Genomic DNA, 60948 nt, shown 5'->3' with positions numbered 1-60948 from the left:
GAACAACGGTAGGCACCATTAACATTTGCATCATAGTATCAAAATAATAATAGATAATAGCTGGAGGTCTTTAGGAGTTTTTTAAAGGTAAAGAGGGACGCCCCTGCTCTGGTAGGAACTGGAACAACAAACGACAAGTGTTCAAATTAGGGTTATACTGGGGTTCAGGTGTTTTAATTCGTGTGTATCCTGTCTTTTGCATGTCTCCTGCACTTTGCTTATTTGGCCTGTGCTTTACTGAGGCTAGCAGGGAGAGATAATTATAAATCAGTAGTACAAGGTTAGGAGAGACAGGCTAGGGGAGTACCATTTGGATATAAAACATAATGCTCATTGCTGTTGTTATGATATTATCTGTATCAGTGGGGAGGTGTCCGAGACAGCCCATAAAAAAAAAAAAAAGTATAAGAAACAACAGTTAGAGCTCCTCAGGGAGCCTTTTCTCTATAACCCCTTTTTGTGTGTTGCACTGTTAAACGCTCCTTCTTGTACAAGAATAATAAATTCAACTTAAACTTTAATACTTTGAATCCAGTCTTCCTTAATAAAGGAAACTGGAGGAGCGCAACGGTCGTGCGTGTTATGGAATTTTCTATCCTTAGGTTACACGAGGTCACGTGTGGGCCTTGAGGTCCTCAGCAGTATTAGTTGTTTGGCTTTGGTTGGGAACTGTAGGTGCCAGTCTATCTCAACACTGTGGTGGCCAGGGTCAAAGAGACCTATTGCTGCCTTCCTTGACATAATAGAGCTTGCAGTTGACGGTCCAATCTGCGTAAACAGACATCTGTGTCTCCAGACTAGAATATGCTGACAATAACACCTGCATGAGTAAAATTGTGGTGTTATCTTGGGATTTAAAGTCGATCCACCAGGATGAGTTGGGCAGAATGTGAGACCGACTCAGGCACTTCTGATGAACTTTGAGAGTGTCTCTAATTCTCCCTGATCAAACACCAATACATAATACAGCATAAGACATCAGAGGCTCCTGAACACTTTCTTCCCTCCTGACCTCATCATTGACCTTTGACTTCAGCAGTTTTTCCACAACAGTGAGGTAGCATATGCCTGTTATAAGGGCGTTCAAGTAGGTAGGTGCAGACGACTTTGAGCATTAGCGATTGTTTGTGTTGCATGTACCGTAATTTTCGGACTATTGAACACATCAAGGGCGTTCAAGTAGGTAGGTGCAGACGACTGAATGTACTGTAATTTCCGGACTATTGAACGCATCTGAATATAAGCCGCTAAATTAAAAAACAAAAAAAAAACATTTCAAACTGTGCCTGAAAATTGGCAGTACGATACCAACACGGCATCAACATGAGATGCCAAGACTGAGTGCAGTAGCTCTACTTCCTTCTTTGACGGCCAGATTGATTGCAACTTAAAAGCTGCATCATATGCATTTTTTCATGTGTCTTCCATGATCAGGGTGTGTGCATGATGCGCAAATGACAAAATGACAAAATCAAAAGCTCTTAATCTTTCCCCACAATAAATTAGCCGCACCGTTGTATAGGCCACAGGGTTCAAAGCCTTGTGAAAAAAATAGTGGCTTATAGTCCAAAAATTACGGTAAATGTTTCTGAAACATCAGTATTATTCTTTAATATTTTTTTGTTTGTTTGTTTTTTATTGTTTGCACATTAATATGGAAACAGGGGCCTCCAATAGCGTCTTGCACAGGGCCCCCCAGGCCGCTGGAAGCGGCCCTGCACAGCCACTTGTCGTTGCAATGCTCGCCGCGGCCTGCAGGGGGCGCCAAGCAGCCGAGAGGGCGCGCGGAGACGACAACGATACTCTCGCGTGGACTCGCGTGGACTGACGTCATTCCATGATGGCTGAAGATCCTGGCGGAACATTTTTCAACTTCTCTCTCATTTTTCTTTCTTTCTCTCCACCTCCGCTTGCCATAGAGACATGGCAGGAATCACAGGCCCGCTAAACGCCCACAGATCATTGGTGTCGACATGCCCAAGAAAGGGAACCGAAAACGGCTGAAATTCAAGGCCGGGGACGTTTGTTCGGAATCAGGTAAAGCTCCGTCCGCCCGCCGTTAGAGGAGAAATAGTTCCCCCTGCAGTCCAACACAACGTCGATATTTGACTCCAGTATTAATCAAATCACCTGTTTACTCAGTCACTTCTAATATTAGGTAAACAAATAAATGCTGACGTCACTTGTTGTTGTTTCTCCAGTGACCGTTGCTGATTATGCTGATGCCGACCCAGCCGTGGTGAAGTCAGGGAGGGTGAAGAAGGCTGTAGCCAATGCAGTCCAAAAAGAAGGTGAGCTTCTTAATAATAATAATAATAATAATTAATAATTATTATAATAATACATTTTATTTCATAGGCGCCTTTCTGTCACCTTATAATTAATAAAAGTAGACAGCAAATAACAAAAACAAACACCATAAAAGTATCAAATTACAAGAATGCAACATTAAAAACAGGTTAAAATAACACAATGCACTTGAATCAGATGGAAAAGGTGATTTTAAACAGGTGGGTTTTTAAGTGCTGTTGCAGGACAGGGGTGATGTGGTGGATGGAAGAGGTTCTGGTGATGATGCATGGACCAATGCACCATGCATGGAGGAAGGAGGTGACTGAGGCTATGAACCAAGGATGGCAGGGGTGTGAGGAGTAAAGGAGGGATGGAGGTGGCAATAGACGGACCGGGTGATGTTGATTATGATTATGATGCAAAAATTTCTCATAGAAATGGATGGGAAAGAAGAAAAAAATTTTGGGAGACACTTTCAACAATGAACTGCTCTGGGATATTTTCACAGAGAGACTTCATTTAAACTTTAAAATGTAGGTACTCTTGCCTTCTCTTCAGTGATTCACTTCACTCATCGACAGCTTTTACGGTCTTTAAACTATCAAGGCTTAAAGTTGAGCAGGTGTTTACTCAAATTTCTGGGTTTATAATAGATGTGTATTGCGCGGAATGTTTGAGCTAGAGTGGATGACATCATCAGCTAGAGTGAGGAGCAGAGAGAAAAATCAGTGAAAAAATAAAACGTATTCGACTACCGTGGCTTCGAATGCCCCACTACAGACATGATTTATACATAGAAACGTAGGAAAATTTGTCTTCTCACTCACATTCGTCTGCTAAAGCTGTCAGCCTTATAGTTTTGGCGTAACACACAAAGATGCGTAAGCAACACCCATCCACAGCCCCATAGACTGTTATGTTAAAAAGGCGGGAACATTTCTGGAGGAAAGCAGAAGTAACGCTTCTTTGAATCGCTCTAAAGGGCACATTTCTTCGCTTTATCAACACAAAATAACTATGTAGGCGTTCAGGAAGGGCTCAGGATGCTCCCAGTGATTTCGGTTCAATGATTGGAAATACGGTTTGGCCAGAAATCCTTCCTGTTCGAGGGGTGGTCTCAGCATTCTCTCTCTCTCTGTCAGCATTTCCAACTGACATTCTAACAGGTGCAGTAACTGCTCTGCTGATTAGGGCCGGCAGTTTGTCCTGGTTGCTTGGCAACCTCAAGCCTGCCTGAAGGAGGAGAGAGGGCAGCGGCTATTCACAAAATAAGAGTCCCTTCAAAATAAGGCAGTAAAGGCAACGGCCCACTCGCCACTCTCAAAATTTCTGTGGACTTTTTTTTTTTTTTTGGTCATTATATACTGTTATTAACAATAACATTACCATCATACATCATCACATCTATCTATCAATTATGGTGTCGCTTGGTCTTGTCTGGAAAGTGTTTTAATATAACACTCTGTGTTTCAGTGAAATTACTCTGTGGCCTGGAAGCCTCTCAAGGAGCTGTAGAGGAGGTTGTTTCGTCTGCAGCGAGTGTCACAGCAGATGCTTTGGACAGCAGTGATGACCTCGACCCCGAAGAAGATGAAAATGAAACTAAAGTGGCCCACAAGAAGAAAAACAAGAGGAGAAAGGGTGTGTTTTTGTTAAGTATGCACATGTTAAACGTGGAGGAGGCAACATTTTGGAAAATACAGTCACCTTACCAGGGTATTAACTGATTGAATATTGAATATTGTCTTCACAGAAAGCAGTGAGAGCAGCGATGGGGCGGTGTATCCAGTGGATATCTGGTTGGTGCTCGCCTCCTACATCCGGCCCGAGGATGTGTGCAGATTTGCTCTGATCTGCAGGAATGCCTGGACAGTCACGTGCACTGCAGCTTTTTGGACCAGGCTCTACAGACGGTGAGGTGGTTTTATTGATTAACAGTGTGCAGTAAGTGATGGAAATGATGTAACAGAAATGTGGAGTGTTTATATATTTTTTTTCTCTGTCTGAAACCCTGAAAACTGTGAACTGAAGACAGTTTGATGGTATTTCAGTCGAGTAAACTGACATTTTTTTTCTATCCCACCCTCCGTCTCCTTCACAGACATTACAAGATTGATGTTGACTTGCCGTTTCGACTCCAGCCCGACTCTATGGACAAGTTGCGTTTTTTACGGGCCCGCGTGATTCGCTCCCTTTTCCATTTGTATGAGCCGTTCGACCTGCGTGTTTCCAAAATTCCTGCCCTGCCAGAATCCACGCCCACAACCTTGCTCAACTCCAAGGTAAATGATCTGATGCGCCATCAGTCACCTACAGACGTGCAGCTAAAGTTTTGTTTTTTAAATTTGCATTTTTATTTTCAAAATAAGAAAGGCACCTGGAAGAAACATATATGTGTGAAAACAAACTGGAGTCTTTCACAGTGTGGTTAATAATGTTTCCTGTTGCAGTGTTTACTGTTCTGGGTCAGAAAGGTGACAGGGACTCGGCCAGAGGCATTGTGGGAGTTCAACTTCAAGTTTTTAAAGCAGGTAATCATGCACTGCACTTCTTTTCTAATGTGATCATCTTTTACAAAGTCCAGGGCAACCAGATGCTGGTAAAATGTGCAAGAGTTTGGTAGATTTGTCTCACTCACCAGCTGAAAAATAGTTGTAATCTATTGAGTGGTCAGTTAAACTAGTAAACCTGATAAACTCCACTTGCCATTTGCCCAGTGGACACGGTTGTCGTTGCTGTCGTCGTGTTGATCTTTGTGTCTTTCTGTGATCATCTGAATCCCAGCAGGGACACGGGAAGAATGGTACCGCCAACTCTTTGTGCATGCCCAGACAATACGAAGATGTCCACAGGAACCCAGACTCTGACTGCTACATGCTTCAGGTCACCACCCTCAACTTCATCTTCACCCCCGTGGTCATGGGCATGACGCTGACCCTGGTTAGTAACTCTTGGATTTCGGTGGATCTTGGCTGCTGTTTCTTATGGTAGAGAGCAACCATTCACCATAACCCATATTTTAATATCAAAATACTGAGTGAAAGTAACTGAAGTGACTAAATGACAAACAGCTATGGCCTACATAACTAACCAGTGTAGTTTCATTTAATGATATGATCTCCAGCTCAGATGTCAGTCCCTGTTCAGTTCAGTGATGCTAAAGATTAGGTTGAGCTTCACGTGTTGGTAGAAAACTGGTTTGTATGATATGGTACAAACTATTTGCAGTAAGAGCAGTGACTCTTATTCTCCTAAAATCATTTGTATGTAATATAATCAGCTCAAAGTAACACCGAGATCAGGGAGGGACAACATGGAAACCTTGTCCAGTAGCCATAAAATGGTTTAGAGACCAAGCTGTGTTTTTAATTCGATTAAATAAATGAGATATTAATCTCTTAGCTGTTCACAAATGGCTTCCTCTAAGACGTTAGACATGACAGGGAGCATTGGGGTGATAAGTGTTGGGTAGGCCATTTGAGAAGGGCTTGAAATTTGATGGAGCAAGGCCAGAGAACAGAAGAGGTGGACCTGCAAGAAAACAGGGGAAGTTGTAGTTCTTGACACGTTCAGTCTGCTTTATCTAATATTCTGCATCAAAGATTAAATATTGATCATGAACTTGAGTATCTTTAACTCCTCTCCTCGTCTAAACTGGTCACGTTTTTGTCTTTCTCATAGTTCACGATCAACGTAAGCACAGACATGCGCCACCACCGCGTTCGTTTGCTGTTCCAGGACTCGCCGCTCCACCGGGGGAAGAGGAGGGGGGATCAGGGTGGGACCCATGTGGTGTTGGACCCCGTACAGAGTGTGAAGCTCATGGACTGGTGGCATCCGCAGTACCCCTCCTCACCCTACATTTAGGAGTCCTGCCCCCCCACCTCACCCCTACTACAGCACCAAGAACCCTGCTGTTATCTCATCGCCAAACAGAAATATGATACCGGATGATTCTGGTGTTATTTTCAGTAGATGTTAAACAAAGCCAGAATTAACTGGCCCTGAGATTGGATGCAAACGTCAAAATCATGTTGCATGTCCATCCACTATCCCAAATATCACAGTTCCTTATCCATTTGTACTGGATGTAAATGTACTGCAGAATTGTCCCATATGAATTATTCTTAGGGAGACTGGGCTTATTATTATAATTATGTATTTAAATCTGCCGTGCCCACACTTTCCACATTTCTCAGCTTTAGCACTTCCTCTTTTTTTTTTTTTTTAAACACGGAGTAGTAAGACTGAGCAATATGGAAAAAGAAATAAACGTCACAGTAGCAAGATCATCATCATCTGAAATCAGTAACTGTTTTTATATGAAAAAAAAACTGCCATCATATTAAGTAAGTTCATAATTTTTTGGAAAAGCGAGGTCGAACTGAAACTTTTGAGTTTCAAGAGAAATCTAATGACAAACTTTTGTGTAGTGATCTCAGACAAAAGTGCATAATGTTTCACAATATTGGGAATAACTGTGATGTGATCACAGCGATAGCCGTCGATGTATTGCTCAGCCCTACAGACATGGCGAAGAGCGACTTGTAACATTTGGAGTTACAGGTCGCATAAAAAGATTCACAGGTTTGCTGCATGCTGTGTGACTGAAGAGTTTTTAAAGCTCGTGGATCAACAGGGTGGAACATTTGTAACCATCCTCCTTTGGTTTGTTTTTTTAAAGCTCACTTGAAAATGTAAATGTACTCAAACATCTTGAATTTGCGTCGGTTTGAGTTTTGACGATTTTACGACATTATTTAACAGATTAATATTTTAAAACCACTTTTTTTTTGGTGTATTCAACTCAAGGCAGCCTCACTTTAGTATTATTTGAATATCGATGACACTGCTCTACACTGAAGGGGCCAAAGAGATGATTTACCTCAGACATCATCCACTCATCTGGGCATTGTGTCTTTTTCTTTGTGGTGTTTCTTGGCGGAACACATTTTGATTTGTCTCTTTGCCAAGCACTATGTGAGCCGCGCCCTCTAACTGCCTCTTGTGTAAACTTTGAATGTCTCGAAGTGTTCTGTCTTTCTAAGTGTTGAATGTGAGTAGAAATATACCAATCACAAGCTTGATTATGATGGAGAGGAAGGGAAAGAGAGCTACCATTGACATTGATTTATCCATCCATCATTCACCCTGGATTGATTTGCATATTGTAAATGGAAAAACAAAGACATTACATCAACCACACGCAGTTTATTCTTTGAGAAATAAAAAGATCACAGTAGCCCGACGTAGAAGAGAGCGGGATGTTCTAGCAGCAGTCGATTGTTGATCTAGTTTTATCAGACAGGAGTTCGATTGTTAAATAAACTTAGTGCACTGAAATAAAAACTGAAACTGCCCATCCAAAACGCCTCCAGTCTTCTGTCCTGAAATGTTGAACACGAGTTCACTTCCCTCTTGTGGTTGTACAGCGTATTGTATAATCTGTTATCCATGCACCAGTTTTCTGCATTTGTTGGCTCGGTCAGTGGATAATATAAGATCCTATTTCATATCTCCCTATATGTATAAATGCTCTTCATGCTTTAGTCGCACCAAGTGGACAGTACTCCTCTGAAACAGCCAGACAAAACAGAAATGAGACCTAGTGTGCAGAGTCAGTGTACAGAAATGTGAGCTTTGGAGTTGAGCATGGATCAACGTTAAGCTTTAAGTTTAAAGACACACAATGCGAGGAACACCTGTGCAAACTATTACATAACTCAAGCTTGAAGCCATGGCCTCAAACACTCCAGGCAACCTCGCCCACTATTTGTTTTTTTTAACATTTGAAGGGATCTAAGATTAAAAAATGAAAACTTTTTTTTTTTTGGATCACACTGTGTTGCACACGGTTTGTATGCATCCTAAATATATTACACTGAAACTTTAATTGTGACTCAGCTAAACAGATCATAAATATTTATAAGACCTGAAGCCACAATCTTAAATAAATAAATAATAAACGACAGTCCTGTTGATCTTGGAAGTGTTCTGGCTAAAGTTAGAGGAGCTTGTAAAAACTCTCTTTGCAGTCAACAGGCATCACGTCACCTCCTCAAAATACCGCAGTCTGTGCCGAGGACACGAGAAGTACTACATTTCCCAGAAAGCCCCGCGGCGCGCTGTGCCATTGGCGGTGGCACAGGTGACCGCAGACGCTCCGAGTTGTGACAACATCTCGACGGGGCTAAACGAAAACAAATTAGCCTGCGGAGGTGCCAGGTTGTTCACGTTGTAGCTGCTTTGTGGAAATACAAACACACACAAAAAAAGCTGCGGAGAGAGTTTCCTCTTTTTTTTTTATTCTGCTTTTAAACTTTTCTTTCTTTGGTGTCAGTGTCAGGGCAGGTTTGGTATTATCAGCGCGCATGAGAGAAGCGGACACGCACTTTTCCTGAACCTGACTGCCTCGTTCTGTCTGACCTTCACATCGGGTAAGTGATATTTCACCGCTCGCTTCACCACCACCACCTCCACCACCTCTGCAAACCCCGCCGGCTCACTTTTTAAAGTGCGTATTCCTCGCTTGGCACTCAAAAAGTTCAAAATGGAAAGTCGCCTTTACTTATTATTTGCCCTTTGGAAAAAATGAAAGGAGAACCAAAACAAATCATTGCAAAAATATTGTGACTGCATTGTGTAGACGTCACAAGTAGTTGCTTGCTTACAGTCATAAAGTTTCCATACAGCTCCAGACTGCAAGCATCACAAATCACAGAGCAGCTTTGTAAAAGTTTGTAAAAAGATATTTAAAAAAAACTGATTTGAGTTTGTTTTTAGTTGTAGTAAATAGATTTTTTTTGCAAAATTCAAATATATAAATAATAAAACGACATAAGTCCATGTTAAATCACAAGCATCACAAATCACAGAGCAGCTTTGTCAAAGTTTGTAAAAAGAAAAAAAACTGATTTGAGTTTGTTTTTAGTTGTAGTAAATAGATTTCTTGCAAAATTCAAATATATAAATAATAAAACAACATGTTAAATTCTTCTTTCTGACCACTGTGTGACCCTCTGCTGTTCCACTCCCCCCCTCTCTCTCTGACTATCATCAGTGAGTCTCTGCAGAGGAGCTGGCCATTTATAAAGCAGCAGCCAGAGCCGGTATCAGTAACAACACCTCAGCCCAGTGGTATGCTGCTATGTATAAGCTGTGACTGTAAAGTGTACATATCGTAATACTCTGCTGCTTATTCCAGTACTTTGCTTCAAAGTCCTCCATGGTGCAAATACAAAAATAATGAAGGCGACAGCGACTATTTCTGCCCCCACCGTTGTCCACTGCTGTGTGGGCTTTAATTACATACCGTGTGTTTATTATTAGTGTGTGTGCGTGTTGAATGGAGGGTACAATTCGTTATGCCAGATGCTATCCAGTAGTGCCATGTCTGTTTTTTTCTTTTGTATCCATTAATGACATTTGACATGTACCTGGGCTTTTACAAGGAGCTTCATGTTTTATTGAGTTCTAGTCTTGAACAGGGTGAAGCTATTTGAACATTTCCAGTTTTCTGAGTGAAAGAAAAGCTTTGTTTTATCTTCTTCTGCTCTGTCTGAAAGTCTGTAGCCCGACCTGCGTGGCTCCTTAGGGTATATGTGCCTCCGTACATCACACCGACGAAGTATTTGACATTAGAGCACAGTCCCTGACCTCTGTGATCACCCATATCATTCTCCAGAGAACACAATAAGGTGGAAAAGGTCAAGAGCCGAAAAGTCACAACAGGTCTAATAGCTTGTACTTCTTTCAAGCTACTTTCGTTCTGAGTGCATTACTAAGAAATTTCCCTTTTTAGGCATTTATCGTGCTGCTCATCCAGCAGTGACCATGTCGTATCATGTTGATGTTCTTATGAAGTGACCTTTGAGAAAGAAATTATGAATCAATAGCTCAGCTATCCCAATAAACTACATCATGTGATGACAGTAATGACAGCGAGTGGGTAGAAATATGTTTGCAAGGTGTTTCTCTTAATCTTGTTTCCAGTAAGATGAGTTTGTTTTGCGGGGAAGTCGCCCACAGATGTCGGTGAACCACACTGAGAACTTGGGTTTCTTGGTGACACAAGTATTCTCCCATGAGTTTCAAAATAAAAGACACGCGATACAGAAGGACACGTGTGGTTGTTCACTATTACTTAGACGCACAGATGGGCATTCACATGCATTGGGGGCAGGTTCAGCTCCAGGACCTGCATTTACGTATGTGATCGTACCACGTTACCCTGGTGCAGTATTGTAGCTTTGCGAATCAACAGTTATGTCATTGCACGTTTAAACCCTGAATCACCTGGTAAAAGACACAAATCTCTCCGGTTTGTCTGTCTCTTCTTTTTCCTCTTTGTCTGCCTCCTCCTCATTTCTGTGATTCCATGAATGAATTAAAACATTTCCGTTGCTAACCCGATCAAAGTGACAGATTTACTGCCCCGCAGCCCTGGCACACAGATTGGCTTCCACATCTCAATAAATAAATTGAATTGAATTGTAATTTTATCATGTGCCCTGTGGTTTGTTTTTTAGATAATCTTTCTAACTAAAATCAAAACAGAAAAATTGCTGTAAATATCTGCTGCCTTCTGTATATAACACAGTATCAGACAGTCTTTACCAATAAGGGAAAAAACCTTAAATAAACCTGACATAATAACCAGTTCTCTAAGAGCCGTGTAGACCTTAACCTGCCTCTCTCAGTACCAAAAAGCTGTGTGCAGTGTACAAGTTAAGAATGGGACAGTCGCACATAGAGAAGTGAGCGGGGTTATGGAGTGCACGCAGCACAAAAGGTCAGGGGTTAGTTAACATACTGAGCTGCGAGGTCGCTGTCAGCGAGGTCAGAGGTGAGCGGCCAGTATGTAGAGCAGCGATGACACCCGACAGACTGACCGCGCTCTCTCTCTAACCTGGCCATCAAAGGCAAACAGGGTCGAGTTTCAAAGAGTAACACCTCACAGAGAGAGGTGACCGCTTTGAGTTTTAACTCTTCTAATGAGCAGACTACGTTTCCCAGCCACATGGTTTTTGTGTGTCTCATCGCCTTGTCACAAAAGTGCACAGATTGGCAGGAGTGTGCTGTGTATATGGAAAACTGTGTGTGTGGGTCATATTTTCAGCCTCATTGCACTCGTGTCCGCTTGTAAGTGTTTGGGATGGGGTTAATTTTCATCAGGTAAACAGATGCAGCGGTGGATATACACACACACACACATGCAGGCACACTGACTAGGCTCAATGGGTGTACTCTAGTGTGAAAGAGCATCAGGTGTGTGTGTGTGTGTAAACACAGCTTCATCCGTTTGCCATATGGACAGATCTCCCATGACCTGGATAGTTTTCTTTGTGACTCGACCGGGAAAAGATGAACGAGGAACTGTCTTCATGAACAAACCGAAAGGTCGAAACGAATTACCGTAAATGTTTGTCACTACAAGACGGACTTTTTAGCCGCAGGAATGACCGCCTGGCATGTGCCGCATGACAACATGACCCATGATCTAGCTGAGGTGAGTGTGGGTGGGACATTTTAGGGCATGTGCTGAATGTGTGACTCCACTTCCTCATCTAATCTCCACTCCACTGTTTCAGATCCTCTTTTGACTGACAGACAGTAGTGATGGGCTCGCGCAGCCTCTCTTTTTTTTTTTTTCCCTCTGCGAGAATGGCGTCTCAGTTGCAACACACCGCAGCTGCCTTTGTGTGTATGTTTGGACCGTGTGCTTGTTAGTATGAACCGCAGGGGGTCTGCAGTCGTAGCTGTCTGCGACATTAGCTCTCAGAGGCCCACAATGGATTTCCAAGAACTGTATTTCTTGGAAATCTAGTAAAATGTTCATCTAAGGTTGCCTCATGTCAGTGTGATTGTTTCGCAAGCTTGTTTTCCTCGTGTGTTACTAACATTAGGCAACCTGACGTGTCTCCCCTGCAGTTTCACTTTTGGATTGCAAATAGCTTAATACAGCGTTGAAGATTTGGTTTAGTCTGCTTATACGTAACCCTCACACAAAATCTAGAAGCTCTCATGAACGCTGCCACCTGCTCCCTTAATGTTTGCCCTCTGTGCTCCTCAGACAGGTCGTGTCGATTCAATTACAGCAGTCTGTCTGCGTACTGCCAGCGACGTGACTAATGGCAATAAAAACAGGAAATCTGTTTCTCTCAACAACATGTTGGATCATGTTCCGTCTGCTTTCAAGCCTTCTATCAAATCATCTGTTACCGACTGTCGACTCATCTGTCACAATGTCCCTTTTGATTTGACAGACTGTGATTTACTGATTGTCTTCAGCGTGTGGCTGGTATTGATGTCAGAGCCTTTGGACTGGTTTTCACCTTTTTATCTGCTCAGCCTTTTTCAGTGAAGATGGAACAGTTTTGCTCGTAGCTCACACAGGGTCTCATCTATACGTTCGTGGTTGATCAGTCAGCAAACAGCATTTCCTTCCTCTTGTGGTGACACTTTTATTTTATATACAATGTTTAACTGTTTGATTACAAGATTCTTATTAGCTCTTTTCCTATGTGTCTCTAAATCTGTCATTTTACCTGAAGCTGCTGGCTGTTCCTTTTGATTAAAGTAAATCTTTGCTGTGGCCCGTCCACAGACTGGTAAACATCTAGTTGGCTCTCTTGAGTGCAGCCTCAAACCTAGAAACTAGATTAGTCTTTGTTACCAAGTAACCTTTCTGATCAAATCACAGTTTTAATGTATCATTTTCTACTATGGTTTGGAAACTCAGGTTTGCCAAACGCATGTTTGCAAACTATTTACCCAACAGACTTAAAAGAGGAAGAAGAAGGAGAAATGCAACCTTTTGCCCTTTCAAGATCGGCATCAATCAGAGGTGGCAGAAGCATTCAGATGCCTTACTCAAGTACTCAGCTCTAAAATAAATCTAGTAAAAGCAGAAGTACTGATTCAACATACAATACAAGCAAAAATGATAATGGACAGGTCCTGAAATGTATTTTGATTAAAGTGGAAGGACCTGGATTTCAAGGACATTTCAAGGACTACAACAAAAGTAACACATTTTTGAAAATGTAAGGAGTAGAAAGTACAAATATTTGTGTAGAGGATAAAGATCAGAGGTTGTCAGACAAATGTTCAAGTAAAGTACATATACTTTAAGAAAATACTTCCCACCTCTGGCGTCAGCATGCAGTGGTATGACTACATGAATATTTCTACAGATGTGACGGTAGTAAATTGGCCTTGATGAATTTCGAACATCAACGTATCAGGAGAGCTGTTTCAGTGCAGATTATCTGTGTGGTGAATGAATGCTCTCTCTCTGCAGTCAATAGCAGGCGCTCTTCTCTCTTAGAAAGAGACTCTTATCTGCTGGGATTCGTATCTCTGAAAAGCACTCCAGGTTTAGTAGCAGCACTCCGTTTATTGACAGTTTTTTATTGGGTCATTTCTTCCTCCTCTCCATTAGCGTTCGCTATAGTCTGTGGCAGGATCGGTGGAAATTCAGCGATGCTGTATAAGGATGTGTGAGAATCTGTGCATAGAGATGCATCATTCCTTTGTCTGCGCTCCATGTTTGGTCATAAGAAATAGAAACACGGAGAAAGTGTATGTAGACTTATTTATGATCGCCCTCCCTGAACTCTCCCCGTGTTTTGCATGTGTCCTCTTCTTCACTCAAGTCTCTCTCTGAAGTTGTTTCTTCCCAAAACTGGCTCAAAGGGAGTCACATTCTTCATACTAATGGTAATTAGTTTTCAACTCGTCTACCCACCGAGAACGAAAGCAGGAGAAAGAAAGTGAGAGGGGAGGGTTGAAAGTTTTGTAGAGATCAGGTTTTGGTTTTGTGTGCGTACTTTATCTCACAACTCATCTCCTAAATGCTTTCCATTCCTTCTTCCTGCACTGGAGCGACTCTCAGCCATGCAAAAAGATATGCTGTGCAGCTGGTTATTGCACTATTCCCCTCTAACACACACAAACACACCACCATAAACTCCGTGGAATTAAATGAATATTCATTTTTCTGTGGGGCAGGGATGGCAGGTGGTTTCATCAAACCAGAAGCGCAGGCTTAATACCTAATAAATGAAACTGAGGTCACCTCAGGTCGTATGATGTAACGCTCACAGTATGAGGAAGTGTTTTTCCGGAAAAAATCAGTAGAAAACAGGTCTCGACAACAAACGGGTATTGAAAACGGAAGCATTTTTAACTTCTGCTGGAAGCACCGGTGGATACACACCTGCAAACCCACCTGCATGTTGAGAACGTGCCAAAGATATGAAATATTCAAGGCCGACGTAGAGAGAAACGTGTATGAAAAGAAGCCCAGTGTGTCTATAATAAGTCACATGTGATGTGAAGCCACAAGTGACATCTTTGTTTTGATTATTTCCCTCAGCGTTAGCGGCATCATATCCATATAGAATTATTGACCAATCCTCCGCGGCCCTGCCTATAGCTTGTCGGGTATATTGACTGCACCGTTTGTCCTACTTCACAGAGAGATAGCCCTGGGTTACCATAACTGGGTCAGACTTCACTCCGACATATCAACACTGTCCTCCAACACTTTCAGCAGAGCCACAATGATGGTCTTGTATGTTGTTTGCAAACTCTTTGCAACCATGGTGACCGAGGAAGTAAACAAAAGTAAGACTTGCTTGGTGGACATGTAGAAGAGAGTGTTGGGTGGTGTGTTTATATGTGTGTGTGTGTGTGTGTGTTTGGGTCCTCCCTCCTGCATAGGCCATTGTCAAAAGAGTACAAGGCTGTCTTGGTCAATGATTTCCCCTCCTACACATACGCTTTGCGATTGGCCAGACGTAACAAAAATGCAGCTTTCCCAGCCAATAAGCTGAAGGCCCGGAGGGGTCCTGCCCCCGGACCAAAATAGCCCAGTAAATACACTGCGGGCACTATGAGAACTGGAGCTGGCCCACTGTTAACTGCTTTGTGTACAAACAAGGGATGCTTGTCAGCCGGGTACTGCTGAACCATGCTGGCCTGTGCTCTCCTCTGTTGTGATAGGCACAACTAGCTGAGTGGCACTTTGATACCAGTGTTTGTATTTCTGCATTCAGGGATACAGGATGGGGGGTATGGATGGATGGAGGGGTTCTAATAGTCGGGGTACATACAGGGATGGAAGAAGAGACAGAGCTGTATTAACGTGCCAAAACCTAAAATGCATCATGCAGCATCCATAAAACAAGCCGCTACACATAATGGGCATGGTCTGCACGTGGCCTTTACTGTATGTCTGTGTGACAACCTGAGGCAGACGTGGATTGATTTGCTGATTGATTTTAAATCTGGTCACCCTCTAGTTTAATAAGGCCACAGTAAGTTTTAATAAAGAGGAAAGACTTCAGTGATCGGCCCACGCAGTCTCCAGGCCTCAAACAGTCTCATTTCATAAAGAGCATAAAGTTTTCTCCTCTGAAAACGATTTTTGGACCTGTCATGTGCAGCATTTCCAGGCCCTTTAATGGGCCTGTTGGCAGCTTTGTTGTCTTGTGCGTGTCGGTTATTGGGTTGCCTGTGTGTGTGTCTCTTTGATTGAGAATGTCCAGAATGTCGAGAGGCTAATCTGTGCTCGCTTGTGTTTCGTGTCATAAAAAAAACGGAACGTGCAAGAATGGAGGAGAGGAGACAAGACGAGCGATTCATGACACGACTACTGCTTCTTGTTTTTGTTTGTGAGTTTTATTTAATCTGAACTCCCTGACCTCTCGCAGGGCTCGTATAGAACAGCCAATCACTGAGAAGTAAACACGCAGAGTCCTGCAGCTTCACTGGAGATGCAAAGTATAAGAATACAAAGACGAGCTTCACTTATTAGTAAGAGTTTTTGTCTTCTGATGCAGTTTGGATTCATAACATTTCATCTAGCGATGGGCTCACGGAGGATGTTTTATATAGTTTTAGTAGTGCAAGTTACAAAAATGTGTCACTGCACTGTAGCACCTCACATGTTTAAAACCATCTTGAAATGTTACAACTAATCCGAGGCAACTCAGTGACGTCCCCGTTTAGTCAACTGCCGTCATTACATTTTTTTAAAATCCAGATTTTTTCTTAGAAATCCTCCACCCATTAAATAATCTCTTACGAATGCAGTGACTATGACTTTCAATATATGATATACAGACCCTTTCCAAAAAATTAGAATATCATAGAAAAGTTTACTTATTTCCATAATTCCATTAAAAAGGATACTTTCATAGATTATAGATTCATGGCCCACAGTGCAAATGATTTCAAGTATTTATTTGTTTAATTTTTACAAAATTTGGGCTTCCAGCTCAAAAAACCCACGAAAACAGGAATTCAAAAAATTAGAATACTGTGAAGAAATCAGCCCAAATTTTGCAGGGCATTAATGTTTTTAAGTGGGTGTCACACACTAATCATCTACTAAACTCAAAGCACCTGTCAGACTTGACATAAATAAACAAATAAATACTTGAAATCATTTGAATTGTGGGCCCTGAATCTATAATCTATGAAAGTTTAACCTTTTTAATGGAATTATGGAAATAAGTAAACGTTTCTATGATATTCTAATTTTTTGGAAAGGGTCTGTATATACGACAATGTTATTTCCTGTATGGACTTGGGTTTGCGTGTGTGTGGGAGTGCATTTAAAGAAGTACAAATGCTGATACACGGCCCTGCCGGTCAGGAAAAGCACATGCACAATGACCTGGCAGAAAAAAATAAGGAATCGCATCTGGTGTTTATGAGTGTTTGAGCACGCACACGTGTAGGTGTTGCTGTATGTAAATGCTGCACACTGCTTTAGGAAGGAGGCCGGCCTGAAGGAGGAGTTCCACATTAGAGCAAAAGGAAAAAAAAGAGAAAGAGAGAAGGAGATGAGTTTACTGGACACAGGGCTCCCGTTGTTGTTGCCCCAGACTACGGCATTCAGGCTAATTTAGGGGAAGAGGAGGAGAGTGGGAGGAGGAGCAGAACGAGGAGGAATGGGAAGCTGAGCTGGTGGTTAGAGAGAGAGAGAGAGAGAGAGAGAGAGGCAGGAAGGTGACTAATAGTGACTGTCACTCAGTCTACTGTAACTCAGCCGGTGGAGGGAGGAGTGGCGTCACAACCAGTGAACCGGCATATGAATGCACTAGTCGGTCGGGCCCATCAGCAGGTCTGTGTCAGTGAGTGTGTGTTGTTAACACGTGGAGGTGCAGATTTCTCTCTGGATACACAATGTTGTCTTCGGGATAGTTGGAGAGTTGCTGGTAAGAATCTTAAGTTCATACTTCATCAATATCGGCGTTTATCGTCGCCCGTAGCTGTCGGTTAAGGACGCTGTCGGTTATCTGAGGTCCGTTCACGCTGTTAAATCAAAAATGAAACTACAGATCTGAACACTTTTTGTTTAAAGTATCTCGTAGTTCCCTAAACAGATGCAGAAGCAGCATTTGTTTACTTGCTCTTGACAGTAAACCGACTGTGACATACTGTGTTTTGGCCTTAGCCTGGGGTCACTGCATTGTTTAGCAATGTACGCAATTTAAAAACTGGTTAACTGACGTGTGCTGAGAGATCCTTCGTGATTTTGGAGCACGACACCTGTGAACAACAACAGGTTCGCTGAATGTCAAACCAATATTCTGTATGTGACTTGACACAGGGCGCTGTATGTGTCTAACCAGTTTGGTTACACAGGGAATAGCCTAACCGAGTCTAGATTGTTTTGAAGGGTAAGGGAAGGGTCAAACTGAAAACATGTGACAAAAAGTTACAAACAAAGATTTACGGCTCAGTCCTAGAAACTGTGATATGACAAACACTTGTTCTTTCCCTGGGTTTCCTGCAGAGGAAGTTGCTTCACCGCTGACACGACTAGGAGTTGTGAAAACTGATGGAAGGAAAGGGGAAGTGATGAGTCGTGGTGATAATTGATGATGCCGGTCTATTGTCTTTCCTGAATCTCCTTGTACTTAAATCAGATATGGCTGATTTAACTGCCTATTGTCCTCCTTTCCTCACTAGTAGTCTCACATCACTCTCTTCTCGATGATCTGTGAAGCGTGGTGACCCAGCGGGAAAGCAGGACTGAGTTGACAGATTCAGTCTGGACAAGGGTCCCTCTTGGTCAGCTATATATAGACTGTGTTTAGAAGGTGACAGGCATTGTGATTCACACGCCGTGTTGATGAGTTACGGTGATTCACTCGGATGACCTTCAGAAAGTTGGTTACTGGGCACAAACGTTTCGCCTGTTGGTGGTATTTCATGTCAAAGTACTTTTTAGAGACACGTGAGCGCAGACTGTACATTACGTGCTTTCTGTTGTTTGCTGTTAATCTGCACTTTTTAACCTCAGGCAATGTATAACAAAAGGAAGATGTTTCAGTGCAGCCGAGCGCACAACTCGGTGCAAGAGCATCCTCTTTACTCGTTTGCGTGTTGTCACGAATGAATTTGTAGCAGAAATGCGATAAAATGGCTCGAAAGGAGCGAATGCGACACAAAAAACATCTGCAACTATTTACAGTTTACAATAAACTGAATCAAAACACAGAATTACAGTTGATATATCATCTCTTCACACCATTCGCTGCGTGGTTACACTCTGAGGTATAGCCACGGTCTGTTGCTTCTCATGCTTCCGCCGTGGAAATTCTCCCTTCTAACTTCTTGAGTGTGTGTTGCACACCTGCTGTTTCCCCCTCTGCCTCTCCACTCCACTGCCTCCTCTGTTGCTTTTCCACACGTCAGTCACACACTCGCATATTTTTTTGTATGTTACCGCCATTTGTTCCATCTGTCCATTGTTGCAGTTTTACAAATTATAATCTTCTCCTAACATATATCTATTTTTGTCTTTGTCTCTGTCTGTCTGTCTTGATTTCATTTTCTCCTTTCATACCTCCCATCACCTTTCTCCATCGCTCTGCGCTCCGTGGCCTCCCCGCTGCAGTCTGTCACCAGCATCCAGACATGTAGTCAGCAGCATAAGCCGAGCATATTCGTCCTTGTGAACTCGTTTTCTTCTCAAACAGGTAATTGAACACGTGTGTGTGTGTGTGTGTGCCTGTCTCTGTGCATTAATGTGCTTCTGTGCATGCTGTACTGTGCTGATCGTGGAGCTCCACAGCCATGCTGACTTGAATGACATAAATAGAAAGGAGACCTCACCACTGTGGTGTGTAAACACAACTCCCTTACATCCTGCAACTAAATCCTCAGTATGTCTTGTAATTAGTACAGATGTGACCTGGTAACAGGAGGGTTTTTATATCGAATGCAGAAATGAATGCCAGTCCTGACAGCTTGAAATTGATCCGACTGTCCATCCATCCGTCTGCCAGTCTGTCTGTCTGCATGTCCGTGCAGAATAGCTCAGTGTGTTCTGTCACTAAGGGATACAGCTGTTTGTGTGTGTGTGACACCAAAGAGGAAGGGGGTAAGGACCCCATACTTGCCATGCCAGCCCTGTCACATAATCCTACCCGCCTTACTCGTCTAATGCGTGTGTGTGGTTTAAGAATATTGATACTGTAGGTGTGTTTACATGAAGAGTCTATTGAAAAGGCGCCGTGGAGCAGTGGGCACACTGTAATGTGCATTGTTTATGTTTATGTCCCCCGTTACCCCCCCACCTGCTTGTAAAAAATCACACGCACATATGCATACAGACGCACGCACACTTGCATGCACATACATAATAAAGCAAACAAAAAAAAAACAAAAAAAAAACACAGCATAGCTCAAGGGGAACAGGGTGTTCCTGAAAAGGAGAACAGAGAGCAGAGAGGTTATTTTAGTCATTAGAGCAGGCAGACAGATAACTTAATGCGGAAAGGGCGTGTGAGTGTGTTTGTGCGAGCGCGCATGTGTTTGCGCAGGGATGGAAAGGCTGGTGAAGTGCACGGCGGAGTGTCACATTTGGAACCATCGTGATATTAACAAGGAGTCGGACTAAGCGTTTAATGAGCTGAAATTTAGTATCAAAGCATGAGAAATAATTAGCGACGGTTAGACAAAGACTACAACTTGAGAATGACTTCAACTTGCATGTCTTGACTCTGTGACGGGTGAGCTCGAACAGCTCTCGAGCTGTTTTTCTAATGTGCTTGTGTCTCGGAGCAGGTTAATCTCACTCTGCGTGACCTTGGAGGATTTCTTTCGTCTTCAGTCTCTGTGCAGGACTGCTATTATTACAGAAATAACTCCACTTGTCACACGGCTTTTTCCAATACGTCCATAAATTGTCTCTTGACTTCTGTTAAGCAGCTGTGGCTGCATATGTGTGAATGCACACGCTTTGTTATGAGAGAGCATCTAGGTGTGTGTGTGTGTGTGTGTGTGTGTACGGTCACTTTTCTTGGCATCGCACAGTCAATTCTAAAAATACACACTGCACAAATTAACACCATGTCTCTGAGCACAGGTGCCATTGCCCCACACTGCACCCGGGTGTGAGTGTGTATGTGTACATGTTACACTTTGCACATGCATCCAAAAGCTGTCATCACAATCTGCACAGCGTGCTTGATGTGTTCTGCGCTTCGCTTCTACCTATTGTGTATTGTGAGCTTATGGTTGGCATGTATGTATGTGACCAATCTGTGGCACAATCCAGAATTGACCTCTGACCCGGGCTTCCTCCGCTCTGCATCCTCCCACTGGCTATCAGTGTTTGAAGTGAAGGGGCTGTGACATCACAGCGTCGGACACACAATGGCCGCTGTGTGCCTGTACTGCGTCACAAATGCCTGCTTAGCCCAGTGGATGCCAGGCAATGGGAAGACCCATGTGGGAGATCATGCTGCCTGGTAGCAGTGTGTCACCATATGATATCAGGAAGTGATATTCTGTCAGTATGTGTGTTTGCATGCTGCAGAATGTGTATATGATATATCACGGCTTAGTCACCATTTGAGTCAATACGTGCCATGCTTTACATGTGTTTTAAAATTGCATAGTGTTATGTAATCATTGCTACATCTGCCGTCATAAGCGGGTTCATGTAATCTTAACTCGCGTGCGTTATTAACCAAACCGACCAGTTTGGAACCTCTTTATTTCTCCGGAGGGGATTCAAACCTGTGTCAGAGAGCCAAACGGCGTCAGTGCCACATATGTAGATTCATCTACAACCAGAAAAAACACCGTACACTTGATTTATGTGTGTTATTCCCTCTCAGCGCTGATGTTTTGTTATGAAGTAGCAGCTATTGATTACTGAAGTTGGGGAAGTGTTGAAACTTGACTCTGTTTAGCCTGTTAAGCAGAAACGCTGTAGTTCAGGATAGTTAAATAAGAGGCTCAGTTTACACTTTATGGCTTTGGGCATTGAAAACCTAATTGAGCTCTACGGTGAAACATAATATCGTTGGCTGTGCTCCATCTGGAAGACAACAACTCAATTTTAGTTTTATTTATACAAATAAAATTTGCCTCAAAGGGGATTTAGAGTCTGTGCAGCACACCCTCGGAGCACGGAGCACACGGCCTCCTCTGGCTGGCATTCCTACCTTGCCGATTGAGTTTGGAGATGTAATCACCCCATTTGTCAGACTCTATAAATACACGGTGCAGCATTCCACCACCATGTGTGTGTGTTTGTTGTTTGTCAGTGTAAGCGAGCACCTTGAAAGACCACCTTTCATCGCCAGTCCTAAAGTCTCTAAAGCTCCAGGCGTTTTTTTGCAGTAGGTGCGAAAGGACAGCATCAGTAGCTGCGAGTGTAGTGTGTAGAGAGTGTAGAGCAGAACAGACGACGAGACTCCCCGCTGTGATTGATACTTTTTGTTTATGGATACGAGATGATTTTAGTCCGTTTTGGCGCTTTTGGAGCTGCTGGTGTCAGAGGCTGTCCTCGAGTCCAAGTCCTGCTGCATGTTTGTGTTGGAATGTGTGTGTGTTTCAATGTGTATCTCTGCATGGGTGTGTGTTTTTCATGTGGGCCATCCAATGGGCACAAAGCGGGCAGTGTGTGCCCCCTCGGGTGCTGAAATGTACACTTCGGACAACAGGCGGCTTCAGTCCTCAATAGGAGCTGCCCTTCTTATTGTACCTCACGCACAATGAGCTTTTCTTTCTCTCTCTCTGTCTTTCTCTCGGTGTCTTTCTCTCTTTATGACCATATACAGACAGTGTTTCTGATGAGAGACTGGAGGAATCGGTTTCTGATTGGTTGTTCGGGCCCTGATGTCTCTGTCACTGCTTTGCTGTTTCTAGTTGTCTCGCAGCACATTAACATCAACAGTAGAACGCAGTAGAAACCTGGCTCTTGGTATTTTTCATCATACCTTTGTGGTTCCAGACGAGCTTAGTCATTCAGAGGACGAACACAAGTCATTGCAGAAGGGGAACTATCAATCCTGGGACTCCCCGGTGTTTGTGTGCATGTATGCATGTTTGTGTGTGTGCGTGTATGCGTGTGAGAAAAGAGGAGGATGTGTTACGAAGGGTTTACAGGGGGGTTCTCCATCGTCCTTCTGTTCACATGATCACCCAAGAACAACAAGACCACATGACATCCACAAGACCTGTTCACCATTATGAGGAAGAACCTCGTACTTCACCCTTTCTTTTTTGGGTGGGTGGGACATTTGGGGGGTCAGAGAGTTCGGCAAACTTCCTTCGTACCACAATATCTTCTTTCAATCCTGAGGATAGATATGACAACTTAATTGATAAAGTCAGATCTACACGGAGCGCGCAGAGATTCAGTTTGGTTTGCTGTACTTGCCCAACATGTTCTGGCGCAATACTACACACCCTACTGAAGAGTCTCAGTTACTGTGACATATCCAGTGATTTATTATTCACTTCTTGTCTCCTTACTTGAATTAAAAAATGTAATCTTTTTAAAAAAAACTGCAGTTGTAGTTTAAAAAGGAAAGGCTGATTTACAATGGCCATTTGAAATATTAAAGCAGAGTAACGTGATGTGCGATACCCGAAATGGAAATCCGTCTCACAGCGACAAAGAATCAGCTGCCCAGATAGCTATAAAAATAAATTAATAGGCATAATAGTTGGACAGATTATTACTTATTATTTAATTAGGTATTATCTGAAATGACTTTTAACTTTTGTATTTCTGCATATGCGTTTATGCAACACTCACTCGCTTGTAAAGACGTGACATTTTAGATTGATGACATGGACGATGCCATGAAAAGCCGTCTGGTCTGTTTTTCATACATTTACATACAGGACAGACATCACATGAGACAAACAGCCGGATTTATTCCAGAGAATTTTTCCTCGAGGTGCAGACAGAAAGAGACACTGTAGCAGAGAGAGAGAGAGAGAGAGGGAGCTCCGAGGCATATACACTTAGTAAATAGGATTCTTACAACCTATCTTTGAGCAACTTGTAAACAATCGACTGCGTGCCTTTCATTCAGGAGGAACATAGAGCGCATGTGGGTGGGGAAACGCTCGCCAAGTGTTGCAATAAAGGGTTGTAGGCGTATCTGTGAGTGGAGCAGCACCGGCGCAAAAGATCCGTAGCTGACAGGTGGATGTTAGTGTTGGAAATATGCCACGTTTGCACTCTTACCCAGAATATGATGAGAATCTGTTTCATCGCTGACAGTGATCGGTCCGTGACGTCTTTAGCCTAGTTTGAATGTCATAATTAGCATGAGCGGAGGTTATCTTTTAGTGATGGTTATCTCGAAACGAGGAAGGTAATGCCCAAACTTCAGTTGAGCAGGTCCATCACAACACTGCTAAAGGAACGGGAGAACAAACACGTACACATTAAGTATAGTGTAAAGCGTCTAACCACAAAGACACAGCTCGGTTCACATATTTAAAAAAAGTGCATCACAACATTGCACACTTCCCCTTCTCCTCTCACATCTCTCTTCCACACTAATGCACTCAATTACACACTGAGTCAAGCTTCTCTACAGTGAGTCAGTTGAGGCAGTCTGTGTTTACATGGCGTCCACTCTTGATAGCTTCTCTGTTCAGGGATCCCTACAGACCTCTGATAGGGAGGATCACTTTTGGAAGTACTCAGGCCTAACTTCACCTCAGATTTTGGTCGTTTCTGCCGTCCTTCTCTGTTTTCACCTCGTATTTTTACCCTTCCTTTTTCCTCCATAGCTTCCTCTACCTCTCGGGCTGGACTGCGGTGCACTGACGTCGGCTCGCCCTCCCCTGCCCCCTCGCCCCCCAGCAATGGCCTCACGCATCGGGCTGCGGATGCAGGTAAAAAAAACAACTACGGATAACAGAGTATGTTTATAGGATACTGGAGAAGAACCGGACGGTGCCTTTTTATTTGAAGGGCATCGCCATGCACTAACCATTTTTTCTCCACAGTTAAATCCCTGCTATTTGCACGCCTTGCATATTTTAATAGGTTTACTGTACATACTTTTCTTACAGGGTGATTTTATAGATGTGTGAGTCACCGGTTGGGGTCTGTTAACAAGCTGCCAGCTCTTCGTGTCTAGTCGCCAAAAAGCACAACAGCCAAAAGAAGCATCACCCATCACACGTGGTTTATAGGTCACAATGCTTTAATGAACATTCTTGTGATGTGTTTGTTTGTGTGTGTCCAGCTGATGCGAGACCAGCTGCAGCAAGAGGAGCAGCGTGAGAGGCAGCAGCAGCAGCAGCTACAGCAACAGCAGCAGAATGCAGCCCTGCAGTACATGCAGCATCGCATGGCTGGGCCACCGGCACCCACCCCGGCCATTAGCACCCCACAGCATTACCAAAGCATGCAGGTCCCCGTGGAGGTTCTCAAGGTCAGTCAGGCTAATTTTCAGTCGATTCAACTGATTTCTTATTAAATTAATTGCCATCACAATTTCCCAGATCAGACCAGAGTGATGGCTTTGTTTGTTTTTGTCAAAAACACTGATATGCAAATCCTCATCTTTTGAGAAGTTGGAACGGGCAAATGTTTGACATTTTTTGGTTGACACATGACTTGAAAACGATGATTGATTTTTAAGTTGATGTACTAATCACTTCATTGAACTTTTAGGTTTATTTTGGATTCGCGTGTGAATACCTTCTTTACTTTTGATCATCTGAAAGCCGTAAACAGACTTTACTTACGCAGACACTTGGGGAAATGTTGTGATTTGTTGTTGATCTGTCCCTTTATGTATTCTGCTTTATTTTTAGAATAAGTGACTTCCGGTCAAAATGTAAATGCACCATAAAGACAAAGTGCTAAACGGGTCTCATTGAGGGGATTGGCGGAAGAGAGAAATTATGTTGGTTAAGGGGGGTTTCAAAGGGACCGGGGGGCCGCGGCACTGCCGTTAACCCGCTCGTATGTTGCTAAGAGCAGCAGCACCGCCACACAGGGGAAAACAAGGGATCAGATTTGAAGACAAAAATGCGGTGGAGCAGCAAGCAGGTAGGGAGACAGAACGGGGAGAGGAAGACGGGCAGATAAGAGAGGTTTGACATGTTGTGTGATAGGACAGACAGAAGCGATAGATAGTCTTAGTCAGACAGGGACAGATAACGTTGAAGTGACATTTTGCCCGATTCCTAAGATGCTTGTGTGTCCTTATCTTTGAGGCGGTGTGTTTGTGCAATACCCCAGTGTTGTTTTATGGTATTTTCAACTGTAAATGTGTACAGTGGTGTGAGGCAATTTGCTGTATCTACAGTTTACTCTGTGTGCATGCATGTGTGTGTGTGTGGGTGTTCAGAGTTGTCAGTGTCTTTCATTTCTTTTTGTAGATAAGGTGAGCTGTCAGGCCATCGTTTTCACTGAGGAAATACTGAACCGAACAGGTCGAATAGTTGTTCCTCTCGCTCATGAGACCCAGACACATTTAAAGCCGACAGACAGACAGTCGTGTGTATTTATTCAAAGTGTCAAGATTTGCTATAAAAAAAAATGTGTACACAAAGTAGCATGAAGGTGTAAAAACATGAATTTACTGAAAAGTTTCTTGTTCATTTGATGTAATCCTTCTGTTGGTTATAAAACACGGGCGGGCGGGTTGGGAGGGTTGAGGAGTTGAGTCTTTACTCTCTGGAGTAATGGGGAGCAGGACTGCTTTGATGTGAAGGAATGAGGCCACCCCATTGCTCGACGTGGCCACACCAGAGGATTTAGTGTGGCTTTACTCCTGAAGGCATTACTACTGACTTAATGCTCATATGTCCCCGTGCCATCACAGTGCTAATGGGACAGGGTTAATGGGGTGTACGTATAAGGCACATGAGGCACTGTTTATGTTACACCATGCTGAGCTAATAAGCTTCTATACACACTAATTAAAATGTAATTCTGATGATAACCCTTTGTTTCTAGGAATGCATTGATGGAAGTGTTTATTCTTTTTTTTGTATTTAAAGGCCATGTAAAGAGATTTCTTTTCAAAATACATGAAATATGTTGGAAAATAGTTGCTGAAAACACGTGAAAAGACTTTAAATGATGTATTACTGAAATGTGGAGTTGGAGGTTAAAACCAGTTTTCAGTCCAGGATTTTGTGGGCGGTCCTTAAAGGGTGGCTCGATGACACGCTGAGGCCACCGTGAGCATACACCCCTAGCAGAGAGATGGAGATGAATTCATCTCGCTTAGAGTGTTTCAGAGTTAGTCATGTCATTTTCTGAACTCATCCGACACGTTTCAGTCGCTTCAAAATTGCTGCTTGACTGCTCCCAGCCCATTCAGTGGACACGCCCCCACAGTCCCGGAGCTGAGAATGAATTTTTACCTGATTTTGACACCTCATTTATAAACTTGTTGATATTTTTAATCATTCAAATTTGGCTGGGTGGTTAATAATACTCTCTTCTCAAACTCAGAACACATATTTATTCTTACTTTACACAGACTTTAGTAAATATATGTCCAAAAATATGTCCCATTTAATTGTAGATGATGGTTTGACTTAGAGATCAAGTTATAGTTATCTGGTTATCTAATGTTTTCCTGTTTGATCTGGTGTTATTAACATTTTCGTAACTCCCAGTTTAAGCTGTACTGTATGTATTTCGATGGTTCTATCTATGTATATGTATGTGTTTTTATGAAACATTAAAAGCTAATTCTGTAACCCCTAATACAGGTACAGACCCACCTTGAGAATCCTACAGACTACCACATCCGTCAGTCTCAGAAGCAACAGTTGAAAGAATACCTGTCCACCACCTATGCCACCAAACAGGTGCCTTTCTGTTTATGTCTGTCTGTCTCTTATTAGATCAACTCAATGTATATATGACCTGTATGTCTTGTCCAACAATCCACATAGTACTGCAGTACATTTATCTCTATCCATGCTGAGTCACAAACACCGACTTTTCCTCGCTCTCTGTTCGTAGACGGTCCACGCAGTAGCAGGACTGGTGCCGCTCTCTTCTCCCACAAACATGGGACCTACAGGGGGTTCAGCGTCTGCCCCGCCACCCATGCACTCCCCACACATGCGCACGGAGCAGCTCATGTCTGGAAACAGCGCCCCCAACAGCCCCATGGCAATGCTCAACATTGGCTCGAGCCACGAGAAAGAGGTAGGCGCCCGCAAGTGTGTTCAAACAGTATATACATAAACCCATAAACATAAATTCCTGGTTATGTTATAAAGTACAATTTACAAGAAGGAGATTGAACAAATAACCATAAAATGTTGACTTAATGACACCCCTATATAAAATTATGAGGATTGAATATTAGCCCCAAAGTGACATTATCTCCACATTTTATGAAAGCATCATAATGATTTAATTGGTCTCTGGTCGGCTAGCGTGTGCAGCGTGTGGTGTTAATGTGTCGTGTGTGTACAGTAGGTGAGTGAATGAATGTTTTCACTAACTTGCAATAACTGAGAGTGGCTATCATTGGAGTTTAAATGCTCCATTATGGCCTTGCAAGAGTAATTACAGTTTAACAAGTGACAAGGAAACAGCAGAATGTTAAGGCCCTTTGACCCACGCAGACTTTGACCGGCTCCCCTCCTCCTCCTCCTCTTTCTCCAACTCTCGACCTCCCTTCTTTTAGTATGTCTGAGAGAAAATAGTCTTTCCAGTTAGTCTCCATAGCATAGAAGTCATCGCTACTCTTAAGTGAGACATGCACCTGCAGGCAAGTTCACCTGGAGGTCTACGTGCCAATCAGGTTTCAGGTGCTTTAGTTAACGTGAGTAGTGACTTGTCTTCTCCGTGTGGTATTTACTTAAACATGTAAACGTAGGCTGGGTGCAGTTTTTGTTTTAAGATTAGACTAAAGAAGTATTTGAACTTAAACACACAGCTAACTAACACTTAACGCTTCCCCTGCTTTCCCCCCCCCCTGCCCTCGCCAGATGGATGAGGTCATTGATGACATCATCAGCATGCAGTCCAATTACGATGACATTCAAGGATACATTGACTCAGTCCAGATGCCAAACACAGTAAGTAGAACAATCCCACCAATCATGTTTGATGTTTGTCCTTTGTATACAGCCCATGTACTTGTTGTGTCCAAATGTTGTAGGTTTGATTTTTACCAACGTTTTTTTTTTTTTTAACATGTTTTAGGAAAATCATATATATATATTTCTCCTTATTTGAACTGGTATCATATGCTGACATGGATATGCTGCAGATTGTAAAGCCATTTCAGGCACATTTGTGATTTTACTTGTTTTAAGGGAGAGAATGTTTTTAAGATTGTAATGATTTTACTTGTTTTAAGGGAGAGAACGTTTTTAAGATTGTAATGACAAAAGGATTCCTTCAGATAGACGATATGTTTTACATTTTTTGTATAACAGAATTTATATAATACATATTTTTGTATTGGTTCACATGGTTCATACGGCAGTGTATAGTAGCATGTGGCATTGTAGTTGGTAACTGCAACCATCTCGCTTCACCCGCTCCTTCCAAGCTTAAAAGGAGAACCTATAGTGGCTTTCTGGATCTACTGTTTAGTTCATCTGTTACTGTAGAAACATGCTTTGTGGAAGATGACTCAAAGTGTCTGTAGATATAAAAGGTTCATTCTAAGAAAATACAAAAAAAACAAACAATTATTCTCATTTTCAGGTGATTAAACACTAATGAAAACACAGTTATGCATATTATATTCAATTTCTGCCACATTCTGTGAATAGAGATCCATAAATCATACACACAAATACCACACTATTTCTTTAAAGGTATATTCAATGCATTCGTTGATGTCTTAATTCACATCAGGTTATATTTCGGGCCCAGTCTGCCCTAAATGAGTCATAGGGAAGGATATGCAGAGTCATCAGTACTCAGACGTTGGCTTTGCAGTAGTTCCTGTATCTGTTCAGTCTTTCTCTGTCTGTTTATTGTTAATCTTGTTGGATGCTACCGGAGTTCGTTCAGTTATTAGTCCAACAAATGTTAAATATTCAAAGGCAGCCATTGAAATATTGCTCTAACGCTGCTTTTCTTGGTTGTCAGTCTGTTTCTGCATGCATAGGAGTCACTAGATTATGTCGTTATGCACCCATACACACACACAAATACACAAACACACACACACACACACACACACACACACACACACTCACATGCAAAAGTGTGTAATTGACTTAAACACTAAACATTCCATCCCCAAACCGTGCAGCATGTAGTTAGGAACTGTAGGGAAGACATGTCAAATGAGGACTGTACTGCGCTTTGTTTGAGGGCACAAACTCAGAAAATTAACAATTAAACTGCCAGCAGTTAGAGTTCAACTTGTTTACAAGACATTTGGAGAGCGGGAGGGGAGGTGGAGAAGGAGAGAGGGAGGAGAAGGAAGGGAGGAGGGAAAGGGGGATGAGGGCAATTTGTGTAAGGGGAAAACAGGCTGAAAGTCCAGTTAGGGGAAAGTTCACTCTTGTTTGGTGGGGAGCGGAGGTAGAAGAAAGACGGGATCGGTGCTGTCGAGGTCAGTCTTACAGGACAGGGGCGGCAGTGCCAGAGAGAGCGGCGTGTTCTGCTGGTACCTGTAGAGGAGGAGAAGAAGGACGAACGCTGGCCGAGTGAGAGAAGGAGTAGAGGATGAAGGAGATGAATAAGACGTATGCAATTGTGGAAGTTATTGAAGGAGATCAGATTCAGCTGGTAAGAGACTCAAGTGTTTGTGGTTTGACTGTTTTAGAAAGACAGTCCGTGTTGTAGTTCGGCTTTTTTCTCTGAGTGAACCACAGTCTGACTGATGCACTGACGGCTCTAACTCCCAGCCACGGGCCACCGATTAGAAAATGAGCTGCAGCAGGGGCGCGGGGTGAGGTTTTCAGTTTTATACTGAGTTTTTGTTGTTTATAACACATAATAGTCGGTTCTGCAGGACTCGAATCAGAACCCTTGCACTCTTGTTTGAATTGATATTGAGCGTCATGTTGGGGTTCACTGGGCAACTGAATATTAGGTCAACAAGCGCAGGCTCAGCTCATTGTGTGGCCGTCTATCTCACTGTGTGTGTGTGTGTGTGTGTGTGTGTGTGTGTGTGTGTGTCGACACCTCTTCATCTGATACTATGTCCTCTGTGGTTGATTGGTGTAATCAGTCCGAGTGTGTCTGCATACATGTGTTAATTTGTTGTGTGTACTTGTAACATCACATTGATTGATTAGGTGATTGATCAACCCTGTGGATGATCAGTGTTTGTAAAGCCAGCACAGTGAGGTGAACAGAGGGAAACTCAAAGTACAGATCAATATCTTACCGAGATGATTTAAATACACAAAAACCAAAAGTAAAAAAAAAAAACAACAACTTTGAGACTTATTCCCAACTGACAGACCAATGAGTAAAACTCACCTGCTAATCCTGATGGGGATTAAAGTGGCAAAGTCCGTGGAATTCATGGAATCTCAAAGTTTAGTAAAAGCACCACTGAATACCAGGCACAAGTGAACAGTTCAACTCTTAAAGTGTGTGTGTGTGTGTCTGGACGGTCATTCTGAGCCACACTGAGTCTTAGTCGTGTTCAACTGAGTTAAGATGAGTGGACGATGGGTAAGCAGGTAGTCTGTGTGGACAGGACGTGGGAGGTCGGTGCAGAGAGAAAAAAGAAAAATAATCTGTTTTACAGTCATCAGCAGAAAACATTAAATTGACTGTAGAGTGATGTGCATCAGTATTTGAAAAATCTGTCTCCGTTTTTTTGATATATGATATTTTTTCATTTGACTGGCAGAGCTGTAAGCTACAACAGTATCATTTCCTCCTCACCGGTGACAGTTTCTCCTTCATTGCCACATTCTTTAGATGCTTTGTGAGAATATCATTTATATACAGGAGCGAGCCTTTGGAGATCCGTGTGTGTGTATTTGTGCTTGTGAATGTGTTTGATTTCAGAGCTCACACAGTAGCTTGCAGATAAGCTATCTCTTCCTTTTTAAGTTCGTTATCTTCCGGGCCTCATTAGCAGCGTCACATTTGCCCTTGCTTCAGGGAGTACCGATGCGATTGGTAACAAGGCATTTAAAAAAAAAAAAAAGAAACCCCATCACACTTAAACTATACAGTACAATTAAAAGTAAATCATGTCTTTTTTAGGAGTCCATACAAAACTAAATCACAGCTGTTGTGCAAAGTCTAAAGTTTAAGAGAGGAGACCACTTCACAACTTTGAGTTCAGGAGCTGGAGATGGCTCAAGAAAAAAGCCATAAAGAGAGATAAGACAGATCGGATGATCGTCAATCATTGCTGTGTGTTTGGCAGCCTGTGCACAGGTGTGATAATTATTGTAGTGTATAGTCTCCTGCTATCTGGTCTTTACAGCAGTCTAAACACCGACTTTATGAAGATGTAGGAAATGGCAGTGCAAGCTGAGTTTCTATGTTTTAATTACTTACATTTTTACACATTACACTTACTTTTACATTGTGTCCCTCTATCTTTTTTTAACGTCTGAGTGCTTTTGTGGAGTTTCATTCCCACCCAATCAAACAAAGCTATCCTATCTTCATTCTCTAATGTGGTCATTGCATAGAAGTGTCTTGCTCCTTTTAAGTGTATCACAGAGATCTATGAATTTTGTTTTTCCATGTATATATTGTTGCTTATCTAACTCTATATATTTGTTGTGTGTGTGTGTGTCCTCCCCAGCTTCCCCTGTCCAGCAGTCACCTGGATGTGTACACAGGCCCTGGTATGAAGGGGCCACCTGTTGCTATGACCAGTAACTCCTGTCCTGCTAATCTGACCATCAAACGAGAACTGTCAGGTGCGAAAGTCAAAAGTTTTTTAACTCTGTAGTCATATGAACTCAGTCAGACTATTTAAAAAGTTTGTCATTGAGCTGACCCTGTCCTGTGATTTATGTCGACTTTAAGACGTGGCACAGTCTCAGCCATTAGTTAATCACTTTTTGTTATTGCAAAGATGCAGAAGCCCGTGCGCTGGCCAAGGAGAGACAGAAGAAAGACAACCACAATCTGAGTAAGTCGTTCCTTCAGCTTTACCTCAGTGATGTATTCTACTTTCTCTTCCCAGTACTGGCGTACGCCCTTAGAGACACGCACACGCACCATAATCTATCTCTTGCAAAAACAGTTTTATACAACCTTGTGCTGATTTAGCTGACATGGTGCAACCAGCGGGTGGATGGTTAACCTGGTCATTTCTGCTGTTCTGGCACTTAAGTGTAATTGCCTGTGACTGCGTGCGACTGTTACTGTGTGTGTGCGTGTGTGTTTTTGTCCCGTTTTACCTTTAACTGTATATCCAGTGTATATACCGTGTATCCACTAATCTGTAGCTGTAATGCAAAATCATCAGCTGCAGAATTGAACCTTTTCTTTGTCGCTTTACATACTGCATGTACTTGAAATTTGGCCACAATCTACATTGAACAAGTTGTTTTTTGCTCCTTCTTTGATGCACTGCCGTCCTCATCGTGTCTCCCCTTTTGTCTCTATAGTTGAAAGGAGGAGGAGATTCAACATCAATGATCGTATCAAAGAGCTGGGCACCATGATCCCCAAAACCAATGACCTGTGAGTTGCTTTTGCTAAACGCTACTTTCCGTGTGGGCAATGCATTTGAATGAAATTGGTTACTTACCTACGGCTATTGCCTGTTTGTACGTTACTGTGTGCACAGTGACGTGCGCTGGAACAAAGGCACTATACTGAGGGCGTCTGTAGAGTACATCAAACGCATGCAGAAGGATGTGCAGAGGACCAGAGAGGTGGAAAACAACTTCAAAAGGATGGAGATGGCTAACAAGCACCTGATGCTACGCATCCAGGTGACACAATCACGAAACACATTTACCAAACGCACTCACAGAAAACGCATTGAGACTGACGCTGCCTTCCTCTTCTCCACTGTGTTTCAGGAGCTGGAGATGCAGGCTCGTCTGCACGGCCTGCCCAGCAACTCTCCCTCTGGTCTGAACCCGAATGAAATGATGGCTTACATAAAACAAGAGACGAGCCCAGAGGAGAACCTCTCTCACCCTCAGGCACAAGCCCACCACCAGGCCCAGCACTTAACCCAGAACCAGGCTCATCCCCAGGCCCAGCAGCACCATTTCCTCCCACAGACCCACCTCCACCACCAGGGCCAGGCTCAGCCTCAGCCCAGCCAGCTGCCACCGCTCCCCCACCACCTGCAGCCCCAGCCACCCATCCAGTTCCCATCTGTAGGCAGTTCCCAGCCCTTTGACTTTGCCCAGTCGCTGGACTTGTGTGATGGGATGTCCGGCTTCTCAGACGGCATGCCGGGGCTAGGCGACCTGAGTGGACTGGATGTCCAGGGGAGGAGGGGAGATCTGGGCTTCCTGATGATGGACGAGCCCTTGTCCCCTATGGGCGGAGACCCGCTGCTCTCTGCAATGTCTCCCGAAGCCTCGGTCGACTCCAGCCGCAGATCCAGCTTCAGTATAGAGGACGGAGACATATTGTAGACACATGCGTACACACACACACACTCACACAAAACACACACAGAGGTTTTTCAAAGAGGTTGCATTAAAAAAAAGAAAAAAAAGAAAGTAAAATGGCATAAAAAGTGACGGTCACACGGTTTGAACATACACAGATCACACATTTGTAGTATCTCCTCTTGAAGACACAAGCAAAAGATGGTACACTGTATAGTCCAGACGTTTGCACACACACACACACACACACACACACACGCGCGCAAGTGCATGAGAGATAAACGGAGCAGCTTGAAACTTTGCCCAACAGACTGAGCATTTACAAGGGGTGAACCAACCAACACTGCCAGGTCAGGAGTTATATAGCACACTTGGCCTTGTTTCTATAAAGGTGGCTCTGAATCATAATTGAACAAGGGACAAAAACCAGCAGTTAATTAGATTGAAGTTATCAGATACAAGGACAGCCGAGTGCATTGTGTCACCGGATAGAGGACGAGTTATTTTCTCCTTACATCAACCTCTTTTAGCAACCATAAATGATTGAATGGACGATAGTGAATAAAATGGAAATAGCTTCATGGTCCTGCATGCATAATTTATCTAATGGGGGTGGGGGGTTCAGTCCAGTGACATTGTTCTGATCCTCAGTCTGTTATTCCACAGTTTGCTTCGGCCTCTAGCGTCGGCTGTTTTTGTGTTTGACAGAGATCTGTGTCAGCCCGCGGAGCTGACGTGTCCACCAAACGTTTGAAAACTCACTGGATTACTGTAAGAGGCAGAAGCTTTTTTATTTTTTTTTTCATTTATAGTGCATCTACCCCACGTCTAGCTGTAACTGTCCTCTCTCTCACACACACACACACACACACTGCTGTCCCCGTTTTCCACGTGGTCAACACACTGTCATGACCTTTGCCCGAGGAAGACGCTGTAAAGTGTGTTTGGAAAAAAAAACCTTTGATAGTCTTCAGAAAACAGTGTGTCATCCAAATCTGTGAGGTGTCAAATACTCAGGTACTGTAACAGAACACACAAACAGGATCATTTTTAAAGTAGAAGCAGATGTTAACCTGGACTGTGTCGGACTCATAACCCGTTGTCAATGTGCCTTTTGATTCTTGCAGCTGCTGCTCCTTTCGAAGGCATGTTTTTATAGGTCATGCGCAGGGTTTAGACTTCGTATCAACTTCAATTATGCCTTTTAAATGCTTCAGCATTCATCTCCTGCAACAACAAAGGTATTGTTGATACAGAGGCAAACTAAAAAATCTTTCTCTCACTACTTGACTTTGTGGGGCTCAGCATGTTTGAGAGGCCCACGTGAAGGAAAGATATAGCGACAGGGTTCGATGTTGGAGAGGAAAAGAGATGGTTTGTCTCAGCTGTTAACAGACGTGGTGTATTGTTCACTGTAAAAAGTACTGGCACACACTTGCATGCATTCACACCTTCACTCACTCGGTTCACAAACAGGCACACGTGCATAACACTGCTCACACACACACACACACACACACAGCGCAGCCTCGAGGCTGTTTTCAAATCAGCACGTTAACAAGTCTCCTGTGCTTCGGTCTCTCCACAGACGAGTCGACCGAAGCCGCAGAGGCAGAACTCAGGTCTGCAGCTCGAGCTGCCGCGTACAGTAAAGGGAATCTGTAATCCGTCTGGCTATAGTTGTCACAGTGATGGTCGGGGAAGGCCGAGGTGGACCTGAGTTCTGCCTCTGCTGTGGTAAACCCGGGGCTAGGCTTTGATTTGATATAGCTTATGATCAGTACAGATAAATGTAGAAAAAAAACTTTTGATGGTGATTTTCTTTTTTTTCTTTTTGTTTCGATTAAAAGAAGTGGTTGTTTTCTTTACTATATAGTTTGTTGTTTATTTTATCTCCCAAAGCACTGGAAACTATATTATAGTTTTGACTTTGTACATGAAAGAATTATGGAATAAGATTTATTTCAGATGTTATATGCCACTAAGCCACTTAAATGTATTTTATTTGTATTTGTTGTTTTTATTTCTGTTTCAATTTTATTCCAAAACTACCCTTTCTTCTCAGAGCCATTTTTTTCAGTAAGCACACTAGTTAAGGTATTTAAGCCACCAATGTTTTATTGGGGAAGGAGTGGAGAGAGACGTTCATGAACTTATGGATTTCAACTGACTTTAGAGATGAAGAGATTATGTACATTTTTGATGCCATTTTTTTTATGATTGGGATTTTATTTTTCTCTTTGTTTTCATTTTGAAAATTTGGAGCCAGACTTAAGATGAAAAGCGATTCTTTGATTTGATTCAATTCAAATTGCTCATTTTATGAATGTAAGCTTTACCAGCGGTTCTGGTCAGACTGAAGCAGGTCAGCGGGTTTTTTTGTTTTTTTTAAATCGCCGTGCCTCCTCCCTCCCTGACTTTTGGTTTCCATGGAGACTGGAAGACGACTGACTTCACATAAACTCTGAGCCAAGGAGTTGTGGTTGCCATGGCGTCGTAGCAGTGACTCTGCATTTGTCTCCGTCTGTCTGCCAGTGTTGTGCCTTTTTTTTCCCCCCCGATCAGCCACAGTTTGACTGTTGTACTGTCACCCAGCCAACACTCCAAAGAGCTGCTCAGGCCTCCTCTGCTCTTCCACTAGAGGGCGCTCTGCAGAGCAAACTACACAGGGAAAAGTGGTTCTGATTTTACTGGGAATATAAAATGTTTTACCAGAATCCATTCCAGGCTTTTTGTGTTTTCTTTCACTGATTCAACTTGAGAAATGTGTGTGTGTGTGTTTTTATTTTTAGCTGGGTTTAACTCACATTGTGGAGGCTCATTTGAAAAGTTAAAACTTCCCTCCACCTGAAATGTGTATTTTTACTGCTACATCTTGGATGCTTGGGATGCAGCACTGTGTACAGTATGTGTGAGGCAACCACGAGGAAAGTTCAGTCTCAACACGTGCACATACAAGTTTGACAACACAATGACGTGTGACATGGAAACTCCAGTAGCAGACACCTCGTGTTCAGCAGAACAATATTTGTATATTCAAAAGACACCTCGTGTTCAGCAGAACAATATTTGTATATTCAAAGATTTTAAAAAAAACTTGCCCGACTTGTCTCATCCAATCGATTTTAGTGCAAAGTTTGCAACCTTAAGAAGAAAGAAGATATACTTTATTAATCCCTCGATGGGGAAATTCTTTTTTCACTATTTTATTTTTTACATGCATTTTAACCTGGACACACACACACACACACACACACGCAATACAAGGGCATAGACATGCAGATGTGGAGAGAGATGGTGGAGTGATGGGCAGCCAGCCAGACCAGCACCCAGCGAGCAGTTGGGCTCAAGGGCACCTCGGCAGTGCCCAGGAGGTGAACTGGCACCTCTCAAGCTACCAGTCCACCTTCCATATTTTCGGTCCATGTGGGACTTGAACCGGCCACCCTCTGGTTCCCAAGCCAAGTCCCTCTGGACTGAGCTACTGGTTAAGGTTCGGTGTGGGAGGGGGAAAAAAAGATTTGACGTTCAGTAAAGAATATAATGTGGCTTTTCTGGGTAATAGATTTTATAACAGTACAGATGAAACGTTATAATTTAGTTGAACAGATGTGTACTGTCCATAAGTGAAATATAAGACCGTGAATATAACAGAAAATCTTTTCCTGTGCATAAAATGTTTAAGACAGTTTGTGTCTCACTGTCTTTGTTCATGGGCAGAAGACAGATTAGATGTTACGTCACATGTCCACCAGGGAGCAGCAGAGACCTGCGTTACATCAGGCCGTCCTCGGCTCTCTCATGTGATTTAATGTCACAGAAAGCACCGAGCTGCCGTGTAATTAAACTCTTTGAAACATTACTTAAGAAGCCAATATCATCTTTGCTTGTTTCACAAATGGGAAGCAGAGTCCGCTGCATGTTTTTGGGTGTGTGTGTGCAGAAAACAGCTGCACCACAGCTGGACTCATTCCCACTACACACCTTTAACTAGAACATATAAGGCTTCTGACACAACCAAATGTATTGCTGGGAACTTTTCCTCAGTTGCTGGTGGCCTTCACATTCACACCTGCCTCCTTTCTTCTCTGCTGCAGCTCTTTTCCATCATCTCCTGATGTATTAGTCCAGGGCTGCTTCAGGATGATCCATAAACCATTTAACGGCCTTTCTTAAGTTAAATCGGGGTAATCTTATTCCTCATCTGCACACACACACACACTCATGCACACACTGACTGATGCCGCAGAGCATGTTAAAGTGTAGTGGTGGCGTCTGCAGCCCATCCACAGGCCAATTCTCCCAGGTCTTTATGATGCTAATGTACTCCCCAGTCTAATAAATCCCTGTAGAGCTGCGAGGAGTAGATCTTATGGCTCACTCCGATCGCCACCTTTTCGCCCGTCTCCCCTCCCAGCACACATACACGCACTGCTATTACCGCAGCAGAAGTGCCTGCCTTGCACTTCCACGGATACTTGGGTGGCTGTTTAGTGAGAGCGTAGAGAGAGGGAAAGAGGTTGAGACAAATCAAACATGAAGGTGCAATTTAAGAGAGATGTTGGCACGGGAACACGGAGAGCTCGGGCCCTGGCATGGAGTGCCGGGGGGGGGTGGTGTAGTGAGGGGGAGACATACTGAGAAACACTCATCACATCTTTTTCTGATGGTCGGGGGGCCTCTTGAAGTGGGTTTGGCACGGCACCTTGAACACCGCTGTGCCCTGCAGAGGGGTGAGGAAGAGGGAGAAGTAAAATAATCACACTGGGGTTTTTTTTTCTTAACGTTCAACAAGCAGCGAACAAGGAGCTCCATTGAGAGCGGAGGATGGATCCTCTGTTGGAGCAGGGAGAAACGAAGCTTCATTCTTTTCTCCCACCAGTCCTTTTCATCCCTCCTCCTCCTCCTTCTCCTCCTCACCCCAACTTCTCCCTCTACCTGCCCTCCCTTCACCCTCCTCCTCCTCCCTCTCATAGTCTTCTTCTGGCCGCTGGGCTCAGTGTGTGTGTGTGTGTGTGCGTGACTCCTCCCTCTCTTCCCAGGGGAGCAGTGTGTCACTCAGCTTGAAGCCCACGGAAGAGAGGTGAAAGGGGGCTGATTGAGCTAATTTAGCCCCTGGATGTGAGAGCAGGAAAGGCCTCACTCTCTGCTAATAGACAGACATCAAAATGGAGATGAGTAAAGGGGAGGGGGGGATGAAAAGAGGGGAAGAAGAGAGGGAGGGAGGGGAGACTATAAAACTGAGACGACTTTTTGATGGATTTATCTCTTTTGTCCGAGGGGATGTGCAGAAAACTTTTATGAACACTGAGTGACATTGTGAAGTTGCTAAAGGTTTATGTGTGTTGCCTTGAATTAAAACCTGCTGATATTACTTATTGATCCGTCCTCCTCCATTAAGATACCGTCAATCAAAGTCTGCTTTATGATCTCTTCTGCCCGGGCCACTCGCCGTACATTCTCCCCCCGACAGGCAGACTGGAAGTCACACCGGGAAAAAAAAAATACTGGCTGCTGCCACATGGACGGAGATGGGAAGACGCTTTTTTATAGCTTTTGCAGGCATACTCACTCCTGTACGACCTGATGGCCCGCCATCAAAAAGCCTCTAATGAAGATGGCACAATGACACAACATTGATTTTAGCTCCATAATTCATCAGCACTACAGATTTGAGTTTGTTCTAAAAGTTTTTTGGAGCACCTCTGAAACTCTGATATCTGTATTTATCAAATCTATTCACAGTATTTTTGGTAATGCACAGAATTTGTGCCATGCATTCAGAGTTTAGAAGCGTTCTAAGTGGATTTATATAAATTTTTTTGAGTGTTTAGTGTCGTGTCACTGGCTGAAGGGTCAAAACTGAGAGCTCCCAAACACCCGTCACACCTTTTCTCTTTCCCTCACATCCTCACACCTCCTGTCCTTCTTCATCCCCTCGTCTCCTGCCCTTCTTTATTCTGCCGCAACCATTGTCCGTCTTTCCTCTACATATTTAATACTCTTCGCTGACTCCCCTCAACCCCTCGCGCCTCGATTCCTGAAAGAAAAGGAGCTCAAATTGGCTGGAGAGATGAATAATGTCCCCGCCATTAACAGTGGCATAGAGGGATCAGTCTTTTTCATGTGTGTGGGGGTGAAGAGATGAGTAACGGGAGAGGTGAGGTGGTGGTGCAGGTGGTGGTGGTGGTGGTCTTGGTCTATATGGTTCTTTTTAACTTTTGGACAGACTGCGGCAGAGGGAGTGACATGCGTGGAGATTTTCTGTATGTCGCCTTCACAGAGTACGATAATAGTCGATAAAAGCGGTCGGTTGTGGTTTGCGAGAGTCACTGATTTAACTTTTTTCACTTCTTTTTTTTAAATCTAAAAACTAATCTACTTAAAAAAATCAGTTGAGTCTTTAACTTTTGGTTTTTATGGCATAAAATTTAGATATTATAATTTAGATCCCCCCACTCCCCTCTCAAACTTCATGAAAGATAAATCAGAAATAATTTCAGTGTGGCTTCTTAATTGATGAAATCCAATTTTGTATTAAAATGAAGTCCATGTATCCTGGGTTCTTACAGTCATTTCTCCCCCCAGATGCTATAAAAGTGTCTTTTCCCCTTTAGATTGGCCAGTAGGGGGAGTTAGTGGTCCACAACACAGTCCGGCACAGTTTAGGCAGAAGACAAACAAGGCCTGACTGACATTATTTAGCACTGAAAATGAATATGTTGTTTTGGAATCGCGGTGAATGTCATCCCGCTGACAGGAAGAGAGCGTCTGGTGCAACCTCTGTAAAATTAAGACACGGTGTCATCTCTAAATCCCAGCGGCGGGAACATAATAGGCAAAGTGTTGTTCGGCTGTTTGAATGATCAAAGATGGAACACAAACATGGTAACATCTCTCAGTTTCGTGGCTCGGTTGGAGAGCTGCTAAATTAGGCTCGTCATTATTAAGATAAATAATGTGTCTGACTCCGAGAATTTGTCACATTTTGAAGGTTAACCGCTCCATCCTTTCCTGTGGCAGGTGACAGAGCGGCTATGAGAATGATGAATCCTGAATCATGTCTTCATTGCAGACTGGATTTATCTTGAGCGAGACCTCAAGTGATGGACAATATTATCGTCCTTGACAAGCAAAAAACTAAACATGAAGATTACTGACTAATTAATGGTCTGGCGCGCAGGATTGATTTAAAATCTAAGCTCCCGGGGTCTGTTTGTTCTTTTGCTGTTTGTTTTTCTATCTACCGATCCATCCATTCATGCAGCCATCCACTCATCCATCCATCTCGCAAATCCTCTTCATCCATCGCGCTCGGCTGTTGTTGTGAGTGAGAAGCTGTTTCGCTGAACTTAAAATATGAAGGTCGCAAAGATTTGACTTTTTTTTTTTTTCTCATACCTCCCTGAAAAGCAGCATAGATTATACAGCCTACAGCTGTTATCACATTTATGCCCTTCTTCAAGCTTCTTTTTATTCTCATCCTCTCGTCTCCCGCCTTTCAGAGACCTGAAGATAACGGCACGCCGCATGACGCCATTGTCCTCCTTCTCTCTCTTTCTCTATCGTAGGTGGAGATTTAAAGTTCTGTTTTAAAACTGCCACTGTTCCAATCCTACTTAACCCCTCTCCTCCTCCTCTTCCTCTTGTCTCCCCCCTTCCTCCTGAGTATACTACCTAACCCTTCTGAACTTCAGTCAGAGTTACTGAAGACCCGGAGTACACTGGGGAGTCGGCTACACCGCTGAGAGAGAGACAAGAGAGAGACAGAGACTTAGCTGCCTGCTATTCCACCGCTCTCTCCGGTAATAAGAAAAGTTTCTGTTCTTTTCTGTGTTACAGCGGGGAGATAAAACTAGGGATCACTCACGTGCACTTTTGCACACACACACACACACAATATATATATATGCTCGGGAACACACTCGTGCACTTGGCGAAGCATGATTTCAGGCACAAAATGGAGGCACAACACAGAGACAAACTTGCAGCACGAGCTTCACCCTCGCTATGAAGCTTTGTGACTTCTTTCGCAGCGAAAAAAAAAAACGGGGTAAGAGAAAAAGAAACAAGTTTAGTCTGTAAGCGGCTCGAAAACCTGATTCGAATTAGAGGGCGATTTCCACAAAGGTCAATGTATTCAGCTGATATCCTAAGAGGGAGGAAATTTAATACCCCCTTTTTGGTTGAATTAATTAATTATAATATTAGGCTAGCTCTAGGGGCCCTTTTCTTCAGTGATTAAGTGAGCACATATCTTTAAAAGACTGTGTTGGTCTCTGGGGCCCTGGGCTTCTGAACCTTGGGGTGAAACAGAGAGAGATGTATTATACATGAGAGGACGGAGAACCACAGAGCGGTCTGCTCACCTCACCACAGCGAGACACATCATGTTGCTTATTTAGACCTTCAGTGGCACTTGTCTTTCTTTGCAGAGGTGCTTCTGCATCGCTCCCTGTGCCCTCCTCTGGTCCCTGCAGTGTTCAGCTCAGTGGGGTTTAAAGTTTATCTTCAAAAAAACAACTTAATACTTCCCCCCGTGCCTAAATTGGACACTGAAAGGAAGATCCTGAAAAACAGGAACAGCATTATGTGAAAATACTCGATGAACAGTCCCGTTCAGAGAGTTAAATTATTGATGCATTAACCTGTAGGCAGCATGTTAATGTTACAGGTCATCCAGGTGACGCTAAGATGAAATACTAGTATAGTAGTATTTCTTTTAAATATTATATCTATATATTTTTATTCCTAAAGCACGTTAGTGCCCCGTTACTGTTTATTCTTATTAGTTTTATTAATTAGTCACCTGTGCAACCCATCTATGAAACGTGCCACACAGATTGAGTTTGACTCAGCAACATTATTTTTGATTTTTATGACTTTAAGATAAATATCATGAAATAAAAAGTACAAGACGATTTGTCTTCTAAAAAATATGTTTATGTACACGTGGAGCCGTGTCCCTGAGTATGTGCTAACCCCTGAGCTGACCCAGCGAGGAGTCTCCAAGCTGTCAATCATGTCGAACATGTGTGTGAGTGTGTGAGTGTGAGTGTGTGTGTGTGTGTGTGTGTGAGTGACAGGTCTTTGACATCACATCTAAATCATGGTTACTTAATGGCTGTTACCCTTTCCAACAGAGGCCTGATGATGGAGACAAAGAGGAAGGGCAGTGACGACATGAAGGTGATTACAGGGTGGCAGAGAAAATGATGGGATATGTGTGTGTGTGTAAGTGTGTGTGTGTGTGTGTGTGATGTGTGGTATAAACAGAACAAACACACGTGGAATCAAGTCTCCAAACTGCATCCACCTCCATAAAAGGTGTTGTGGTGCAAAGCCAATGAATGCTTAGAAGTAACACCCTCCCTCCTCTGTACACACACACACACACACACACACACACACACACACAGAACCGTAGGCATCCTGCCCCCACTGCCTGACCCCACTAAACATTCAGGTACAATTAATTATTCCTTCCTGATCTAACAAACGCAGTGCACTGATTGGACACCCTGAGGGTGCAAGGGCACTATTTTAAAAACACTTTCTGGTCATGAATTTTAATCACTTCAAATGTATTGATAAATTATTAATTAAGTGACTTTAAGTGATGCCAGGTGGGCATAATTTCAGGAGTAGTAAAATGCTTTTGGGGGTAAAGTGCTGTGATGTGAAAGCAGAGCGGAGGAGCTTGTTATTTTTCTCTTAAAGCAGCTGTTTTATTTAAAAAAGGGATTCCTCACAAAGTGTTCGACAGTCTACAGGGCTTATTTGGTCAGACAGAAAGGATCCGCCATTTTGCAGAAATTAAGGCCATTTTCCATTCTTTGTTTTATTCCAGCTGTAGGGCTCCAGTAGTCGTCGTAATAGTAGTAGTAGTAGTAGTAGTAATCATCACTGAATCAGATTTCTTTGCTGGATTGAAAAGCTTCTGTTTGGTTAGCGTGGCCTCGATCCTCGAGGGATCATACACGGTACATGTTTTTGGAATTAAATACAATCAGCTCGTATATCTTGAAGTTTTTGGAAGAACAAATAGAGCCATGTTTCAAAGCCACGAGAGGCACACTCTTCATCATGCTCTCCCCGGGTTGACATCCAGTATAAATTCCTCATGATATTGCCAATATTAGGCTAATGTTAAAAAAAAAAAAAAAAAAAAAAAAATGAACGTGTACATGACTCCCACTGGCACCCGGCAGGTTCGGACTAAAAATACAGTATGTTTAAGTGTGGGGTTTCCTGTGTGTGTCTGTTTCGCATGTGCCTGCCTGTTCTATAGGTTAACCTGCCGAACAAGACCCAAGCGGGAACAGCGCAAATTACAAATTACCTCCCTTATTAGGCCTGACCCCAAATTTCCTTTCATGAATATTCATTATGGTGGCCTGCTCGGCTCGCCCGAGAAATGAATTTGCCCTCTCCTCGGAGTGGACTGTGAATAAGGAATGATTAATGGAATTCTGCGTGGTATGAATCCATCATTCCTAGGATGGAGGCTGGCCTGGTAATAAGGATCCAATTAGAGCCACAGTGGGTGGGACACAGCGGGAGCCACGGCAAAGACAGACCCTACACACACACACACACACACACACACACACCAACACACTCCCTTTTTGCATTTACGTTATATCTCCAAATTTCATTACAATGAATTGAGCACAGATGCACAAATTTACTGCTAACTTTTCTATCATCTCCCTCCCTTTGCTCTACTTTCTCTTTCTCTCTGTCTCTCGGCCTGCAGCAGAGTTTCGGATGGCACAGAGCAGCTAACCCCTTCCACCTCTTTCTCCCAGTACACCTCTCCTCTCAGCAGGGGCTGCTTTAGCCCCTCTGGCACCTCCACGTTTCCTGGTTAATTTCATGTTCCGGTGCATCCTGAGACAGCTCATCCTGCTGCCAAATATTTGTGCTGAGAGACCGGCTTAATCTGGAGCTGGGTACACGCTCCTATCCACATGTGTGCACGCACACACACACACACTGACATATACAGGGTTATCAGTGGACAAGTTGGTTTTTTGTGCATGTGAATGATTGTGGAGCTGCCTGATACCAGTGTGTGTCTTCTACCCCTTCTTGACCGCCGTATCGACCATTTGGCCGAGTTACAGAAGATTAACGGCACAGCCGTGTTTACTGCTGGAGTGCAACTGCTGTGTTTACAGGTGAACGCATGAGCGGAGAGATGAAGGGATGAACTTATTTGAAAGCAAGAGAGAGAGGGAGAGAGATTCACAGTTCCTCTCTATCTCTGGAGAATTGGCTGAGTTAGCCCCTCACTTACTTCGGGTTTGTGTAAGAGTACTGTGTAAATGAAATTTATTGTTCTGCTAAGTCCATTTTAATTGAAAATAACCCATGTTTCACCTGTGGCCAATGTAAATTCCACTTCCTGGAACATCTTTATTGTCCGTTCATCTATTTTCCTGTGTCCTCTCTCCTCTTCCTGGCTTTAATGAGGTGTTCCGTTCCTCTGCCTCATAAACTAAAACCTTTTAGATGAATTACATCTCCTTAAGATTCATCTCCAGCGCCGTGGCTCCTTCTCCCCCTCTTTTATGATTGTATTTAATCCACATCACATCCTCACTCAGAACAAATACCCTCGTATGACACCTCGCGGAGAGCGCGGGCGGGCAGGCGGGCGGGGGGGAGAGGAATGTTTCGGCAAAGGTAGAGAGAGAGACGTGGAGATGTGCCAGCGCGGCTCAGCCCGCTCTCTGATGATATCCTCGATAAGACTTTCAGCTAATTACTGACTGCTGCCTCTGAATGCAGCTCCACTGAAGAGAAAGGCAATGAACCTGCCTGCTAGCTCAATAGAGAAGGCAGCAGGAAAAAAGAAAGGGGACGCGGCTGTTGAAAGAGAGACAGATTAACATTTGTTCTTTTACATGCCTCCCTCTGCCACACACACAATAACTTTGCTTATACTAATTAACAATTAGCAAAGACTGGTTGGCTAATTGTGTTATTGCTCCTAATCAAGAGGCTAATTACCAGAATGTCAATTTAGATTTAATTACTAAGTGCTTTGTTAATTCCCACTGAGCATAAGTTACCCTTTCTCTCCCTCTTTCTCTCCCCCTCCCCACCTCTCTTTCTCTCCTTCCCCCTTTTCTTTTCCTCGGTGAACCTTTGGTGTGTTCTGAGGTCCTGTGTTGGGATTGGAGGAGGAGGAGGGGGGAGGTAAATACAGAGATAAATGAGGCAAGGTGTTTGAGCAGGGGGACCGAGAGACAGAGGCATTAATGAACAGCTTTTACCGCCGGGCCTCCAATTAGCCAACTCTCTCCCACCAACATCACAGAGGAGGAGAGATCCACCAAGATCCACTCAGCGAGCCACCGCGCCCCTCCCACCACCACCACCACCACCAAAACCGCATCCCCACCCTCCCTCTGGCCCCTTCACAGCTGTCCCTGGCTCTCCACACACACACCACACACACACACACACACACACACACACACCACACACTGCACTGAACCCGCAACCACAACCAGGACCGGCAGCCGCCGCAGCCAAACAATGAATTTATTAATGTATTTAATAGTATTTCACATATATTTTTGGGGGGCTTATAGCCTCATTAACAGTGTGTGTGTGTGTGTATTGACCTGGCTGACGAGCTACACATTTGTTCTTATAGGGATAAATAAAGTTTGAATTAAACCGAAGCAAGAAAAGTCTAAATTCTTCTATTGTAGGCACATTTATATTGTTTTTTATATCTATTTATATCATATAAATGTATGTAAAGACTTTTCATTCTATTACACAATGTGATGTCATTTCCCAATTGTAATAATTTGATTAGATTCAACTTTATTGTCATTACACATGTATAAATACGAGGCAGCGAAATGCAGTTTAGCATCTAATCAGAAGTGCAAACAGAAAAGTGCAATAGAGACAGATAAACGCAGTATTTACAGTAGTGCAAGTAAGGTGTGTATACTGTAACTATGTGCAGAGTAGATAAATGTACAGATAATTATGTGCAGACTAGTCTAGACTAATCTAGTCTTTACAAGGTTCCTCTTCATTTTAAAACGAGGTATCATAATCCTACTCAGAATACAAACAAAGCCAATATAAATTCTATTTTTTATTTTCTATTTTATTGATTATTAAATTGTCTTCCTTCTAATTCTCCCTCTGATCTATGAGGCTCCTCCTCACAGCTCAGGTCCTCTAACGGGGGTTTAAATGGTCACCGCTTGTCTCACCGCCTTACACAAAGCATTGCAAAACCACAATACATCACACACACGTGCATACTTAATCACACGGCCCGATGTGCGCCACATTAGTTCTGTCAAAGAAAGCCATGTTTGTTTTTATCTGTTCAATTCATTCGGCAGCCTCAGACGCGCGAGTGCTCGGCGACTCTGAACGTCACATTGTGTTTTTTTGAAACGCAGATGTTGTGAATGATGCTTTATCTGTGTCTTTATGCAGGCGTCTTGTTCAACCACTGTTTGGTGCTATTGTCTTACTGTTATTCATCCCCTGGACCACTGCTGAAGATGGTGGTGGTGATGGTGGTGGTGGTGGTGGTGGGGGTGAAGGCATACATGCGTGTGCGCAGACACAAACACACGCATGCACATCTCTGTCTCAAAAAGAGCAAGCGCTTTCACTCTCCTCTCTAACTGCCTGGCTCCTCATACTCCTGCCAAAATACCATAAGACAGGGTATAATATATATAATTATCCCCACTTACATTAGCCATTATGCCAGTGGAGCATTGCCTGCAGAATGACACACGACCTGTCAAGACTTCATTCACGCCATTAATAAGCGTCATTAGTGTCTGCTTTGAATACCCCTCTTGCACACTGCAGTCATTTCAACATGTCATAGATTTTAATTTGAGGGTAAAAATAGCTGTGAGGATATTATGCACTCTCTCAGCCAGTCTCTGTGGTCTTCTGATGGGGAGGAAGTTCACAGTGTGACCTTGGATTTTCTCTTTATTGGAATTAGAACCATTACTGTTCTTTAGTGCTGTGGGCCAGCTACTAGCACCGAGGCTGCTATGCTCAGCTGCTGTGCTCCCTTTTCCTTTGTGATGTCCATCAACAGCGTTCAAAAAAAAAAAGAAAAAAAATCAAGATTTTTAAATCATTAGTTTGTCACAACTCACATCGAGGCAATTGACCGCCATCTTTTGCAGCCTTATACAATGTGGGTTAACTGCCTAAAATTATTTTAAAAGCAGAATGCACTTAAAGAGCTAAAGCCACGGCGGCCTGCTGAGAAATATCAACTGCTTACCGGCTGTTCACACCAATATATAGTGAGTACCTTATAACAGACGGGGCTGTGAGCTAATAGCCAGTTTCTTCACTGTTAACAACAAACAGGATAAAGCACGTGGACGTTTTTTATCTTTGATGCACACTTAGACGGATAAGAGCGTCATCTGTGACACATCACGTCAGAAATATGACAAGGCATCTTCCAGAGACACACATGAGATTAGTTATAATGCCACATGTTGTTCAGTATACTTTTAAATCACGTGTTTATGTACAAAACTTGTAAATCCTGGGGGCGGTTGGTAGCGTAGTGGGTTAAGCGGCTGCCCCGTGTGTGGAGGCTTCAGTCCTCGCTACAGCTGGCCCCGGTTCGAATCCCGCATCGGACGGCCATTTACTGCGTGTCACTCCCCCTCTCTCTGCCCCCTGCTTCCTGTCTATCTTCAGCTGTCCTATCATAAGAGGCCAAAAAAATAATCTTTAAAAACAAAACAACTTGTAAATCCTGATAAAGGACTTTCTCCAATGTTCAAATCCAAAAGTGTACTTCTTAAAATGTCAGATGATGTTTTTATATTTGACTCAGTCTTTGGGCATCATTCTGTTTTTGTCCTACGAAGCTGAATTGCATGAAGACAGTAAGACTTTTTTTTTTTTTAATTCAGTCCAGTTTTAACACTGAATGGTGAAATGTCGAATCTGAATTGGAACAGAAATATTTCCACTTCTTAGATGAATTGTAAACAACTGCATGTCCATATGTTACTCTTTATTATTTCACTGAAAGAACTGAGGCAGGCAGCTGATAACATTAACAGACCAAAATCTTGAAATTTATATACCGTAATTTTCGGACTATAAGCCGCTACTTTTTTCACATGCTTTGAACCCTGCGGCTGGTTTATAGTTTTTTACTGGCCAACGGCCACCGGGGGTCATTCTCTTGCAGTAAACGCAAAAGTGAGACAGACGTGTGGGGGAAGATTATGCGCTGAAGAAGACACTAGTTCTTTTTTTTTGTTTTTTTTAAGATTTTTTCTTTGGCCTTTTATGCCTTTATTGATAGTACAGCTAAAGATAGACAGAAAGCAAAGAGAGGGGGAGTGACACACAGTAAATTAGCCGTCCGATGCGGGATTTGAACCGGGGCCAGCTGCAGTGAGGACTGTAGCCTCCACACACGGGGCGGCCGCTTAGCCCACTACACTACCGACCACCCCTGGAAGACACTAGTTTTGATTTTGAATTGTCATTTTGCGCATCGTGCACACACCCTCATCGTGGAAAACACACGAAGAAATGTGTATGATGCAGCTTTTAAGTTAAAGGCAATCGATCGATACAGCTACTGCGCGTAATCTCGGCATCCCGTGTTGATGCCGTACTGTTGATTTTTTAGGCACAGTTGGAAAAAAAGCGTGTCTTAAATTAAAACTAAAAAAAATCTTCTGTGTACGTCTTTCTGTGTAAATATCTCATGTTACAACATGAAAACCTGCGGCTTATATTCAAGTGGCCTATATATGTACAAAATGTATTATCTTTTCAAATTTAGCTGGTGCGGCTTATATTCAGGTGCGCTCAAAGTTACGGTAAATCTTTCTTTCATCACTATAAGTTTTTTTATGTCTCACTTCATATATATTAAGTCAACTACAACCACAGTGTTATTCGTGATCGTGCAACAGTTTCAGCAGCGCTGTTCTCTGATATTTTTTTTCCATTATACCTTGATTAATGTAGATGGAGCTACTTTTCTAATATCATAATCATCCAAATATCATTTTACCCAACTCTGAGTCAACCCACCCACATATATAGATTTATATATATATATTATAGAATAATTAGATAAAATTAATATATAATATATTATATAATAGAGAAAAAATCGCCAGGGGAGACACGTATCCCTCTTTTCTGTGCTGATTAAGTGTTTAGAGAAAGTGTTTGTGTCAGTATCTCATTGAAGAGAGTATGCTCTTGTTAAAATGTGTGTGTGTGCATATGTGTGTGTGTGTGTGTGTGTCTGTGTGTCTGTGTGTGTGTGCATTACTTCCACTCAGGAGTAAGAGACACGGGGGATCTCCCACAGGTACGACACATGATGAGTCCCTGCTTACGTGTGTGTTTCGCTGTGTATGCGTGAGATAGAGAGTGAGAGACCGTCCCACAGGTACGACCGTGTGTGTGTGTGTGTGTGTGTGTGTGTGTGTGTGTGCGTCTCTGTGTGACTGTCCCACAGGTACAGAGAGTGTTTGAGCCTCCTGACAGGCTGTGTCTTTGATCGTTTTTTGTGAGTCGGTCCTTGTTTGCCTCGCCTGTGTGCAACTGCTGTAGGGGCTAATTAGCCAATGAAAAGACTTAATCACTAGAGCCTGCTGTCAACTGTACACCTTGGCTTGCTTTCAGGAATCTTTAAGAAGGGAGGTTGCAGGGGGGGCAGAGTGGGGGATTTCAGGAGAGATAACTTAGGAAGAAAAATGGAAACAAACACCTTCTGATATATTCAAATGAAATGATTAGAATGATCATTTCCGCAATCGACCACACAGTTTCTTTAATTTCCTCCCATTATGCGAATGAGAGAGAAAGGAACTGCTTTAAAATGGATGAGAGAAAGCATCAAAAAGACATAGCCATTAATCCTGATCAGTGACCCGTCACAGCTCCTTCCTGAGAGGCGAGGAAGAGGAAAAGGAAAGGGGAAGAGGAGAAAATGGGAAAGAACGACTGACACGGCATGAACCTCTCCTCCATGTAAAGAGCCAATTAAAGCCAGGAGAAGCCTCTCCTGTTGTCCCAGCCAACTCCAACACGGTGGCCTCCTCTCATCACCTCCCATCAGCAAACTGCCCGTCTGGCATTTATGCTGTCATGGCTGCTTACCTCTGGCCCCCAGTAAACAAGCATTACATCACATGCACAAACTGATGTGTATGTGTGTGTGTGTGTGTGTGTGTGTAGGAGTGGTGATGTTGACCTGCAAGTGGCCACTAAAGTTTACTTTTTAATTCACCAAAACCCTGTAATTGGAGAAACAACATCAAGCACAGAACTGAGTATTTTCACCCCGGATTTAACCCCGCTGTTCAGCTCTGAGAGTTTATTTGTGTACGTGTGTGTGTGTGTGTGTGTGTGTGTGTGTGTGTGTGTGTGCATATGTGTGTTTTAATTGGTCTGTGTTGTCAGTGAAGCCACAGTGTGATCTCGACACTGTCCTTTCATGCAGATGTTTCTGCCCTTCGTACGGCCTCTCAGCGGCGTGGATGGCGTGTTTCTCCGGGATGATTTATTTATCTGATTTATATTGTGTGATTTATGTGACCTAGTGAACATCACTAGCCACTGTTTCACTGAAGTGCATTTCCATATTTTAATTAAGGACATTTTAAGGGGCTGAATATTGTTTTTTTATTTTTATTTTATAAATTGAAATATGATATCTTCAGGACACATGGGTGCTAAAATAAATTTAACTACACTCAAAGAAAATGGGTATTTTGCAGAAAAGGCCCCAAATCCAGAGAAACACAGCCACCGAACAAATAACTCCACACAACTGGAAATTAAAATCACCTCAGCAGGAAATTCTGAATTGGCAATGGAAAGTAACAAAAAAACTAAAAAAAACAAATTTCAATTCAAATGTTCCTAAAAGTACTAAAACAACATGGACTCACAGAGACGACAGGACTCCACACCTTTTATTAAAACAACAAAAGAATCAACCAAATCATATGCAACAAAAAGAAAAAGAGAGAGAAAGATGTATCTATTGGACAAAAACTATTATTACTTTTTTATTATACTATTATTTAACCCCCCAAAAAACATGCCACCTACACAATATAATCCTATCTCACGAGTGGACAAAAGGCTTACGGAAACCTTGACAATATACTATTTTTGTAATTTTTGTCTCAAATAAATCCGTAAACAGAGAGTGATCTACAAATGTTCCTTGATTTGCGCACGTGTTTTGCTATCCACAAATACAAATTTCTAATTTGTAACTTGTATTTTTGGTTTTTACAAATACACGTGTATTTGTAAATATATAATTTCCCATTTGTAAAAACAAAAAACACTTACTCGTACTCGTACGTACAGTTACTCTTCAGAGTGATTCAAATGGAGCAGAAGATTTTCAAACATCTGTCCGACAGCCGATTTCTCTGAGGAGGAAGAACGAGACTCCCAGCGCAGTTACTGATTACTTAACGCACGAAAGTAACGCGTTATGTTACACGAAAAAAAGTAATTAGAGTACTCTAACGCGTTACTTTGTAACTGCTAGCAATTAAACACAGAACTCATCACGGCCAATCAGCCTCAGGGATTCAGACTCCGCCGCCATTGTCATGGTAACCATGACATCCTCTGCAAAGTGACTAACAGTCGGATAAATTATCGCTACTGGAATAAAACACAATTTGCTTTCATTCAACATAGATTTAGAAAGTAAAGCGCACATTTCTCAAACAATGCCAGATAAATTTTGAAATGTTGTTTTACGGCCAGAAAGCTGAATAAATATAACGTTCAATATACACAGAGAACAACACTGACACCTAGTGGTGAGGACGGCGGGCTGTTTGTGGATCCCGAATATTTGTTTGTGGATCTGTTGGATCTCGACAAGAACGTCTCAGAAACACGTCACTGAGGAAAGAGATGCGTGTTTGTGAATGGTGATCCACAAATGCTGAGTCACGCTTCACAAACAGAATTTTCAGTTTTACAAATGGCTTTTTTTGTTTTTACAAATGGGAAATGATATATTTACAAATACACGTGTATTTGTAAAAACCAAAATACAAGTTACAAATTAGAAATTTGTATTTGTGTATAGCAAAACACGTGTGCAAATCAAAGAACATTTGTAGATCACTCTCTGTGTGTTTACGGATATATTTTAGACAAAAATTACTCCATAGTATACAGACCTAACACAGCCTGGCCAGAGAAACAGGTCGACAAAGGAAACCAACAGAAGACAGGCTCTGAATGTAACCTGCATGTTGGCGAGACAGACTTCACGTCCTTAAACAAAACACAGCTGACTTACGGGAACAACTGTTACACAATGTTGGCATCGCACGGAGTGAAGGTCTCTGCATTTTGAATGAAATCACCAAAACAGGAACATTTCAGCATTTTATGTCTTAATGACTGATCAAAGAAAGAATCGACAGGTTAATCAGTGATGAAAATACTGAATTAGTTTATTAATAAAGTTTATTGTGCTAGTGCAGTCCTGGTTCACATGTTGTCACCACCACCTTTCCCCACAAATGATCATACTATTGATTTTTGGAACACTAAACCTCTCACCTTCAACTTTTGGTGCCAACGGTAGTGCATCTATTTAAAAGTGAACCTTGGAAGTAAAGAAAAGAGGGGAGCGGGTGACGGGATTTGAGAAAAGAAGTGGAGGAGCCCATTTAGGATGGCAGACAGATAAGAACAGATGGTGTAGAAGAGAGGACTAAGTGGAGAACTAATAGACGGTGTAGGAAAGTGATGAGAAATGAGTTGCAGGCTAAATACCCCCCTCCCTTCCTCCCAGCCCCATTTCCCCTCTCTCGTTCTCTCCTTCAGCTCTCCTCTGAATATGTGTGACTGACAGGGATGTTAAGTGCCGTTTGACACCAAAGACGGAGGTGACTATGTGAAGGTAGCTATCTGACTGAGAGGTTTTTCAGTATGTGTGTGTGTGTGTGGGCGCGGGTGTGCGTCAGGATGGGGTTGTGTAATGAATTAGAGACGTGGGTCCGATTAAAATGACTGGTAATTTCTCCGGGGAGATGAGAGCCTGGAGCAGCATGAATCAAACGACTGCCAGGATGACTCACCAACACCATCTCCTTTACCCCTCAGACTGAGACGAGGGCTGGACGGAAAGAGAGAGAGAGAAAGAAAGAGGGCTCGGAGTAGAGAGTGGACAGCGGGCTTGACAGGAAAGACGGGCGAGGGTCTGAGGGGGACGCAGAAAGAAAGCAGGGATGCAGGACAGGCAAAAAAAGGATGAGAGGGATGCGGGACATGTGCTGCCCAGAGCTGAGAGAGAGAGAGAGAGAGACTGAAAGAGAGCCATTAGCGTTTATGAAGAAATACAGAGAGATAGAGGTGACAGGATGATAAGGATGGGAAGGGGGGAGTGAGGAGAGTGAAAGGAAAGGTCTCAAGCATCACTAGTTTCAATCTGTTCTCACCGTTCCCACCCCTATCTCTGGCCTCATTGCAGGTGACAGCAGCATGGCTAAATTACCTCCCGCTGGCACTCAAATTAAACAGGGCATATAGTGAGAGTGAGAGACAGTGAGAAAGAAAAGGGACAGAAGAAGAGAGTGTGTGTGTGTGTGTGTGACAGTGTATGGGGGGTGGGGGGGTGCTTATGAAAAGAGCGTCCGTGGTCACATTAATGCAATTTCTCTCTCTCGATCCCTCCGTTCCCTCAGCCCAGCCCTGGATAATGAGCTAGCGAACACTCTCCCTTCCCCCCCACCGGGCCCCTACCTGCTATGCACAAAAGGCTCTGAACGCTATTTTTGGAGCCCCTCTTCTCATTTATTTTCTTGAATTGGTGATGATAATGATCATTGTGGCTTGAGGTGCCATATTCAAATTAACTGCCATTCCTCCAGTGCTATCGGCCCGGCATCACCCTGCCTGAGAGAGAGAGAGAGTGTCCATGCGCCTCCTTCCGTCTTTCCCTCACCCTCCCTCACCTCTTCCTGGAAGCAATACAAAGACCATTGAAGCAGCGCCGCCTGATATGTTTCCTTGTTGAGCTTATTCAAATCAGGTGTTTGAAAACTAACCTTGTTTGCATTGTAACGTTGCGTGGCAGAGCATCTACAATTGACAATTTACTGATACAGGGTGGGGGGGGGGCCTGTAAAGAGGGCTGGGTGCGGCGGTGCTGTGAATATGAAATGAATTAGATTCCCGTCTGTAGTTATTCAGATCAGAGTGTAACATGATAGCTTACATGAGTGGGTTTGAATGGAGGTCTAACTAAATAAATTTGATTTGGAAAGGGTGTGTTTGGCAGATTGTGCCACTCACCAGGTGCTGCCACGGATAAAGCAAGCAGTTTATTGTACATAATAGGATGCAAGGATCTTTACATATACATGAATTCTATTAGGCATCGCTGGCACTGGAGGGAACAAGGCACAAAAGGCGGCGGCGCTCACTGAGAGGAGGAGAGGGAGCCGCTCACATCCGTCAGTCTGATAAAGAGATTTGTATGCGTTTGTATGCGTGTGTGTGTGTGTGTGTGTGTGTGTGTGTGTGTGTGTGTGTGTGTGTGTGTGTGTGTGTGTTCTGTAAAAAAAGGCCATCATGCTGTCACTCTCACTTTGCACTTTTTTTAGGTACAAAGAAATTAAAGTGTTTCTGTGAAACAAAACACCTGGGGGATACCTGTCACTGCAGAGATTCTTCTCTAAAAAACAGATGTGTGTGTGTGTGTGTGTGTGTGTGTGTGTGTGGCTGATATCAAAACTTTTTTTTGTCAAATCATTTGTGCAGGCTGCTGCAGTACCGGTGGAGTCTCACGTCTTTTTTTAAAGCAGTTTTTTTTTTTTTCAGAAGAGGCGGCAGAACGATGGAGCGATTCCTCCGATCTGTGACGCTTCCTCACGCGGGCGTCTGCGTCTTCTATCTACTTGAGTTCAGCAGCTGCTGTGGGTAATCTGGGCTGGTCGAGGCTAATGGCTGACTTGTTTTCTGGTCCAGCTGAGCTCTTAATTACATGATTGAGCTTGTTATGGCCTAATTAAAATGGTAAAACACAGGGCAGGAAGAGGGAATGAATGAAAAGAGCGCGGAGAGGGAGAGAGAGAGTTAGACTAGCAGCGCTCGGCCTCTCTCTCTCTCTCTCTCTCTCTCCCTCCCCCTTTTATTAAACTGTTAACCCACGAGGCCCCTATCTCTCCCTCCGTCTGCCCCCGGCTATTTGGAATGGGCCACGAACTACAGCCATAATCAGCAGGCCTACATTTCAATAATGCATTTTATCATTTAACCTCTAGTTATAACACATCAAGGTGGCAGAGCATGTTCCATTCGGGGAATTGAGAGGGGGGGTGACTTGGGTGTCGATAAGAAAGTTAAACACAAAAACAAAATTACCAGTGAGTTGTTACAAGAGCCCGAGGATGGAAAGAGAGAAAGTTAAGTTTGTGTCAGAAACTAAGACACGAGAGGGAAGGGAGGAGGACGAGGCGATGAACAATGTTTTTGTTGTTCAGTTTTTTCCGTGTATACTTTTGGGTCAATTAACAATAAAGATCAATTGATATCTCCTCATCCTTTCTTCTGTGATTTTTTTGGCCCGCAGTAATGAGATAAATATTTATGAAGGCTGAAAGTCCCCTGCCTCTCCTCCTTGTGTCAAATGCTCAGCGTGATCAAAGGCTTCAGCCCAAAAAACACACGACACACTGAAAGCATCAAGGCTCTGCTGGCATTGTTTTTCCTACTGTCCCACAGCTCAAACACACCACCACCACCACCACCACCACCACCACCAACCATCACCACCACCACCCCTCCTCCCTCCACACATCCTCCATAAGAAGAAGAGAAAAAAAAAATCCACAGATAGGTTTGGGACCACTGCACTGTCGCTTTAAGATAAAATATTCTATCTTCTACATCATAATTATCTCCTTAAGGTAGAAATATTAGCATATCCACCAATCTTATTATCTGAGAAATTGGCTCATTAAGTCGGCTGGCTCCCCTTGCGCCCACCTTGTTCTCCATTGTCCATACTTCATCAGAGAGGGAGGCTGCTGAGGGGCATTCTGACTGACAGGAGGCACACACAGCACTCGGAGCAGGGCCTCTGTGGGGACCGGGCTCAGGCCACAGCGCACTGACGGGACAGCGCTCTAATGTTCTGCGAGGGAGGGAAGAAGAAGAAGAAGAAGAAGAAGAAGAGGAGGGCATCCTCGCCGCGGCTGAAGTCAGATCTCAGAACAAGCTCTCCCTCGAGAGCAGGACAGACCGAGAGATGACGCCCGGTGATTACAGAACGCTCTCTGAGCGTTTGAGTTGGTAATTCAGTGAAGATTGATCAACGTGGCTTGCAGCAAAATAAAAAAAAAGTTGCTGCACGTAGTTTGACCTTCCTGAGTTGTGCTTGGTGTGGGGAGGGAGTCTGCCTGTGTGACCCCTTTCTGGGGAATGAGGGCTAAACCCTGGACAGAGACAGTGTTCAAAGCCCAATTTATGGTCTTAAAGAGCAAAGCATACATATGCTTAGTAATCAGAAAGACAAGCTTTTCCAAATTACATTTCCCGTGCTGTTAGATATTAATGAGATGCTGAAGAATAGCCTTGGCCTCTAATCTGCAGGATTTAATCCCTAGATTTGAAACCTGACACCCGTGGAGGCTAATGAAATCATCCTTTTAATCCAGGGAAATGTCCCCCATAAAGCCTACAGCTTTAGAGAACCACGGGACACGTGGCACACCGTGCAGCGGACGGCACGGTGCCGGATAAGTTCGGGGGCCGAGGCGGAAGACGCAGAAGTTTGGATATTTATAGAAAAAAATAAAATCTAAGATATAGAGAAAGAAAGGGTAATCTGCAAAAAGGAGAGAGGTTGCAAAATTAAAGCGTAGGTATGTTGTGTGATTAAAGATGAACCAATCTTTTTGACATTTCTCCAGAAGAGAGAGATGCTTCCACACAATACAGGAGCTCCTTCTCCCTCCCTCCCTCCCTCCCTCTCTCTCTCTGTGTGTGGCTGTGTGGGATTGAGTTGTTAATTAGAATCGTGGCCAGGCCAAATGAATTCAAACCTTCTTCCTTCTGTAATGGTGCTGCAGACCCCAAGCTGTGGGCTTTAATTCTCACTCTCATCAGTGTGATGGAAAAATCACCTCGCTGCCATTCAGCTCTGCCACTCATTAACCAAGCCAAGAAAAGGTGAACGGCACAATGGACAATTTTATTATGTTTTTTTTTTATATTATATCATGCTTTTGATGGCACGCATATGCATATGAATCAGATTGTGTGCATACAGTGTGTGTGCGACAGAAATATATCACGTGTGTGGACGTTTCTCTCTCCCCTTCTTCTCATGGCAAGAAAAAAAAAAGATTTTATCATGACCAAAACAGGATCCATAAGCACCTATCTAAAAACATGTGTGTATGTGCATGTACTGAACGTGTGTGTGTGTGTGTGAGTGCCTAAATACTCGGTTACTCGGTTTGTGTGTATTGACAGGCCATGTGTGAGGCATGAGGGTCGAGCCGCGATATGCTTAACAGCCAATTTACAAAGGTCAGGTGAGCGGGATCAAACGGGTGGGGAAGATCACACCTCACACTCCTAAATGAGAAACAATCATCCCTCCAAAGGTCACCCAGACGCAACCAAGGATTAGAATAATAGAGCAGGCCTTTTGCTCTCACCCCCGCTTTCCTCTGCTTCTCCTCCGGCTCGCCACCCTTTCTCCTCTCCACAGGGGGCACGGAGGAGACAGAACGAGACAACTCTCCTCATTTATTTGTTTCTCATCCTCTTTTTTTTTTTACCAAATAGTCTTAGTGAGCATGAAAATAACTGTTTATTGAACTGTTTACTGCCCTTGAATGTGTATTTTTTTTTAGAAAGAAAAATGTACGTGGAATTTATCTTTTTTTTCTCCAAATATGTGATGATCATTTTTTAGTGATTCATTTTTTTTGTTAACTTGTGTTCAATGGTAGATAAATTTCAATCTGCCACATCATTTAAAAGATTATAGCCCATTGCACAACACAGATCTGGATATGTAGATTTATTCCCTGTAGCTCCGCTGCTGTCATCAGAAATAAGACTAAACTTTGCAAGGCAAAGGAAATTTGTCTGATGGGTTTACATAGAATAAAAATACACACAGAGTTACACTATTTACACACCATCATCATGGCTGAGTGGTGTGTATTTGTGTTTTCTAATAAAAATTCAAATTATAACCAAAAAAAAATCGTTTTTGTTTTTGTGGAACTGGCAATAAACTGTGATTTTCATCATATGATGAGTACTGACAAAGTGATTTAATTTCAGACACATTGTTGGTGTAGCTGGTAGGTAGGAGGGGAAGCAGCTGGAGTAACAGCATCGTCCAGGCTGCAAGGAGATGCAGAGACAGTGAGAAGCAACAGGGGGCAGTGTTGGGTCATACAAACACCCAGCTCTCTGTCCACACCTCTCTCTCTCTCTCTCTCCCTCTCTCTCTTTCCTTCTCTCTCTGGCCAGAGTCCAGTCTAACCACCTCTCAGGATTAATTACACTTTTTCAATTAATGTTCTAATGAGAGCTGCTGGTGCAGAAGTCTGATAAGGCAGTTAGGGACTGAATGAGAGAGAGACACACACACACACACACACACACACACACACACACACACACAGTGGAGACAGAGAGAGAGAGATGTACTCACTGCAATGATCGATGGGACGTAACAAAAGCTGATGCAGTTGATACAGTGTAGACAGTGGCGGAGATTAGCCTGGCTAAAACTGGACTAAAGATGGACAAACACACAGGACAAACACACACACATGCGCACACACACACACACAACATCCAAACATACAAGTGGGATAATACATGGACTTAAAAACACGCACACACACACACACACACAAGTGGTATGTTATGATGAGGATACTCGCTTTGGTGACATAAACCCACACGTGCAAACTGGGTTTCCATGGTAATGAGCTCAACTGGTGCAGAAGGGGACCTCTCACACACACACACACACACACACACACACACACACACACACGAACTTTGCCGGCACGCACCAGGGGACCTGTCAAGTATAAATTAGTGCCGTTGATGTGTCACAAGATGCCCCCGAAGGTCATTAATTGGTCAGTGATTGGAGGTTGGCATGTCATTTATATGAAGATCATTTGCATAAGCAGAGTACTTTCTCCTCAGAAGCATGTTACAGAATCTATATGTTGAAGCCAAGGTCTTCTTCTTCTTCCTTTTCTGCTTCGGGAGTTTTATGTTTGAATGCAGAGTGAACGCCACAGCACGGAGCATTGTATACGAACCTGCATTCCTTTTTATTTAAATACAGTTGAAAACGTAATAAATTCAGTCATTGTATCTGAATGCGACGTTTCAAGGCCTTATACCCGGCAGCGATCCAATACAATTAGTCATTGTTAAAAAATATTTTTCCATCTGAGTGAAAACATCTGCAATTTTTAGGAAATCCTTACAATTTCTTAAACGTTGATGAGGACAAAACGATTTTGAATATGCATGACTCTCCTGTCAATGATAATACGTTCATATTATCATTTCGAAATAAGTCAAAGAGAGAATAAGTACATTTTTGAACGGGCAGAATAAAAATCAATAGAGATCAGATGAATCTTAAAGGAGGCCCATTGTTTAAGAACCAGAACCAGACTGAAGGTCAAGGGGAAAAAAAAAAAAAAAAAAACAGAAAAGGAAAATCCCCATGTCTTTCGATGACATCCTTTTAAAAGTGTGGAGGCTGTTCTTAGAGGACAAAGAAGAAGAGGATAG

At 43.1% G+C, this 60948-nt stretch overlaps 2 protein-coding genes across 10 annotated transcripts; both read left to right on the top strand.

The window, feature by feature from the left end:
• The first annotated feature begins 1816 nt into the window (after positions 1 to 1816).
• Positions 1817 to 7661, top strand: tmem183a (transmembrane protein 183A). The gene is made up of 8 exons (XM_019256256.2): positions 1817 to 2037; positions 2202 to 2291; positions 3766 to 3933; positions 4046 to 4205; positions 4394 to 4574; positions 4743 to 4823; positions 5077 to 5232; positions 5974 to 7661. The coding sequence occupies exons 1-8, from the start codon at positions 1974 to 1976 to the stop codon at positions 6157 to 6159; spliced, it is 1086 nt and encodes a 361-aa protein (XP_019111801.1). The 5' UTR covers positions 1817 to 1973; the 3' UTR covers positions 6160 to 7661.
• Positions 7662 to 8433: 772 nt separating this feature from the next.
• tfeb (transcription factor EB) lies at positions 8434 to 36810 on the top strand. Of its 9 annotated transcripts, XM_027279318.1 has the most exons (13): positions 8500 to 8517; positions 8633 to 8729; positions 19211 to 19292; positions 24364 to 24468; positions 24825 to 25013; positions 27316 to 27414; positions 27572 to 27760; positions 28552 to 28641; positions 32310 to 32427; positions 32586 to 32642; positions 33124 to 33199; positions 33297 to 33453; positions 33544 to 36810. In XM_027279318.1, exons 4-13 carry the CDS (start codon positions 24439 to 24441, stop codon positions 34111 to 34113), a joined length of 1575 nt encoding a protein of 524 aa, XP_027135119.1. In that variant the 5' UTR covers positions 8500 to 8517; positions 8633 to 8729; positions 19211 to 19292; positions 24364 to 24438; the 3' UTR covers positions 34114 to 36810. The 9 variants fall into 9 exon arrangements, with proteins under 9 accessions (XP_019112413.2, XP_019112415.2, XP_027135120.1 ...); XM_019256868.2 differs by having other exon boundaries at positions 8434 to 8729; XM_027279319.1 differs by lacking the exon at positions 19211 to 19292 and having other exon boundaries at positions 8499 to 8517.
• Positions 36811 to 60948: the final 24138 nt, after the last annotated feature.

Source organism: Larimichthys crocea, chromosome VI (assembly GCF_000972845.2).
Source record: "Larimichthys crocea isolate SSNF chromosome VI, L_crocea_2.0, whole genome shotgun sequence".
Taxonomy (NCBI): domain Eukaryota; kingdom Metazoa; phylum Chordata; class Actinopteri; family Sciaenidae; genus Larimichthys; species Larimichthys crocea.
This window is presented reverse-complemented; position numbering and strand designations above follow the sequence as displayed.

Bases quoted from the DNA above. Each gene is read 5' to 3' on its own strand.
- tmem183a (XM_019256256.2), top strand. From the start codon at position 1,974: ATGCCCAAGAAAGGGAACCGAAAACGGCTGAAATTCAAGGCCGGGGAC. The intron at 2,038-2,201 runs GTAAAGCTCCGT...TTGTTTCTCCAG, and splicing joins GGACGTTTGTTCGGAATCAG to TGACCGTTGCTGATTATGCT. The intron at 2,292-3,765 runs GTGAGCTTCTTA...TCTGTGTTTCAG, and splicing joins CAATGCAGTCCAAAAAGAAG to TGAAATTACTCTGTGGCCTG.
- tfeb (XM_019256870.2), top strand. From the start codon at position 24,439: ATGGCCTCACGCATCGGGCTGCGGATGCAG. The intron at 25,014-27,315 runs GTCAGTCAGGCT...CCCCTAATACAG, and splicing joins TCCCCGTGGAGGTTCTCAAG to GTACAGACCCACCTTGAGAA. The intron at 27,415-27,571 runs GTGCCTTTCTGT...CTCTGTTCGTAG, and splicing joins CCACCTATGCCACCAAACAG to ACGGTCCACGCAGTAGCAGG.